We start from the raw sequence: 72089 nt of genomic DNA on the forward strand, positions 1-72089 counted from the left end.
AAAAAAAGAAAAGAAAAAAAAAGAAAAAAAAAGGCTGCCGGACTAGAACCAGTATGAGCGTCGATATTAACAAGCTGAATGATATTTATGATGTTCTACCTCTGCTGGCAGTTGTTGGGCGGAAAGCAAAAGAGCATGTTGGTCTTGGTTCGCTGGAGTTGGAAGCTTTTGTATCCTAGCAACTGTTTTCAAGGCCCTCCGCCTAATCGGAACTATGGAAGATCTACCTCGGCCAAGCGTGCCATGGACTGCATATATACGTATTGTTCTCGCTCGTGCCGTGAACCCCGAAGAAATAATGGTTTAATGGCCCATGATTCGAGGCCAATCTTGTACACTAGACACACAGATTGATGCTCCCGCAACTCTAAATACTAACTATTTCCCAACCCCACCAGCTCGCGAAACCGTGTTGAGAGGTCGCTGGATGCATTTTCCAGCTGTCGGCTGGCCCAAACCCTGATAGCGATCTGGATGACGTCATGTATCATAGTTCCAGGGCTAGAGAACATCCACTGCCTGTACAAGAAACCACTCTACAGATACATCAGATATCATCTGGTTTGGTCAAGGACGAGGGCCGTGCTTAGCGAGGCTCGATGCCACGACCATGCCGCAGCGGCTGTTAAGTGTGCCTCCTTCCTTTTGTACGGTCTGTGGCCCCAAAGTTTCAGCTTCTACACTATAGACCGGCATTCTGTTTACCTTAATATTAGTCGGGTTTGCTTGTACCTATGTTTGTAGTCATCTGCTGTTTGCCTTGCTACTTAATATGCATACAGCCTATCTAAATACTGACGGATATACCATCACCACCGGAGACGGTACGTGACTGGAGCACCCTCCCTATATTTTGCCACTTATAGGCATTGTTTGAGAATAATTGTTGATCAACATATCATCAGATTCGTTTACAAAGCTTCGTAGGTGAACAGTTGGCACCTAACCTACAGGCGCGGAGGCTAGTTAGCTTGCCGCTACGGAGAATCCAGAGGAGCCGAGATTGAGTGCAGCATGATGACACCCCCTTTCGACGTCAGAACGATCGAGACAATTGGTGACACCGACAAGCGAAGACAGGACATCACACGACGCACAAAAGATGCTGCGACAGAAATACGGACACCTACATCCTCCAACGGATAGCGCTAATATGCAATTGATTCATATCGTATTTATCATAGGTCTTGCAAGCATTTCCCCATGACGACAAAAAGAGAGGACCTGCACAATGGCCGTATAATCTTCCGAATTGGTCAATGAGTAATTTGATATGGGCTCAAAAAGATAATGCGCTATACTAATTTGGATCCTTGTCTGTGAATCAGCCAATCAGTAGTTACTCGGCATCATCCATGTACTCTGCCCAGTCACCGAATAAGCCACACCGTCTTTCATCGACGACCGACAGCGAGGTAATTCACTACTGGAACAACACACTCGGCAACGCCTGAAAGCTCATCGAGAAGCCACTGCGCCTACGGCCCAATTGAACGAATAACTACAGCGACATGGTTAAGTCATTCACCCCAGGAGCCCAAAAAAACCCCCGACGGCCACGTTCTGTTCTGTCGAGAGTTTTCCTACTGGGAGCAAAAACGCATTCACCGTCAAGTATCTGATCACAGAAGTGTACGGTATCACATTCTGAATGAGTCCGCACGCCATTGTGACGAAGACTCGTAAGGCAGTCAAAGCAGCCAACGCTGAGACTCCAGCATTGATCATGAGCGCTGGAAATAAGATTATAGGCGATCTAGGGGCCACCAAAGTCGTATCGTTCATCCGCTGGCATATGCACTTAGTGAGGACATCCCGTCGCGAATGTAGAGGGCAAATGGCACATGGGGAGACCTCACCAGCGCTGCAATGGATGCTGAAATCAAAATGCAGGCAGGCAGGCATGAAGCCCACCAAGTTCATGCCAACAAGAACATTCGAGACAGCTTCGCTGAGTGATCTTGGGGGCGGCCTTGTAGACGCCCTTTGGGGCACGATCGTGCCTATCGGTGATCTTCGCTCTGAAGTCTGTCATCTTGTGCGGTTATGTTGGCGAGGAAGTGTTTGACAACTAACCTTTTGGAGTAGGATGCGCTCTGCCGGTAATCATTGTGATGCTAGCTTTATGTCATGATATATACCCTGAGACCGGACCTTAAATGGCATTTGGGTTCACAACCTGCGATTGTTATTCTGTTGTTCATGTCTGTATACTTCAGAGCTTGCGCTTGGAAAAGAAAATCCAAAATAGCCAAAATAGTTTCTTGTACATACCGAAGTTTGAGATGGTGTTCGTGGAGATAAAGAAAGAATGAGGCAGTGGACAGGATTGACAGCGCTTAAAAGACTTTAGACAACGAATATTAAATGACTGGACACAAGTCACGGAATTCAGTAGGAGGACGCGTGACCTTGACCGAACCCACAAAGCATTCATTGTCTCTTGCATCCACTCGTGCCAGCTCTCTTTATTAGGCCAGTCTGTCTTGTGAATTTGGTTCTTGTCGAATTTGAACTTCCCTCCCTTTAAATATGCCTCAAAACGAACCTTTCAAACTCTTCCAGAGATACACTTGATAGGATGACCCTCTAGCGACTCACTTTAGAAGTGCTGTTAGTGATGCATCTCGCGAGGAGGGGCACCACCCAGGAACCCGTATCGTCATCTGCTATCGTCCCGTCGTACTTTGCCTTAGTATGAATCTCGACGTAACGAATCATGCTTGAAACACAAGGTACCATGTCAAATCCCTGCAGAACACCCACATCTTCGAAATTTTGCACCTGTGTTTAAAGAGACTTCCACTATCTCAGATCAGGCACAGGGTTTCCTCTTCTTTATAACATGGTGGTCCGATAAAGGATACCACCGGTTGATGGTTTTCGTAAGGGTCGTGGAATCTCTGTCTTTTTCTAGATACCTTCGAGCCCTTAATATAGTGGAGGGGTACTCTGAGCCAATAGATAGTTAGCACCCACAATCTGTATTAGAGTCATATGCAGGAGACATCAACTCCTTCGATAGGTGCTTGTAAAAATAATTTGTAGCAAGCATGCCCATAAGTAAGACTGTTGACAAGGGCGCCTGGGCCGTGAGCTAGGCCATGAACAAAGAAAGACCACTGGGTAAAATCTTGTGACTTAACCTAAGCCAACAAATATATAATTTCCACACACAATTGAACACTCCCCCTTGGGAAGTCCAGTCTAATCGCCTTTGGGAGAGGCGGCATAACCACAGCTTGGCGCCAAGTCCCAGAAACGAGAAGTAACATCACCCGCACCCCAACAATGAATCGCCAAAGTCATTAGGTAGCATTTACCAAGATTGGTTATTGTATAACCAGAATATTTAGCCAAGTAGCCTAACCGTGGTTCCTGCCTAACCTATGCCGTATCGAGCACAGTGCTGACGCAGCCCTTCTGGGATGCTAACAATTACAGTCAATGCCGTATAATGAAACCAAGGCAGGATATGCTCTTGTAGTTACCACCGAGGGGCCTGTGTTGGCGAAAGGGATGGTCCGTACCCTTCTAGTCGATGCCATTTCACCAGTCTGTGGACTAGAACTGCACATGGTGGATAGTGTCAACAGCGTTGGAAACGTGCCAGGCAATTAAAACTATGCTGAAGGCAGGCAACAGTTAACATCACGCCTCGTTTTGCTGTAGGGTGATGAAGCATAGCCGCCTAGGCTTTTTTCAAGGCGGAAACACTTTGTGGCCTCCTGATTCGGTTGGTCTCTGTGTGGAGCAAGTATTTGCACTATAAAGCCTAGCCGGTGCCGCGTCCTCTTACGATCTTAATTCACATTCATCCTTTTTACCACATCTTAACGCAATCTCAAGAGTACTCATCATCATGGGCATCCGTTCATGGTTCAAATCCCGTTCGCTCTTGAATTCCGGTCAAACCCATGAAAGTAGGCCACCACCTCCATATGACTCAACACCAACCCATTTCAAAGCTCAAGGGCATACCCAATCCTGTCAGGTTTACAGCGAATGGGAGGAATCAGGCGAGGCTTCCACCAACTATAGCTATGAAGTCTGGGTATTGCCTGAGAGTTGTCTGAGTAGGCTAGCTTGCGATGCTCAGATAAGATGTCTGGAACATTGGTCTGAACTTCAGATGATTCATGGATCCGAAGTCAAAGTTCGGTGTATCCTTCACGATCGACCGAGCGACAGTCAAGACACAAAGCTTGGTGTTTATAAGGACATGATGTATGCAAAAAGCCTGAACAAGATCTACGACTCTTGGAATAGGAGAGGTTTTGTGCATACTGCTTTCACACAGCGCAACTTTCTTGCAACAATCGACGACGAGATCGATAAGATCATCAAATTTTCACGACAGAACCCCGACGCACAAATCGGTAAGGTAAAGGATGAACTATCCCCCTTCCTAGTAGCCACCATTGCGAAATCTCAAGAAGGCTGGTCACTCGGGGAGTTTTTGAAACGGAAGGATGAGATTTTCGACAAAAGATCTTTACTCCCATACTCGAAGTCTGTGGCGCTCGCCGCACAATTCAAATTACAGTCTGTATCTGCTTTTCAAGCAAGTAATGAACAGACATCACAGGCATTTTACACGGTGAACTTTCTCCCTGACATGATTGCCAACGTTACCTACGATGCTATCAGAGGGTTCTTTGCTCCCGCAGAGCAGGCATTGAAAAAGAAAGTGAAGATTGGGGATCAGAAGGGCCGGTCAGACTCTTACTGCCTGAAGCTTATATCGTTTGGTAGCGGTAATACAGCAGAAGGTGGTGCACAATGGCAGCAATGGGATGATGCCTACCATGGGGATGAAGACAGAACAGACCACACCTTCATCAATGCAAAAAGGATTCTCGTCGACGGTCCCGGACCTATGCTTGGTAAACGAGTTATCTTGGGTGCAGCAGTGTCGCATTTGGACCGCACCTCGAGCAAGAAGAGAACTGATCCTGGTCTGTATGGTGATGGAACTGATTTGGACATTGAAGAATGGAGGAAGTGTCCGGCTTGCGAAAGATTCCAAGCCGTTCGGTGAGTTTCCGGCATACCGCGAAAGTAATTGGGGAAGGTACCAGGTAGTATAGGACCGCGAGAGGGTCGAAACACGAAGCCATTACCGAAGAAGGCACGAGGCTCTTGTATCTAGAATGATCTACTTATGCAAGTAGACTCACGTCAACAATTCTGAGTTTCGACTATCCGCAGGCTTTTCGCTTTATGATTTTGTAATGTTCATGTTGTAATCAAACCAACACCATAGTTCTCCCTGAGACTCTCACTGAGAGAAAGTCCTGATTCCTTTCCCACCCGGGAAGGAGCAAGCTAGGGAACGTGCGAAAGGCTATGTACCGGAACTCTCACTGCGCGGTAGCATACTATGTCTCTCATCTCAGTCATCGCATGTCAGCTGTGTTCGCTTAATCGCTTAATAGCAATCTCAGGCAGGTTCTATCTTACCGACCATGTATCCCATACCCATACCCACATCAACACCGCATTCAGTGGGAGTTGGCATGTTGGTGAAGGGCAGGCTGAAGATGGGGGCCATTTCTTGGCGCTTGTTACAGAAACAGTCTCCAAATGGCTGAATGAAGCTGGGAGAAGACGACAAATTGTAAAGGGTCATGGGCGGAAAGATAGAACTTGAGTCGTCGGAGTATGGAGGAAACACCGTACACGAGTCAACAACAAGGCCACCACCAACATGATGCGGAGTTGTAGGTTGTGGGACAACGCCAATGGCATTGCGCGAAGGAGGAGGTGCCAAAGTCTTCATAGGAGCACTCATGTAGTCCTTGGCCTCCTCACTCTTGCCGCAGAGAAATTCGCCACTTCCCCCTCCTCAAGACCCTCGAGAGCAGAGACGTGGGCGTAAAAAACAAACCCATTGATGTCCTGGACAGATTCTTCTTGAAGCTTCTTACACTGCTGCTCCTTGTCTGTCCAGTCGTATGTATTAGCCTTGGCATCGACATAGTGAATCTTCTTGTGGTATTCAACAAGAGTATCGTTGGTGTTCTTTGTGAGCTTGTAGGAGACCTCATTTCGCAGAACCATATCGACATGAACAACTTAACCCTCAACATGGACGAGCTCATAGTTCAGCACGGTCTCGAATAGAGGATTGCCGGCATTCAGCTTAAAGCTAGACTCAGGTGTCTCGGGTAGTATAGGCGATGTCAAAGTCCCGATGGCATTCGGTAACGAAAGAGTTTTGGCGTGACATTGTTGGTACCGCAGTACGGAGTTAACAGGAGGTTTGACGCTATTGATACGTTTCAGAGTTTGCGTAAGAGAAGGTCCAACCGTTGGTCCCAAGGTAACAGTAACAGATAAAGTTCGAGGGGAAAATGCAGCAGCGGACGTGGTAGAGGTTGCACAGGCATGATGTTTCGTCAGATGGTAGTCGAAACAGGATGGAAGTTACACCTGGCTCCCGTGAAGTATCCCAAATGCACAGTCGCAGCTTGAGGGGGATATGACCAAGATACGTGAAGTATATAAGAAAAAGATGAACTCTCATCATACAGGCAACCAGTTCAGCGGAGCGGATGAATTGTCGCTGCTTCGCGATGCTAACTATCGCCAACGAATCTGTCAAGGGTCAGCCGGATGACCATCTCAACAAAATCATTGTATGTTCCCCCTATGTAACGCATTACTGTAGCATTTCTTTTCTTTTCTATTTCTTTCACATTCTCTGGTACTAATTCGAGTCAGGCTAGCTAGGATACTGTCAAGCAAACCATGAAGCTCCGTGGCTTGGCTCGAGTGAAAGAAGACTCGAGCATTGATCCTGAATGCGGGATGCGAAGTTATAGGCAGTCTGAAAGCCACTAATGTCGAATCGTCCATCCGCTGGCGTATGCACTTAGTGAGGACATCCCGTCGCGAATGTAGAGGGCAAATGGTACATGGGAAGACCTCACCAGCGCTGCAATGGATGCGGAATCAAAACGCAGGCAGGCATAAAGCCCGTCAAGTTCATACCAACAAGAACATTCGAGACAGCTACACTGACGAGCACCACAATACGGCGTTCGGAGACATGATCGTCTCCTTCGAGAACAGGCGCGGAAGACGCTTGAGGCCTTTCGGAACCAGCCAGCTAGCATGTCCTAGCTCGCGGTGCCAGCCTCGGCAGTGCGACAGCTACTGAGACTTTCACCACTTTGCAGAATGCAGCAGAATGTCACGCTGCCTCTCGTGCAGGAAGTCAGGACATGGCAGCGAGGTCTACATGTCTGACTAGCACGCGCAGTGCGCCAACTGAGCTGACTCATACCACGCTAACGACCCAAAATGCTAGGCACGTCCACGAGAGACCTCGTATGGCACGTACCGAGGCCTTACGAAGCCCGAACGAGCCGAAGTGCGAAGATACGGGCTGTCCGAGTATCTGAAGATACAGTGAAAGCCCCCATGAAATTCCAAGCGCTCACCAACGCTACACTGACCATGTCCTGGCTATGCGTAGCCGGAGAACCACACCAACTGCATGCCAGTAGAACGGGCCCGGCGGCTTGGATCACACGACGCGATCTGGATCGTCCAGGCAACGTTGGACACTACCTAGATTCGAACGATATCGCAATAGCTTTTGCGCACGAGGGTAACTATGGCATAGCCATGCTGCAAGAGCCATGGATAAAAGCGAAGGACGGAGAACCGAGACAAGGGGATATTGCGGGTATCAGGCTTTCAGACCAGTGCACTACTGGGAAGACGACGACACCCGATCCCGGGTTATCACATATTCCAGGTGGGCAGACAAGCAGAGCATCTGACATACGGCACGAAGTTCTACAGACAAGGTGAAGAGGCCCTAGGCTATATCCTCCAGCGGCCAGTCGGACCAGAAGTAGTCAATGCAGGAGACATTAACGTCATCTATCAAGCCGGTCGAGCGACGAGAACAAAAGGTCGAGGCGCAGAGATATACCAGTGGGCGAAGGATTATACACTCTCCTTTCTAGACAGCCCAGATATCCCTATGAAGCCTCTATGGAAGGGCCATCGATTTCGTGTGTTCCAATATTCAAGGTGTGGAAGCTACAATCGAGGAGCACCTCACCACCAACTCTAACCACTTCACATTCTCTCACCATTCCAGCGATGAGAGCCAGCATTACGTGAAGCCAGGTGTTGCACAAACCCCCACTGCGCTGAGTGCCATGTCCCTATCAGCAGACCCTGGTGGCACCTTTCGTCTAGATGCTCAGAACGATAGGATGATTGCGTAGTTTATCAAGGTCAGCGTGATTGACATAATCGCATGGCAAAATTATCCACGCCTCTTCGACTTCTGTGACATAATCTTTTGAGTCTGGGTAGTTGCAGAATTTATTTGTCTTGGCCGTTATAGATACTCCCGGGTGATCTTTGTAGTTGAGTAAGGCGCTATTCTAACGGGCTATTTTTGTCTCTATGGACCGTAAATGGCCTGGAATATGAGAGGGTAATATACTATGATGTTCCATCCAGCTTCATTTTACGCGGTAACATGGCAATAGGCAGCTTCAGTAGCCAAGCTCTACGCGTCCTCGAGAGAAGGTGCAGGACCAACGGTTTCAGCATGCAATATTCCATGGAGATCTATGGAGACTCGTCTATGGAGCCTAAGGGGTGCGAGCCAAGTGCGGAACTGTAATAAGAATCCCCACACCATGATGGAAGTAGCTTGAGGGTTCGATCCCCATCAGGTTGTATGTCGTCACCTACTTATAAAGAAGGACTACAGCTTCTGAATCTTGGTGCACGTTCTAGTCCTCCTTCTCGTCTCCGTGAGAATCCAGCCCGGCCTATGACGTGGAAGTAGCAAAGACGCTACCCAGGAAGAGAACTGCACCGAGCCAACGCGACGATATCTACTTCTCTCTGATACTCGCCCGTCGCATTGCGCTTTACGCCCTCTGATAGGATTCAAGCCCCTCAAAGCTGATCATCTTAGAAAGCGTTGCTTGTCAGGTCACCGAATCTACGCATCAACACCTGTTGGTTTGGTATTTGTGCTATTCGGGTTCACGTTAAACCATCACGGGCCAGAGTCCTTCGTCTATCCACTTACTTCTGCCAACCAAGGCAGCTGTTGCTTGTCTCACATTTTGTGTCGGATTAACAATCTGCGTTGTCAATTGTGGGGTACCCTTACATTAGCATGAAGCTACCCTGAAGTTAGCATGGGGAATCTGCTTGTGATAAGGGACACACGCTGCGAGGAAAGTTGGATATGGAGATTGTTTACTTTTGGATCGATATGTTGATATTGAGATTAACAACTGAAACAAGGGGTTGTTTTTACGAAATAGAGCTTGAAGATGGGAGGTTGATATTTACTCCTCTCATTGTTTCAAAACATTCAAAATGTTTCCAAGCAAAGCCTGTTGAGGCACTAGTAGTGTTATTCGTGCCTGCCTGAGGACAATAAGGAAGACTAATCATCGGTCTTAAGCTTGTACTTCAATCATTAGATACGAGTTCACGCGGCAAGTCGTTATTAAACCGATTTTTCTCAATTGGAAATACTAGTTCAATTGACAGACGGACATTATCGGCTTATCTTGTCGCATCTTGTCAGGAGTACTGATCCAATGGACCAATGCGCTGTGTCGGCGGGGAAGTTGGTCACTCTGCCACGCGAACCCCCAATGACGCGCTAGCCTTCTCATATTTCAAACCTCCTCTCCAACAATAGACCCGACTCTCCATCCCCACCCCTTCGTGGCTCTCATCCTCTACTGAGCGCTGCACCCAATAATCCGTCTCAACAGCTGCATCACAACCACGTGTCCAAACCCACAGCGATTTTGCTGTTGGTGTCAATAGGCGCAATGCCGACCGCGTTCCGTGCACAGCATCAACACACGACTAAGACATCATCGTCTGTCATCAGGCCACTCCTCGCGCTCTCACTCTGCTAATTATGCCACTAGTGTCACCTAATCATCGCCCAAAATGGTCTCGAGGGTGAGGTTTTCGTCTTTGGAGTAGACTCGAATACCTAGACAACACACAGCATCCCAAGGGGTCCGTACTGAACCTCCATCCGAGTCCTCGCTCTCCGTACTGTTGGCTTCTGTGTCCCTGCCGATGATGTGACTGCACCTTGTCCTTCGACGCAGTGCATTGTTGAGTTCCTCTCCTATAGAATGGGTAGTGTTGTCGCTGCTGTAAAGCTGTTCCCAATTATCGGTCGGAGAATCTGAAGAATCGCTAGCCTCATGGTTTTTACTCATCCCGGCTGACCAGTTCGTCGTCGGCATCTTTCTGATAGACTTATCTTCTCCCGTGGGCTCTCTAGGCTCACTATTGCAGCTATCAATTCGTCCCCTGCAGGGTAAGATAATTTTGACATTGTCTGTGTCGACATGTCGAACGGTGACGGTTTCGCTTGCCCCTTCAGTTCTTCGTACGTCACCCTCGATGTCCTTCCTTGACTCAACTACAGTTCTCATAGCGGATGGTCCTTGGTCGATTCTTCTCTTCGCGTCATCTTTTCGCTTCTGCGTCTTGAGAATTTCACCTCTGGTGTGGCGCTTCTTCCAAGCTAGACGCCGAGTCCTTTTACGGCATCTCGATGCTGACTCTTGTTTTCTTTTCTTATCTAAACGGTTGAATTCGGTGATGTAGTGTTGAGCCTTGCTATGGGCTACGTCGTAAGCAAACCCTACCTGTGCCAGCTTAGGATTCTCTGTCCTGGCTTTGCACTCTTGCTTTATCACTTCGTCAACCGACTCCAGCGAGTTGTCTCTCTCAGCAGAGACTCGGACGCACACAATATAGGTACCGGGCATCAGATCCGGAAGCTCTGCGGCAGCCGAACGTGCCATCAGATAGTTTCCGTGAGACTGTACGATACGTCGCCGAACTCTTCCGCTTCCGTCTTGGTCTATACGGAATTCAAGATGGAAGGAATATTGACCATGCAGGCCGTTGAAATAACGTCTGTCGAGTTGTGAGACGGCGACAACAACTGGGGACTCCTGGGTCAGGGCAACACGAAATCGCTCGCGGTAGCATGCTATCCATGGCACATTGACACTGATCCAGCTCTGGATGCACCGCCAATCCGGTTCCCGAAAGAGCCTGGTGCGGTCGAGGTGAGAGTATTTGCGCATAAAGTCATCCAACGAGATCCAGAAGACCGAGTCGCTGCCGAACTGATGGTCGAGTTCCTTCTGGATTTCAGGTGTCCACTCCTTAGAGCCGTCGCTCCACGCACCTTCCCAGATGCCCTTTCGTACGTGGGCCCATGGATTCCGAAGCTTCAGTAACCGCTGACCCGACTTCAGAGTATGGGCTGCCACAACAATGTAAGCATGGCCCTCTGATATGCCATCACGCTCGCCATACCCACCATCCAAGAAACCCGTCGAAGCACCAAGTAAGAACTCCTGATTGACTTGGGAAAGGACCGAATCCCAAAACACGTCCAGGTCAAGGATGTCTGATGTGAACAATTCCATCGTCACCCCACCAGAAAGATCCTCCAGACCCTCTCCAATCCAGCCCCCTGCCAGCGCCGCATAGTCACCATGCGCCTTGGCATAGGCCTTCTCGATAAGAGGCACCCAGGTTTCGTTCTGGTCTGTACACTGGCCAAAGAAGAGGGCCTTCGACCCGGTCTGGTGGGTTTGCTTGAATTCGTCCTCCGCATCGACGCGCCCAGTTTGTTGCAGCAGCGTTCTTTGGATGCTTGGTGAGTCCCAGCAGGGCGCTTGAAGGTAGAGTGTGTCATCGATAATAGTGTAGGTCCACGCACCATCGTGGTAGAAGACAAAACCGTAGACACCAATTTCTGTGACCAATTTTCAGTGTGTGTGCCTCCAGAGGACGGCGCGCGACGATACATACCTGTGTCATATGCAGCACACGTCTGGCTTAGCCGGTCCTCGATGTTCGCAAGAGCCGTCAAGCCTGCGACGAACCAGCAATTGCTGAGCTTCCCCTGCTTTACGTCTTTCCCATCCACCTTCCTCATGAAGGTAGGGCAAGGGAAGATTTCATGCACTCTTCTGACGGCGCCCGGCGAGTTGCTTCCTGCGTCGAGGTGGGAGATCTCACCGAGGTCAAATACGGTGTTCCGAAGGCCATTTAAGCAATGGCCTTTATCTGCAAGATCAAATGCCTGTGTTTGCGAATCAATCACTGGGAACGGATCTCGCATCGAGAGAAGATTCTGTAGACTCACCAGGTCCCAGTCACGGTCTCTATATCTCATGTTCAGTTGCCGACATTCTCTGATGATCTCGCTCACCTTTTCCCGACACTCCGTCACTACGTGCAAACGCTCTTTCGAGAGGAGTTCGCTGCGATGGCTGCCATCCGAGGAAGGCCTTGTTGGCGGGTCTGACGGGAGGACTGACAGAGCTTGTAAAGGGCGCAGACTGGAGAAGCACTTCCAGATGTTGTCTATGGTTGATTGTGGCGTCAAGGATGGCTTGCTTCTCTTTTTCCTCCTTCCCTGAGGCACCCGCTTTCTCGACGAGTTGCTAGAGTCAGATGCGCTTTCATGCGCCATTTGTGGCAATTCGGGTTCTCAACAAACGAGGAACATGGATGCGGCATGAGGATGGCTTTTACCTCAACCTGTCCAAGTCAACCTCTGATTATGGCCAAAAGCGGACGTCTCGAGGAGCCGCAGTGTAACACCGGCCTTGATGTCCATGGTGGACCCCAGTCTGATGGCTTTAACGGGTCGCAATACGCGTAAGGGAGCGAAAAGAGCTCTAATCCGGCTTTCTGGTCTGTGGGCCACCGTAGGCACGAACGTAGCCAGCTGCTCCTTCCGGTCTCTCCTGCCTCGAAGAAGAAACTAGCATCCAGATCATCCTGCTCGCATCGTGATCGCGCAATTGCTCGTGAGATGGTCGGCTTCCCACTCCCTACCATGTCGATGAGCCAGTACCAGAATGTTGTTTTTGATATCGGGTCATCGATCCATCGATCAATCTCCTTCAGCAGCGTCTCATTCGTGTTGGGCAAGCATGTTGGATCGTGTTCCTCAGTACGGAAGCCGAAAGAAGCCCCTTATGCGATAGGCGGCGTGTCAAGGGCGATCTGGTGGTCGACGTCGAGAAGCATCGAGCTGGAAGACATCGTCAGTTGGGGCCATTGTAGGCTGCAGTAGGAGCATCAAAGCCTTTGACTGCCCTGCAAAGGTCGCTATCTTCGTGGCTGGCCTAGACTAGTCTCTACTGATCTTTGAGTTTCCCCCATCACCAGGAGCGGAGGTTTACTCGTGCACAATACGCATGACGCAACGTATTAAGCAGGTTACAAGTGTTGGACAGCTGGGAGGGTTGTACGGTCGATACTGTCCGAGAAAGACACGCTCTTCGTTTTGACCTCAGACGATGTTCTGAGGGCATGTTGGGCAGGTCGGAAGCCGGCGCGTGTTAGCCCGGCGTGTCCATCATGGAATATTGTCCTGAGCATCTCTCATATGCCTCCCGTCCAGTTCTTATTTTCTGTTACAGTGCCTCAGCTTTCTGGGGTTATAACCTCTACTTTTGGATACAAACCTCATTTTCTGGAGGTTTGCGAACCATCGATTATCCAATTAGAATCAAGTATTACTCACACTATCAGTAACAAATAAAGAATAGCAAGATTCTGGTCTTACTTACACTTATATATATTAAATAAACATCTCTGAGACTAGTCTAAGCTTTAGCAAGTAGATATAGCTTGTAAAAAATATGTTTTAAGTCCATTAAGCTCTTATAATCTCACTTTTTCAAGAGATCCTTGCGATACGCGGTAGCTAGTGATGTGTAGATAAGGAATGCGAATATCTGTGCAATATTGCTGCATCCATGCATAAGTTCCGACTTCGCACCTCAATTTCTCGTCTATGGTACCTGGGTACTGAGCCTCGGCAAGCTTGTATGGTAGACAGCAGCGTAACATCAAATCGGGATGAGTAGAACCCGACATTGCCCTGAGAGGAATGCAGACATTGGAGCTTCCCTTGATCTATTGCTCCTGGGGAAGGACTGTGCATTCCGCGTTGTCGCCTAAGTGTAGATGGTGCCTGACCAGAGAACGAATTGTGTCTTTTTGCTGATCGAGACTGTCGTAGAGTTTCTTGCGAGATTTGGCATATTCTAGGTTGGTAACGATATCCTTGTCGAGGTTTTTTGCATCTGTGTATGTGATTCAGCTGCCGTCTTCGAGCTGTAATTTGCGTGGAGGGTTCATGACGGTCGCGGTTTGGAGAGGACTAACAACCGGAGCTCCTGAGGAACGTCATCCCTTACCTATGCAGGCGGTCGGAACCGGCAGAGTATGATTTTTATCAGGCGGTGACAGCTGGCAGAATATGGCTCGGCGTCCGAGTCTCACCGTTAACTTCCCTTACATGATGATCCCTCACAGATTGATAAGATATAGATAAGATCTAGGTCGGTCTATGAAGCTTAAATTTAAGAGCCATATCTGGTTGATGTTACATAATACCAAGTGCGCCTAAGAATCTACGGAAATCAGACAAATTGTAACAAACATCGGAATGATGGAATGCTGAGAAACGAGAATGATAATTGAACTGTCCTACGTATGATACATTAATGTGCCGCTCAATTACATACATTCGCCCTTCACGCGCTCGTTTGACTCTCCCAACGACTTCCGGATCTTCTCTTGGTCGCTTGTTGTTCGTCTGGTCATTGACTCTCGCTTCCGTGTGGCAAGCCTCAAAGAGTAGATTAGCCCTTCCATCAGCTTCTGGACCTTGTCTCGATCTCTTGCAGTCAATATCATTGTCCCCTGCTGGCGTAGAACTTGATTCCTCGCTGCCCAATCTAAGCAATAGATTGGCTCCCAGAGTGATAAGAAAATGGATAGTCAGTCAAGCGCGTCCTTCATCCTGTTTCCCAATTATAGCATAGATAATTGGCGTCGCAGATGATCCATCAGTAACATCAGGACTGGCGCAATACGCGTTGACATACTTAGATATATTGCCTGTAAGCCCGGACCAGGCAGCACTGTGTAAACCATTGGCAGAAGATCCCTGCCCCGATTTGGCGCCATAAGACAAGAGCGAAGAAGCTATTTCCTCGAGCCCTTGAAGATTGGCTGAGAATAGGGCAAGTTGCAAGTCCCTCTGTACATCTGGATTGTAGAAATGGTTCATGAAGCGAATGATCTCAATCTTATTTTGGGCTGTAGCGAGGCAAAACGGGGCGAGTGTTGCCTGATGAAAGCGTTGTCGAGAGTGATCCGGGCCATGCTGTCGGGAAAGGTGGGCGTCAAAGGGATCGAAAGGCTGGTCATCATTTACTCCGTAAGGGAGGTAAACAGAGGGGCAATCCGGCGTGGTAAAATAAAGAGGGTATAGGGGCATTGTCGTGGATTAAGCTACTATCAATGAAATGAGATGTGTAAGGATGTTTGGAACCAGCTGACCTGTTTTACAATATGGTGATACCTATGACGAAAGAAGTTGAGAGGAAATTGCAAAGGGGATAAATGGTTCAAAACTCTCCTGCTAAGTCAACTTGACTCATCAGTTAAGACAGGGTTGGTTATGATGATCAACCTTGAACGGGCTGTGCTACTCAGCCCACCTCGGCCTCCGTTGGCGCAACGGGTGCCGAACAAGTGAACGTGGAAGCCAGACACGACGAATGGCAAGCGAACGATCGCTGCTTCGACCAAGCGAAGTCAGCCAAGTCAACGCTTCTCGGTGGATATTTGCTTGGCAAAATCGGCGTTATCGGGGTGAAATGTTGAACGATGGACGGGTCGCGAGAGCACCTTTCTAGAGGGTAAATAACATCAGTGCCCATGGCAGCCTTCCAAGAAATCGTCTGGAACAAGTCAACATGGGAGAGTGGTGGAAATATCTTTATGATCAGGCAGATATGATGCGGACTAGTTATAGTGCGGAATGCCTGACACAAGCCTCAGCACGCCTCCGACCCTGCATGGATATCAGCATCAGCGCCCGCACACGGACTTCGGGACTTATGGCGGCTCAGATGCAGCATCGGCATTTCGCGCAGAGGTGGTTCACGTTCAGTCGAAGGAGAGCATCCAACAAGTCCACCACATCACCCGGATTCGTCTCGCCGTCATAGCAGGAGGTGGGGTTTTGGTGGAGGTCCCAAACATCGAATCTACCCGAAGCTTGTGGGCCTAGATAAGATGCTGTTTAATGGCACGTTAACATACTGGTGGCGGCCATTTAGCATCTGTTTTGGCACAGGTTAGGTCTCGAGGGGATTCACGTCATGTCAAGACAGGTTGATAGGAAAACCCAGATATAGTGTTGGGAGTACAGAGCTTGATGGCATGAAAGTGGTCGATACCGAAAGTTCTACCGCCGCTATAGATATGCTGATTAGTAAATAGAACACTATAATATCACTGGGAAGAATTTTAAATAGAGGACGTATGAACAAGTAGACGTTGGAGGTCATCATGGCATTATTCCATCATACGTCAATGGCAGGTAGTTACCGCAGCAGTGTCATCAGTGATTAGTTGTGTAGGGTATTTACTTTAGTGTAGGCATTCTGTTCTATTGGACATTAGCATGAGATTGGGGTAAGTAGCCAGCTTTCCTTTCCAATCTTACACGATACTGCAATGTCCGGATGACTAAAGTGAGACGAAGGTGATGGCCGAAATCAGACACATCCGGCGTCCTGGCGTGGCTTTCTAGCCAACGGCTGGCTGGCCAAGCGATATGTTGGTTTGGCCTTACTATCAGACACCTACACGTCAACTTCACATGTATCTTCTCTACGTTTCACAATGTATTGCGGCCGCATGATGCGAAGAAACAGACAATCGGAAGCTTGGTTACGCCTCGGGGCAGAAAGGCTCCCTGAAAGGGTATCGCGGAAGCTTAGGAATAATAATGCTAGCATGATGTAAAAGACTATGTATTTATTCATTGAATCTTGCGGTAAAAGAACTCGATCTATTCAGTGTAGAAACAAAACCCCTTTTACGATACGGTCCCCCGTGCAAGCGCCCACTCCAGCCCGAATCCTTCCAAAACTGGTCTTCGTTAACCCCGGAAAGTTGCTATTACTGTTTGGAATGTTACTCGTAATGCCCAGAAGCACCAAGGAGCAAGTTTTGAAAGTGGATAATACTCATGTCAACCAGTACATGTTCAATCGTCGCAGAGAACCACAGAGGCAGTTGATCAAAGAATAGCGATTCAGTAGTACTGCTTATCAAGCGCAAGGGGACTTGTATCGAAGCTGGTCGATGGCGCTCTGGGCAACCGCCCTAAGATACTACTCGTAGGAGGACTCCTGAGCTGTGGAAAGCGTAAGCGCTCGAGAGCCACCCGCGACGTTACTGTCATGTATTGATACATTGGACCGGGGGCTTCCAGGAAAGGCAGGGCTCAAACCAGGAGATTCGATACCAGCCTGCACGGGGAAGTCGATAGGAGCGTTGCTCGTGGGGCCAACTATTGGCAATGTTACTTGGTCCACTTTAGAACAGTTTGACAAAGTGTGGCCTGAGGTGGTATTCTGGGCGACAGGCATACGATGTCGGATATGAAGGGACTCATCAGCCATGGTAATCATGCCTCTTGCGTGAAGATCGGCCATCGCAGCATGAAATGACAAAGACTGTGCATGAACAGGTGCGTCGTTGTAGTTTGGGCGAGGTGGGCCGAGATCGCTAGCACTGGACTGGTAGTTCTGAGGAGCGACGTGGGCGCGGTGACATATGTAAGGCTCGTAGGGGGAAGTGATCCCAGTGCAAGGTCTTTTGTATCCATACTGATCGTTGGCGGCGTGAGGAGCGACGAGAAGAGGCTTCGGTTCTCGATCTGTCGGAGTAGGAGTGGCACCGGCTTCTAACAAGTTGAATTTGGAGCGAAGAGTGTTATCTATAGTAATCTCTTGCAATCGAGGGTCATTCGTCGGTCGCTGAAGCTTTTGATATGTCATCCGGGGAGCTGGAGCGGTACGAGATGAGGGAAATTGTTAGGCCTTTGGATGTGACAACACACAACTTCTGCTTCACAAGACCGTAATTTTTGAGTTGTTTCGGCTTGAACTTTCCGACATCTTGGGCCCCACTAATATTCGAGCCAGAGTCTGGAGCGATGCCATCGACTTGTCGGTCAGCATAGGAGCCTTGACTTCCATCGCTCTCGAGTTCTTTATATACTAGGAAGTCTCCACATGGACCACAAAACTTCCACGACCTCCCGTCAACCCAATGTTTCACGCGAACGTCCCGCTGATTCCAGATGAAAACAGAACCAGGCCTGATGTATTCGATAAAGTCATGTTTTTCAAGTTTTCTTGGCAAATAGGGTATAGAGTTGACTTCGCAGGCTTCCAACAGTAGAATAGCATCGTCTAGTGTCTTCACATAGCCATGGTGGCTTTCCATTGTAAGCCGTGTGCAACTGAGGCGACGCATTGTTCAAAAACAGGCTGCCCTGGGGCGAGATCCAAACGAGGTTCCTGAGTTGGCAAATATAGTGCCTTTGTAGGTCGACAGTTTCATTGTAGGAAAAGGCTACGTGAACGCAAGGTGAAGCTTATATACAATATATCATCATCAGGCTGAAGACACCCCTGCGCTTTGACATTCGTCATCCAACGGCTCGACGCGGCCTCAATTCGCGTCGCGTCAGGCCGTGCCAAGCTCGCTGACAAAAAAGGGGTTTGGCGAATCATCTCAGCCTTGACAACAGAAAGACCCCTGAATCCCTGACAGTAAGGTACGCTTATCCATGCATGTAGCAGAGCAAGGCTAGCATACTGCCCTTGTCGGTGGCATCATGGACGGCTAGACGGGTCCATAAGTTTAACTACGGGCTCATATCAGATGCAGAGCTTGTATTTTAATAACTTCAACATCCTCGCATCCTCGCCACCATCCAACATTCCTAGTCCACACGCAGTAGAAATTCGAGAGCTTTTAATGACGCTGCTGTCATCCTTGACGCTGTCACTTTTGGCATTCGTCGGGTTGTATTGTAGCGCCGCACCCGGGGCATACGAGTTGGACACATTGAAGCGACAATTTCCAGCAAGGGCAACACTCGTAGTTCTGTCAGAAGATGCGTCATTTACCTCCATGGGAAAGACGACAGGACCGTCTTCCACGGGCCCAGAACTTGGCAATGTTGCTTGGCCAACTTGAGAATAGTTCGACGAGTCAGGACCTAAGGCACTCTGGACGGCAAGCTTGACACGCTGACCGCGAAAGGATTCATGGGCTCTGGGATGAGTAAGGTGTCAGTGGTGGGAAACGGCGTTTTCCGTGTCAGGCTTGGCCTGCAGAGATACTTCGCTAGCATAGGGCTGGCAATAGGGAGATTTTGCATGGCCGGCTGAAATGTTACCCGAGTGCTATTAATACGGGAGACCAACAACAACATCAGGCCATGCTTCTGAATGACCAAACTCACTGGCTGTTTATAAAAGACATAGGCTAAGGCAGATTACGGATGTAGCACTTAGCAATGTGTGATGAGGGGGCCTGAGAAGAGTAAAATGCCTTGCCAGCGTCAAAAGACATGCCCAACAACATCAGAGCGACACCCCTGTCAGTATATCCGATACCTCGTCAACCACATGCAGGCCGTCATTTAGGTAGCCAGTATGATGGGCCGGCCCGTATTCAGGTTCACTGGCTCACTGATTGGACAAGGTAACGAGCGGCGTGTGAAGAAACTGGCCGGTAGGCACATCACATCTACGCTCTATAGTAAGGATCAGATGAGGAAATGAGCATCACGCGATGGGTTGAGGACGTTTAATAGTCACCGTGACACGCAGAATAAGAATCCCAGAGTCGAATGTCTGTAGATTTAGGCTATGTACTCAGAGTAATGATGATCTTAGCTCGTAATAGACCGGCATTTGTCTTCCAGCCAATCCACCAGATCACCGCTTTTCCCCATCGCCCTGGCAAGATCAGCACATGTCCAATGATGCTGCCATATGCCCACAGTATCTAACGCATCCTCATCCAGATAAATAAGCGCTGAGAGAACCTCTTTGATCTGTTCATCGTTATGTAGATAGAGGGCATGGACGGCAGGTGGGATCGAATGCACATCGCAGGCGCCCTGCAAAGAATGAAATTTCCGATAGAGATAGCGAATATAATGGCTCTGACCCGTTCTCGCAGCTATATGCGCCGTATTCAAGGTATTTCGGGTTTCGTCCCTCTCAGCAAGAAGTTCAATAGCCCGAGAGTGGCCTTGAAGATAAGCAAGAGCTAGGGGACTAATCAACTCATTGGCTTCATGAGGATCAGGGAATTGAGACAGACGCCTGACAGCATCCTCATCTCCCAGATATGCTGCCGCAGATAGCGGTGTGACTCGAATGAGGCATCCTTGACGGGGTTTAAAGATTGGAGTTCCTGTGGGTTCTTCCACAGTGAAGTCGTAGAATGGGAAGATGTTCTGGTCGAGCTTCATAAAGCATTCAGAACCGTATCCTCTCGGATCGTCAAGTTCATACTTGATCCAGGCACCGATACTCCTGCGGTCGAATTCAAATCTTTCTAAAGACATGGTAGATAGTAACAGTTGAGAAGAGGGTTGAACAGATGAGCGGGAGATAATTAAGTCTTATATATATTGATGAGATGTTTGCACAGCCCCGTCGCATCTCCACAGCGTCATGGCGCGGGAGATGGCACAAACTTCAGGATTGGTTCTTATTATACAGTAAAGGGTAGTTATCATGTGCTCAGAAGCACAACATTAGTCTAGATTAACTAGGGTTGGCAGTTTTACCTTCTCGGCGTCATTAAGTAGCCAATTAACCCCCCTAGTGATCATCTAGCACGCGAAGACGATCGCAGGTATTGTTGCGTCAATATCAGCACTTCGGTACGCAGCAGGCTAAGCAAGCTGAGAAGAATATAGAACATGAGATTTGCTAATAACTAGGAATACTCTCTTGTTTACGCGCCATACTTATCCTCGAGTAGCATGCATGTCTTCTCTTTAAACTTCCCATCATCCATGTGTGGCTCCCAAGTATCTTTCCAGCGAATTTTCTGAACGTATCCCTTCAGCTGAACAGTCTTAGCTTCCCTTTGCGTGTCCACCCAGTTCATTGGTCTCCATGAGTCCTCCCAGCGAATTTTCACCTTTGCTTCCGACCTCCTGAATCTCCTCACTTCGACAACTCTGACAGCTAGGGCATCCTTCACAACATGCCTATCATGACGACTGCTCAGGTAGTGACCATTTGTACGGACCGACCGATTATTCAGGGGTCATTCACAAGATGCCTAACCTATGACCTGATATAGCGGAGCATCCTTGTTATTCCAGATAGGAATTTGACCCATGCGTAAGCCGGTTGATGAATCGTCCTCTTTGAGGTTGCAGTTGTTGCACAGTAACTGAGAAGTTTGAGCCAGGGAACAGAGTAGGTGGACTATATTGAATAGCGTACCTTGTTGATATGCGATTGCAATTCATATACGTCAAGAAGAGGTTGAGAGCAACGGGAACAGCTAACCGGTGACATGCTAGGTTGTTTGTCCGAGACGGGTTATAGAATAAGAGATGGATAGAGGAACTCAATACAAGAGGAATGTGATGAAGAAGGTTGAAGATGAGGGTGAAGGACGGGAGGGAAGCGAGGCATAAGTACTTGGATTGACAGTCTTGCTCATCGTAGCACATGTTGTTGACTGTCTGAGGCCTACATAGCCCTTGAGTGACTCATATCCACGCGACCAACTCATACAAGTGTCATGATGGTAACAACCAAGACCGCAGAGACCACCTTCCAAGGCAGATAGGCGTTCCGTTGGCCACCTTTTCGACCAAGTGCTCTCCTTCTATCCAATCCTATCACAATGTTGGTGCTCCGCGCAGTAGTCAAAGCCAACACGGTCATGCAACGATCCATCTTCGCCAATAACATCATCTACACATCGCCAACCGCCCGTGAAAATCGCATCATGTGCCTTTTTCCACAGTTTCATGTCTTCTTATACGTAATGGGCTTTCTCCACGACCCCATTGTTGATACTTCCACCATAGGAGTGTCTGGATGGAATACTCAAGGGGTCGATGGCACCCACGTATTCCAATTCTTTTCCTCATACCTTCATCAAACTACCTAAAAATGGATGCAGCTACAGCATCAGGATATTGCGAAGGTTTCGAGAATGGAAGGGATTCAGACTTCCGTTTAGCAAGCTGGATCAAAGGGTTCATGTTCGCAAGAGCCTTGTCTGCTCCTAAGCCCTATATGGCCTCCATTACCTCCGCAAGTCAATCAGTCCATATTGATCTTTCCGATACCCCAAGGAAGCAAGAGGTGTATCAGGGAGAGGACATCGAGGCTGAACTACCTTCAGACCATTCCGCATATATATGGGGCCATCGGCGCCGATGCCCCACACCTCCGTCTTCTGATATGCGCCGACTACAGATATGTGGGTCAGCACATCAAGCCGCCCATTCCTATTCAGATTTGTTCAGGAGGCATCAAACGTGCATAAATAGCTCATAATCCCTCCTTTACTATCATAAAATGGAATTTGAACGTAGCTTCACAATGTATACAAACAGCGCCATCAAGACCGTTAACGCTCCCTTCCCTCTCCTCCAGCTGCCACGCAGATGGCTATTCCCACGCGCGCTAGACCCCGGGTCCGGTATTAAGAACAATCCTGCCTTCCAAGACCTGCATACACCATACAACCATACCGGCAGCAATTCTTTCGGGCACTGTTGTCACTGCGAAGATATGACTTCAGTTGAAGAAACTAACGAAGGGCCGCTATATCACGGTCTTCGATCTTACAACGAGTTGTATTTTGGGACGGGATATAAGTTATGGCTAGTCGTTGCAAAACACCACATTGCGGAGTTTGATCAGTTTGTTAGATCAATGTGGAAATGCAACGAATGCAACCAAGGAGTTAGGCACAAGTGCCTTCTGTTTGCTCCTTTCGCTCCTCGACAAGAAAGACATCGACTTTATTATTGCAGTCGTCGGTCGTGGCGAAGCCTTCTGGACTGCATCTGTGCAGCAGCATCAAATTGTCAACCTCGGTTACTCTGCCGCCCGATCAATTAACTTCTCACACCCGGAAGATGAACGTGATATTGCAAAGGCCGTCCGGTGTCCTGATTGCGTCATGTTCAAGCCGGGCAAAGAGAGCGGTGCCCCTGTCGTTCCGCCGCCTCAATCTGAGTCCAGGCGAGCATCATCAACTGGGATAAAGCCCAAGCGCAAACGTCAGACTAACCAAGGGTCTTTGGGAGCCCCTCCGAGAAAGGCCACTCGTACAGGAACCGCTCCCCAACGAGAACTAGAAGAAGTGAAGTGCATGCTCGAAGGCCTGCAGTATCATCCTCCAAATATAGACCCCAGAAGCCTGACTGGAGTAGAGGTGGGGGTTTACAAACTAGTGGCTTCAGTTCAAAGTACCATGGCAATACAACAGTTCCAGCAACTTGTCTATCATTGGAGGGAGCAGCAGTCGCGAGCAACCCTCTCTATAGACTCTACTGGATCAGCACTCGATAATGTGATGGCGTCGGTAAGGAACTATGTGGGGACAACCAGGCTACACAAGTTTTGTCTTCGACTTGGCAGATCAGACTTGCCGAGGAAGTTGAGAAGGCTAAAGGGCCTATACAACAACGCGCTGATCTCAAGTTTCTTCACGATCTTGCGTCGCGCAAGAATATGACAAAAGAGGAAGTCAAGCGCCATCTTCGTGATGGGAAGCAGTGGTCCAAGCTGTGTGAATCTGTTGGGCTGTTGGCCTTCATCCCCCTGGATTCAAATAACGCTTTTGGGATCAAGAAGGAGGAATGGATAGAGCTCAGCCTAGAAAGGCGCACTGCATCCATGAAGGCGTTCCCTAACCTCCTGAATAATGGATATATGAAAAATATATTGGTTGCAGGGAAAGTGTTGGTGGAGATGGTGTCTGGAACGCCAGTTGTTTTTTCGTGGGAGAAGGACCGTCTCAGCTAACTGTGCCTCTATGGGCCGCCAGACTGCGGTCTCGTGTGACTAAGCAGGAGGGAAAACGCATATTCTGTTTTTGGTGTTCACGTATTGTGGGTCATATCCTACCATAGACAGACGTCACACGCTTTTTTTCTTGAATCTGTTCTGCGGATCGTATCTATGAATGATCTATTTACAACGGAGGGTGAACAGTACGAAGAATGTGAAGAGTGACAAACCCGCGAAGAAAATAAAAGGGATAGAAAGGATGAAGACGGCTAGTGGATGGAGAGAGGCGGAGGGGAACCGCGGGTAACGAAAAGGACAATGTGGAACGAAAAGGACGATATGGGCCAAAGGAACGGTCAGGATCAAAAGGCTGATGGGAATAAAGAGTTTGAAAAGACCATCACCATGCATGAGTTCTTCGCTCCTGAAAACACCTTCAACTCTATAGCTCATCCTCGCTGTCCTCTGTTCCCCAGCTTCTCACTACCTCTTTCCCACTCCTAATAGCTTACTCGTTTTTCGTGATAAACTTCTGCTCTGCATTGTGGTGCCGGGTGGCCCGTCTCTTCTTGGGTGGAAACTAAACCGGCTCTTGTCCTCGCACTAGAAACTCGTAGTAGAGTCTTTGAGTTGTGCTTGCCTCACCACATCGAGCTCTCATGCTGGTGATGTTATAGAGCGGCAGGGTGCTAGAACTGGGTTTGCTCAAAGTGATCAGTGTGCGCTGTACTCAGTTTCGTCCCAAAAGAACAGCAATGGCTTCAACGTCGACGTCAAAAATATCGACGGGGTCTTGACCACGAGCACCAGGCCCAGCTTTATTGCAAAGATCAAAGAGCAAACACGATTTTTAACTATGAATCATTCTTCGACGATGACGGCAACATCCAGTATTGGTTTCGTCGAGACATGAGTAGTGGCGGGAACACGCCGGGTGCAGAGATCGTCTATGGCGGTCATTTCCCTGCCATTAGCTTGTCTTTCAGCCCTGGCATCAGAGAGCACAGCTTTCCTTGACACAGCATTCATACAGAGTTTCGATTGACGCGCGTTGCGAAGGATGAGTTCATTCTAGTACTGTATGCAAGCAGGGGGACCGATTACTTCGAACATGCCATCTCGTCACTTCACAAAGGACGAATGGGAAGGCCCTTGCGCAGACCAAGAGATGGCGGCTACACAAATATATGGAGACGGAATTGTTTGTATTCGTCCGAATTTAGCGCGAACCAAACTGTCGGCATCGACCTAACCAAGGCAATAGAAATACACTCGGCCACCTTCCTACCAGGTACTAGCAGGACTGCCGGTCGCTGACTGTGGAGAGCGGCTCCGATTCCTCAGCGAAAATCACGTCTTATCGATTACGTATCGATCACGGCGTCACTACGATGTAAGGCCATGCATGGGTGGGAAGTGGAAGTGGAGCTGCTCCTCAAAATGCATGACTTCTCCGAACTAGCCTGTCTGACTTGGTGGAACCACTTCTAAAGACTGGCCCGCCAATTCTTTTTTACAAGCCTTTGATAATGTTCTAGAATGTCCATTGCAGCTCTTACATACGTCCGCGATCTTCTTTTGATGCCTCGTTGTCAGACTTCATGCCTTGACGCGTTTATCGATGTCGCATTTCTTCATAGGCTGCGGTATTATGCCAGCTTGGAAGCCTATTTCATGCAGCTTGTCGTGGTCCTGCCCCATCGTCTGTGTTTACTATATGCGCAGGCTTTGGTGTTCTCTCTAAATACGGCCATATGTGGACGCGGGTAGGTCGACGTATTCCATCCCGCCTAACGTGTCCAAAATCGGTGTTGGAGACAGTTCTGTGGCGCGCTTTTTTCCACAGGCAGCGCGTAAGACCAGGGGTCGTTACCAGCCGGGATGCCTTTTGGTGCCAGATGCCACATTTGATAGAATATTGTTGTCCGACAGGCTGTTCTGTCTTCGGTCCTTTGGCTGAGAAAGCGTTGGAGAAAGAACATAGAGAACAAAGGTCACGGGCCTACGTTGTTAGCTAGACGTAATGGATTGTCGTGTTTTCGCGTTTGTATCCCTCTCGTCGCCCTTTCTTGGTTTCAACGCGAAACGCGTGATGCCCATGGCTACCAGAATGTAGGGATTATGTGTGCTCTGTCTGGAACATGTGCGCAGCTGAGCTGGTGGCTGGTGATGAACCGTCGCGCATCGTGGCGCGTTGCTACGGAAGGCCGAAAGACTGCGGTGTGTCGCTGTCGTCCATGCTACTGCACCCACATGGGCTCTATTGGTCTTCCGTACCGTGGGAAATGTCGTTGCAGCGAATATCCTGGTCAACTCCAGGCCGTGATGGCACAAACGGACTGGTGGAAAAAATGTCCTGACCCACTCGTGCTGGGGCGAAATGGGAACTGGTACGGACAGCCTAGCATGAGTTGTGTGCTGAGGCATGTGTGCCAGTACACAAGCTGTGCTAGCACGCATGCGTTAGCATCCGCTCAAGCCAGGATAGGGGTACTGCAGTGCATGTACTGGTACACATGTGCTGGTGCATCGAGGCTAGGCCGCATGCACTACTTCTAGTCTACTCTAGCCCAAATACACCGGCACAGGTGCACCAGCACAGCCGCTGGACTAGAGCATTTGTACCAGCATGTAACCAGGGCTAGTCCATCAATGCTAGCTTGTGTCTTGCGCTAGAACAAGTGAACTGGGATTCAACAAATACCAGTCCATACGCACTGACACACTTTGTGACCTGGACTACGCACGCTGGTATATATCTAGAAATCACTCGTTTCACTAAGTATTGTCCAAGCTCTTTGTAATGTTTGACCAGTTTTCAACCACTGACGTCATAAAGCGTATTCAGCCCTACAAAGAACTAACGGAGTAGCTTGTTCATGCATCATCGCCCCTTCACAGTCGTGTCTGCATGTCTCCTTCATAATTTCAGTTTATCGAAATTTCTTCAAAATATAGATATCTCTTGTTTTAGTTTCTCCACTGCTTTCTTTCTTTGGTCTTTATTTTCTTCTCCATCTTCGTCTTTTCTTTTTGTCCTTTCACTCGGTTGCATCTCCATCGTGACGTTCAGGTCCCCCCCTTTGACGTTTCGTTTTATTCGAAGAATCTGGGATATCCTGTGTACTCGAAGAAGAATCTGGGATTTCCTGTGTACTCGAAGAAGCACCTGGGACGTCCTGGCTACTCGAGGAAGAATCTGAGACGTCCTGTCTGCGATGAGGTTTTGCCTTGGGACGATGTTTTATATCACCGCTCCCGTCTCTCTTTACCGAGTGATGAAGCTGGATTATACGCTCTTTTGGAGGCTGACGGCGAAGAATATCAAAGCAATCCGAGTAATACATAATTTGTCCTTTTTCGTCCTTAATCAGGTAGTTATTGGCGGTATAATGTCCCAAAAAAGCAGTCAGCTCCTTTTCGCTCATGAGAAGGAGTCTGTAGAATTCGCCAATCGTGACTATGAACACCTTGTACTCAGTAAGACAGTCGGTTTTCCCACCTGTTTTATCATCATAAATACAGTTCTGGGATAGGTTAGTCATTGCCTCCAACTATCGCTCGGCAGTCAGTCGGTTTCCTATTTGAACTCACCAGTTCCTCGGCTTCTTTCCTCAAGGCAGGGATTTCTGTTTCCAAGCCATTCTTTGCTTCCTTCAGCTCAGATATATTCGATTGCTTCACTGTGGTCAACATTTGGTCAAGGCGTATTTACGTATGGATTCACTGAACTCACCAGTTCCCCGGCTTCTTTCCTCAAGGCAGGGATTTCTGTTTCCAAGCCATTCTTTGCTTCCTTCAGCTCAGATATATTCGATTGCTTCACTGTGGTCAACATCTGATCAATGTCTGTGTTCGTACGGATTGGCGGCACACACCGAGGTTTGGGAATCGATTTTCAACACAGCAATGTTGTTCTGAAGTTCAGTTTTCTCGTTATCGAGCTGTGTTACTTCGTCATTAAGCGTCGTTTTCAGTGATCTCTTTGCTTGGTTAGTTACCGGCTATATGTAAGTTGACGAACATACCAATTTGTCAATCTTTTTCTTTAGCTTGTTCTTCTCATCTTCCCGATCGTGTAATTTAGCTTTTTCGGCCTCTGTAGTCTGCTGAGCCTCCTCTCGCTCCTTGTTTGTCTTGTCCGTGATACTTGCTAAATCCTTCTCCTTCCGACTAATCGCATCATTGAGTGAGTTCAGGTCGTTCATCTTGCTTGACTTCATTTGGCTTCTGATCGCAATATCATTGTCAAGATTATGAATCTCCTGTTGTTTTTGCAATATTTGCTGATTCATCCCAGCCAATTGAGCGCCTCGAGCTTGAAGATTCTGACTGTTTGAACTGAGGCTGCTCTGCAGCGAGCCAATTTCTTCCTCTAGCGAGGCTTTGGTCTTTGCCAATTCCTGGATGTCTGTTCTCATGGTATCCCCCTGCTCTTGTTGTTGGGAAATGCCGTCCATCAATTCCGCTATGTTTGAAAAGGCGGCAGCAGATAGAAACTGATCAACAAACTCAGAGGTATCGCCAAAATTGTCAAAGTACAGTGACCGCTGACTAAAGAAGAATTTTGATCCACGATGCTGTGCGTTGAAAGGCGTATGGAGGTTCGCTAAAAAAAGCGAATGCTTATACTTTTGGTGTTCAAGGTACTTAGGCTTACCATCTGAATATGTCGACGCATCCGTTGTCGTATCCACGGGAGTCACTTCCGGTGTAAGCGGCTTTGTTGGCGGTCGTTCCAATATCGCGGCGATTTGTGGTGTACGACATCCAAGTTTTCGGGCGAGAAGAGCGAAGAGATACACTTTGGCCTCTTCGACGTGGTAGCGTGGCCCTGCTTTGCTTTTGGCCGGGCCCGGCGATATAGATGGAAACTCCCGTAAAGCGAAGAGCCATAGCTGTCTGAAAGCCACGTCGAACAGATCGGCGACCTTGAAATTGTTGATTCCGCCTATCTCCACCCATCTGCAGTCATTACTTGAGATCTGCAATGGATACCATGATTGTCGCTCAAAATTGTGTAAAAGAACGTTTCGGACATCCACTGGTTTCACTTTCGATCCGACGAGGTGCGAAAAGCAGCTAAGAACTTCTCTGAGATAACCTAGATTTCTGAGAAATATATCAAATGTGGGTACTAAGCGATCCTTAGTACTGTCTTCCAGTCGTCTCAAGATTTCTTTTCTCTCTTGATCCTCAAAATTGCCCAGGATCTCATTAGTTCTTGCCCGGATATTTTCTCTGTGTTGAACATCAGCACCGGGAGCTTTTCCGCTTGCTACTTCCAGTAGTTTCATCGACAATCTCGATTTGATGCTATCGTTGAAATCGCACACGCGCTGCCAGAAATCAACAATTCGTCTTGTTTGATTGAGGTTCTGACTACGTCAGCACACGGAGAATGTTCGAAGGCACTCAGTTAAATACCATCTCGCTCGGCATGGCGATCCACTTTCCTATATTGCCTAGATGTGTGCCCCAGAAGAGCGCCGGTATCTTCTCAAACTCCCTCACTATATTCTTGTACGGCGCATGGTTGTTCCACAAGCGGCCAACACTCGCAGCTTTACCTTTAGACTTGCGAGAAAGCTGTGCCAGCCACTTGTTCTGACTAACGGTAAGAGAAGTGTCGTGCTCGAGCCAGAAACGTGTAGTCCAGTAGAAGTGCTCTGCGTCGCTGGGTTCTTTCTCCAGTGACCTTTCATCTATCAAATCGCGTCTAGCTTCTGGACTAAGGTCTTGTACCGTCAGAAATGCGCTGGTGTGGAAGGGCGAGGACTTGGTTTGACATACTTTCTGCATAGAGGCGGATGACCCAGCGTTTATTGGCATCTGAGGCCACGCTCAATGCGGCAAGAACACGATCCTGCCCTCTCAAACATCGGACAGGGGAGCCAGCAGTGAACTCTAGTTCTACTATTTCGACATCCGTTCGTCTCAGCGTCTCAATCGAAACATTTGCATTCGCCAGTGCCAGAGAGAGTTGCGCTTGATCGATGAGTGCTGGTATTTGATGGCTGATCTGGTGCGGCGCGAAACCCAGCCCATTGAGAAATAGGCCTCCCAGACTCTCAACATTGGCCCAATCAGGCTCGCTGCCCGGGAACTTCTTATCGTGAGCTAAGGAGAAATCCAATGCCTCCAGTCTAATGCTGGCCGTACCCAGGAACCGTTCTCTCTGTTCCTGATGTAACTGACTAATAGTGACCATGTTCGACATCGGATACAGTTCCTTAGATCTGCGGTAACAGCAGGAATAAAGGTGAGCAGACGGAACATGAGTAATAAACACATGCCGCATCGGCATCCCAAAGAGGCCGGAATATTGTTCGAGCCTGTTTGGAACAAGATAGCGTTTCCATCTCTATTTCTACCTAATCAAATCTCCTCCTGGGTGCGACTTTTGTCAGTTGACAGTAACAAGTCAGAACTGGACTGTGATCTTATATAAATCCAAGCAGGTACACCACGCTGCATCCAATTGTGGGCTCAGGGCAGCGCCGATCCTATTCTTGTAATGGGTTTAGATAATAAGGGGGGTTATACTAGAAATAAGAGACATACAGCACAAGACCTCCGGAAGATACTGGCTTTTGGCGAACAGCCTTTTGGGCGAGCTATTCACGATTCAAGAGAGGAAGGAAACGCGAGAGGAAAGCCTCCCGCCGATTCAAGTTCAAGTATACATTCTGAAACTACAAGTCCAAAAGCAACAAAGCACCCCAAAAAAGTTACATTTGCTCCTGCTCACCCCACTATCCCGAAAGCAGCTTCCAAGCCCTCAGCTAACTCTTCTCGGTCAGCTAGTCAGGCGAAGGAAGTCGGCCTGGCAGACCAAATTGGGGATGATGGGATTGCACTCCGAGATCACGTGGACCTTGGAATAAAACCCAAATTTGGCGACAATGTTGTTATGGTGGCCTACCGAATTACATCGTATTACCGGTACAAAAATCATCCAGTTGTCTTTTTATGGGATGTTCGCGACACGGACGCCAAAGACCAAGTTCGTATTGCTCTACGTATTGATGACGAGCACTTTGTGAAATTCATTCGTGGTTATCAAGTATCTACGGGTTTTGTTATCGCATATGAGTCCTTCGGTGTGTCCCTCGTAGAATTCGCCATGTGTCGGGGTTTCGAGGAGCCTGTGTTGGTCTGTATATTGAGACAGGTTTGTTTCTGGTGCCCGGTAGTGCCTGTGCTGTTCAGCCTGGAGACATTCTAACACTCATACCTCCAGATTATCAGCGGTCTCGAGTACTTAGACCAAGAAGGTATTGACCATCCTAAGTTATCGTGCTCGAATGTGGTTGTGGATGCCTCAGGACAGGTCAAGATATGTATGGCCATCTCCTATCCACTTCCTACTCCGTACAGAATTGACCGAAAGGCAGGGGGTCAGCATCATTGCCGCGAGGGCAAGACTGACAATCTCATTTCAGGCTTGTACGGTATTACCGCGACATTACTTAGGGGATATGATGGCGAAGGCTTCCAGGACGATATTGATTTCAGCAGGTGGGGTGACCCACACTTGCCTGAATTTCTCAACATGATGCGGAAGCTCCAAGACAAAGAAATTGATGCATCAGCCGTTTTGACAACGAGTGAGAAACTGAGGAAGATCAGACAAGTACGTGCCCACTCTACCTCGACTACAGATGAATTAATCCAAAGGGTAAGCATGAACTTATGAAGAGATACAATGACCGCAACCCACCGATGGAATTTCTGCAATTGCGGGCAAGATTCCTGACACGCTGGCTAGTGATGGACATGGAAGATCCTGTCAACTGAATTGTCGTGAGATCGTCTTTTGGTAGCTCTGCATTAGTAGACTATAGATACGATGCTTGACGAGCTGAATGCTTCCAGGTTCACGTAGAGGCCTATCATCATTGTCATTATGGCCGCCTGGTGGTTGGCGGTTGCGTAGCAGCTTAGGTTTACAGAAATAAATTTCTCGTCTTGGCTCTGGACTAAGTGACTATATCTGGCTGTAGCCACACTTGAAGCACGGGTTGCATTTCACAACGCAGCTAGGTATTTGAGTCTCAAGAAACCTTTTTCGAATACGCTTCTACTTTATAGTACTAGGTTTATCCCCCCTCTTATCCATAGCCTCTAGGCCTCTGATCCTTCTAGATTCTCCTTTGATAACGGCCAACATATGAGGAGAGATCTGCCTCGCCCTGTAGGGTTTGCTTACCTGGGGAGATATCTGCCTCACCCTGTGGGGTTTGCTTACCTGGGGAGATATCTGCGTTTGTCGAGTGTTTGTCACCGTCACAAGTCGCTAAATTGGCAGAACCATTTTCCATGGGTTCACTTTGATCTTTTGGTTGGTAATCTGTGAACATCAAATCAATGGTTCCTGAATTCTTCGTTGCAAACTGAATGAGATCATCTCTGATATCATCAGAAACAGATCCTGTATTTATCGTAAGCTCTACTTGGCAATGACTTCAGATTGGCGTCTCACCTGCTATAAGCGTGGGTTTCTTGTTACCGTCTCGGCCCCTCTCTGTTATCGTCTCGTTGCTGAGTATATCCGACAGGGGCATCGGGCGCTCTTGGAAGTCAACCCGATTCCAGTTCTTTGTCATCTTTTTGATCGTATGAATTTTTCGTTTTGCCCAATGAGGCGGTGTGCCTATTTCTTCGTAAAATATCGATGTTCTGATGTACGTTCGGTCCTGTAACTGCGTCTGAGTAGTGGGTCGATTGTTATTTTGAAGTCGTGTCTTACATTCTTTTCTTCTTTGTTGTCATCGAGTTCGATATTTTGAACGAGGAGGTCCCCCACTGCGAAAAATTGTTCTATATGTATTTAGTGCCGCAATCGAACGCTTTCCACAGAGCAATGGAGATTACATACCCCACGAGGACACTTGCCAAACCAGGTGCACTGGTGATATGCGAATCTTGCTGTTATGCGCTGCACGAACCAACCACTGAAGATAGGGTGAAAGTGCAACGAAGCCCAAGCCCGTAGCTACTAACAGTACAGTCTCATAATTCCCAACGGGAACCCTAGAACCATACGGACCAGCAAAGATGGCAATGTTCGAGGTCATGCATCGCTCGGCCAGGTCCTTTAGATTCCTTGTGAATCCGTTCTTGACTTCGACAACAATCCTCAACTCTCTTTCATTTTCAGAGGAGCAGTTGCCTATCGTGAATGGATGGCTTTGCAAAACCGATGAAATGGTGGTTGGTGTCCATATCTTGACATATTGCCCTGGCTGCACGCGGAGCGGCCTTCGTAGGTTGACGATAATCCGTACGTAGCGAGAACATCCGTTTTGTTCCAGCACGATAGATTGAAACCAAAAGTGGTTGTTGTACGCTATTGAAATAGCCCGTACAAGAGTTAGAACTAAAAAGATACCGGCAAGCACACACAGGGTCGCCCGTACGAGCTGTTGGTCGGCCGGCACGTGCGACCAGACCATGTATCCCAGTGAGAGCGCGACTGTGTTGTGTGAGAGAAGAACCAGCTCATAAGGTAAAAGTCTGGCAAGGGCGCTCGTGGGCAGCAAGACAGTGCAGATACCTAGTAGAGCCTTCCAGATGCAATTAGCTTGAGCATGCATATTAGCAGATAGCACACTCTTACAAAGCCGGCAAGAAGATCCTGCGTTTTCTCTATGGCCATCCAGCCATTCTTTGAGAAAGCTCCGGCCGCATGGAGTATGCTGAGTGATGCCACTACACAGCCTGTGCTTGCGTGCAGTTGCTTTTGGGCACGGAGACGTATGCGTAGGATTGAGGCGGAAAAGTCAAGACAAGGGCCGAGGTAGAGCAGAAGTGCATTCGCAATCGCCAGCTTCCCGGCTCTTGAAAACACCTCCTCAGAGCTCGATATGTTTACGAAAACACAGGCAAGGTTAATTGAGAGATGAGCTAGGATACAGATAACGTGCGCTCGGCTGTAGATACTCAGACTGCTCCCATGTCGAAATATATTCCTATATAGTATGTGCCTCATTGCCCATCCAGTCGTTTTCCTTCTTGCACGGATAAATATCTCGAACTCCCAAACCCTTAGCATTTTGGGGCATGCCAGTTTCAGGCCGAGGAAGAGAAGCGGTCTCAGTATCAGTAGAGTCAGTAAGCCTATGACTCCTACGGTGTACAAGCCGGTGATTGTTCCGAAAACTTCTTTGGCTGTGGGTAAAAGTTGCATGTTGTCGAGCAGGAATCTCGTGTTCCGAAATCAGACACAAACTTCCAGGGCGCGGCCATCCACATTTATACTCCTGTCATCTAGGCTAGCACCATGACGGGATGATCGCGCCACTGTTCAAGGCGACGCCAAACGGACAGCCGTGCCTAGCCTTGAATGTGAATGTTCGAATCGTGGGTAGAGAGTGGTAGAGGTTCTAGAGTCCAATACGTCGCCGGCCCGCAGTATACCAGAAACTCACCGTCGATACTGCACTTGCGCATTTTTCGCTGGGCTCTTGTCAGTCTTGTCCAGAAGCGACCGATCCAGACACGGCGTACTGCACGCCCGGGTACGGTAATGAGGCAGACGCTCGGGTCAACATGCCGGAGAGGAAGACGTCCTGAATCCTACCAGTCTTGTTCTGGCCGCCGACAAAGCAGCGCAACAGCAAATATGACAAGACAGAAAATAGAACAAAATTGACGGAACCAACCTCGTTCCTCGATTGGTGGATTCGCACCGCGGTATATGTACCTGACTCTTGCACTGATGCTTCTAACACAGTTTGCATATTTACCTCAGCCATCTCCATATGTTTCAACGTAAGTGTTATCCAGAAAAACTTGACGCATGTGCTGACTCATCCCAAAAGTATCGATCCCCGCGTTGCATGACGAATCAATGTCTCACTCGGCATTCACTACCAGGCTATTCGTGCGTTCCTACAACGACTTTCTCCTCCTTACCGCCTGGTTGGTGATTACATCTCTGGGGTTAACAATCCTGGGCCTGTACCAAGCAGACGGCCTAGATGGCCTTCTGTCCGCAGTTGCAGCGTTGCTGGCCAGTGCCGCGATAACCGCCATCATCGCGGTCGCAGCTACCATCTTGCTTCAGTTCACGTTTCAGCCGGCCGAGACGCAATATGAGCGACTGGATTTCATCATGTCTTGGGTGCCCTTATTTTTGGTTTACGTGGTTACACTAGAAGCCACGGCGGAGCTGCTGTTATGGTATACCAACAAATCCCCGGCCACGGCCGTAGTGTTTTTTGCTTTGCTACTACTTATCTCACTTGTCGCTATGATCATTTTATGCTTTTGGGTTAGAAAAAAGGTCGGAATACTGATAGACGCGATTTCTGAACGATGACGAGATGGAGGATTAAGGCTTGGTGGGTAGTTCCAATACTGCTTCGTACGAGGCTACGAGCATGAATAGCCACGTCTGAGTCAGCACTTTTGGGTTGAGGATAGCTACATGGCGAGCAGCAGACCTACAGCATGGCGCCACACGCCACTCTTCGTAGGCGCCGGCGCCTCTAGATTGCCCTTGTACGACGAGATTAGTGGGTGGAGCAGCACTACTTTTACGACAACAAGTTTGAGAGGTTGCTCATAGATGAGGTGGTGCACAGCCAAGACTTCGGTGGACGCGACCATGGGGGGCGCGCAGGTCGTCAGCAGTAGATGCTCTGTACATGCGGGAGTGCCGGAGGTACTTCGTCTGGCCAGCACTCAAGTGAGCCAGGCTAAGAATTTACGTTCGCTTGCTGTCCTTGCCTCCCTTGCAAGTCTCGACTTGTTACCGGTACATTCGCGCTAAACGCGGAACGCGTACCACGCGCTCACGCGCCAAAAGGACACGCATTTTATTATTAATAGTATACTTACTATTGATTAAGTTTATGACTTTAGAGATATTAACATAATAAAGAATCTATAAACTATAACCTTAAGTTAACTCTTAATTATATTTTACTTTATTGTTTTATATTTAATATTATTACTTATTACTTTAATAACTTTTTAATATATATTTATAGGTACTTTTTAAGTATTTAATATATTTTCTTAAATTATTTATTTTTATATAAGTAATATATAATAAGAAACTAATAATAAGTTTTTTTCTTTTATATAAGATTTTCTTAGAATTTATTTATAAGTAGCTTATTATAATTACTAATAATCTTTTTTAGTATTTTAAAATTATATTTAATTTATTTATATAGTATTATAGCTAATTTTATAGTTTATAATATTTTTAATATTAAAATAAAAAAAGTATACTTTATTATTCTATAAATAATAATAAAAATTATATTATATATTTTATTATTTTATTGGTAACTTTATAGTAATTTAAAAATAAATATTATATTAATTTTTTAAAAGAAGTATAATAATAATTATAGTAATTATAAATACTTATATAGCTTATATCTAATAACTTAAATACTTTAATATATTTAATACTTTTTTATATATTTCTTTATATTACTTATAATACTTATTTATTAAAACTTTCTTTTTATAAAGTTTCATATTTACTATATTTCTATATACTTTACTTATAGATTATTATAATAATAATATAAGATCTTTATATATAATATATCTTTTTTAAAAATTCTAATGTTATTTTAAAATTAAAGTAAGCTTTTATAAATAAAGTATCTTTTATATATTTTAGTTATTACTTAATACTTTTTTATAGTTTTTTAATAAAATTAAGCTTTAATTTATAGTTTTTAAATTAATACTTTAAAACTTATAAGAAATATTATAGTAAGTATTATTTTACTTTTTATAAGCTTTTTTATAACTTAATATAAAATATATTACTTTAAAATAATAATTTTAACTTTTATTTAATTTTCTTAGTTTTAATTTAAAGATATTCTTTATAGTACTAATTAATATTTTTTAGCTTTTATTATAATTATAATTATATAAATATATTTTAAATAAATAAAATAATCTTGTTATTATTTATTAAAAAAAAAAGAATTCTTTTTAGCTTTCTTAATTATCTAAATATAAGTTTTTATTACTTTTAATTTACTTTTTAATTAAGTAATTCTTTCTTATAAAATTTATAGAATCTTTCTTTATAACTTAAGCTTTTTTTATAATTTAAATATTATATCTTTATAATATACCTTTCTTTTTATATAATTTAATCTTTTTAATAAGTTATTAATAAAATTTATTTCTCTTAATTTATATTTAATATTAAAATAAAATACTAATAATTAATATATTTACTAAATAAGCTTCTTTTAAAGATTATATATTAATATATTAATTAAATTTTAAGTTATATAATTTATTAAAATAATAAACTTTTTTAAAAGTTTTATTAAATAATATTTTTAATATTTTAAACTTTTAATAATAACTAAGAGTTCTTATTAATTTATAACTTAATATTATTTTATATTTAAAAGTTTATATAATAAATAAACTATAAGTTATTATTATATTTTAATTAGCTATATTAAGATCCTTAGAATTACTTTTATAATTATATTTATTTTTACTTTTATAAGTATTATAAGATCTTAGTATTAAAAAATAATTATTAAGTAAAAGATATTTTTAACTTTTAAAATATATTTTATATTAATTTTAATTATTAAAACTTAATTTTTTATTTTTATTTTTATTTTATTTTAATAATTTTATAAAAGGGTTTATAATATTAAAATATTTTAATATAAGCTTTTAATAAAAATTATAAAATCCTAAGAAAACCTAAATATCTTTAAAGGTTATTAATACTTTTTCTTTTTTACTAAATTTATATATTATTAATTTATTTTTATACTTTTAAAAGAAATAATATATTTAAAAAATTTAAAATATTACTTATAAAATTTATACTTTAATTACTTTATATAAAGTTATATTATATAAAGTTTTTATAAAACTTTCTTTAAATTCTTTTAATATTATTCTTAAGTTTTAAAAAATATTAAAATATTATTTATATATAAAATATAATATATACTTAATAAGTTAATAGGTACTTAATAAATATATACTTAAAATATTATTAAAGTATTTATTAAACTAAATAGTATAATATTATACTTAAAATATTTATACTTTATATAAAATATAGTTTTTTATTAATTTAACTTTTTAATATTAATTTTATAATAAGTATTTTTAGTATTAACTTTAGAAATTTATTATAGTTTTAAATACTCATTTAATAGGCTATTAATTAGTAAAAAAAAGAATTAAGTTTTAACTATAACCTTATTTAACTTTATTTAATCTTTTATAATTTATATATAATCTAAGATTACTATTTTTCTTTAGTATAAAAAGTATTAGTATACTTATTTTACTTTTAATATATTAAATCTAATTATTTATTAGATTTTTTATAATATATTTTTTTAATACTTTATATTAAGCTTAATTTAATAAATATAATAATTCTTAAAAGGGTTTTTATTTTTATTTAAAGTTAATATTATATTTTACTTTCTTGAGTATAATTTATAATTTAAGAATAACCCCTCTAGGGTAAGTTAAAGTATAGGCTTATCTTAATTAAAGTTACTTATATTAACTAAACTCTAACTATTACTAATAAAGCTTTTATATATATAAAAGGCTACTATATAAGGTACAGTAGCCTAGCCTTCTTCCTTCTTCTTATACCTATACCTATACCTCTTATACTACTATATAAGTAGTAAGTTAATTAACTCTTAATTTTTACCTATTACTTTATAGTACTAACCTATTTTATAGTAATATTAACTAAATACTATATTATTACTTTAATTACTAATTAGTACTATAAGCTTAATAATAAAAAACTTAATAAGCTAAAGATTATAAGGGTTCTTATATTAATTCTACTAAGGTTTATTTTTATATAAATAGCTATAGAGTTAATAGTAGACCTTAATAAGAAGTATATTAATAAAGAGAAAGTAGCCTTAGTAGCTTTTAGCTATAGATTTCTTTTTTTTATTTACCTTAATACTAAGGTACTTTAGCTTCTTAATAAGCTAGTATTCTTAAATAAATTAATAATAAAGCTTAAGATAAAGATAGCTTTAATTAGTAATAAAAATTAGTTTTTAAAAAAGGCTAATAAAAACTATTACCTATACTAGTTTATTTTCCTAACTAAGTAAGTAAACTATATAGTTATAGAAATTACTAAGAGAGCCCTAGTAGTTAATATAAGGCTATAATTACTAACTTAATAGTATATAGTATATAGCATTCTTAGAGGGAAAAGATTAAGTATATAAGGTTTTAAAAAGGGATTGTATTTATATATTATTTATACTATATCCTATTAATAAAACTTAGAGTTAAGGTTACCTAAAGTTAAAAATAATAACTAGCTTTTTAGTAGTTTAATTAATCTAGGTTATATAATAAGTTATATACCCTCCTTAACCTTTACTATTACCTTAGCTAATATATATAACTAAGTATTATTAATAGTATTATTAATAGTACTTTCTTAAGTATAAAAAGTATTTTTATTGCTTTTTTATTAAAAATCACTTTATACCTTTAAAATTCCTTAAAAAGCTTTTAACTTTTTATTTTTTTTATCTTCTTACTAAAGATTAGTAAGTTAATTTTTATTTTTATTAATAATATAAAAGTAATATATATAATATAAATCTTTTTTTTATTCTTAATTATATTCTTAAGTAATATTTTTAGTTTTATTTTTATAATAAAGCTATATATAAAGCTATTATAAGATATATTAATAATAATTTCTTTTAATTTTATTAATAAGTAAAAAAGAATAATATTTAGCTCTTTTTATTAAAAGTTAATACTTATAAATACTTTTTATATCTTTTACTTATTATTCTCTTTAAACTATAAGTCCTAGGTTAAATCTATCTTTAATATTATAATTAATAGTAATCTCTTTTAGTAAAGTTAAATCTTAATAAGTTAGGTATATATATTATATTAGCTATTAAACTCTAATAATAATAAATATATATATATTATAATAGCTACTAAGCTATATATAAAGTAACTTTTTCTTTCTTTTATTTTTAACCTTTAATTAACTTAATATAATAAAAGTTAATCAATTAACTTTAATTCTTACTCTTTACTATATATTACTAACTATTATAACTTACTTATAATACTAGCTATTATATAAAGAACCTTAACTAATAGCTTTTACTTTAAAGTAAAGATTACCTTATTATATAAAAAGATTAAGAATACTCTTTAGAATTATAATAATATTAATAAGCTTAAGTAATTATAAGCTAAAGTAAAAGATTTAAGAAAAATCTTTTTAAGCTAAAATTTTAAGCTTATACTTTAATAACTTTATATTATATAGGATAAATAGGGCCTAGCTAGATTAATAGCTTTTAGCTATAAGCTTTTCTTACTTTATAGTATAAAGTTATAATTATTAAATTATATATAGCTTATAAGAGATAATATAGATTTAGAGCTAAAGGTACTAAGAAGTTTTAAAGAAAAGCTAGTAATAAATATAGTATTAATCACTCTAAAGGAGATTTCTTTTCTTAAGGATATTTATATAGAATATTACTATAGGTATTAGCTTAATCGCTTAGAAGATTAGGTTATTAATATAATTAGGGTCCTTAATAGTAAGATTATTACTAGATTAACTATAGAATAATTATACTAGTTATAACCTAAGACTATAAGTATGTAATAACTATAACCTTTATGTATAGCGTTTAGGTAGGGGGGGAAAATTTAGAAAAGTTAATATTATAAAAGAAATACGTATTTTATATATTAAAAGTTAAAGTTAAAATAGGCTAAAGTTAAAGGCTTTAGCTAATATATTAATTAAATAAGATTATATAACCTCTTAATTATACCTATAGTAATAATATAACCTAATAATATTATTAATAATATTATTAAGAGTTTATATCTTTTATAATTATTTTTTATTATTAAGTAAAAAGAATAATAATTAATATACTTCTTTATATTATACTTTAAGTTTTTTAAAGTTTTTAAGATCTAAGAATATATAATTCACTACTAATTAAAGTTAAAGCCTTTTTACTAATTATATACTAATTACTTTAAGTTTTATTCTTATATTAAATAATACTTTAATTTTTATTTCTATAACTTAATATAAAATTAATACTTTTATAATTATATTTAATTTAATAAGTATCTTAAGAAGTTTCTTTTTTAACTTAATAATATTTATTACTTATATAAATTATTTAACCTTAAAATCTATATATTTTAGTTTTTTAAGTTTATAAAATATTTTATAAAGGAAATTTCTTTTATATTTATAGTAACTTTTTAAATTATTATTATTAAATTATCTTAACTAAGTAATACATAATTTAGATTTCTTTTAAATTTATAGTTTAATACTTTATACTTTTATTTCTTATAAATAAAGTAAGTAATTCCTATATTTACTATAGTTTAGCTATTACTTTATATTTAGTTTTTAATTAATATAAAAGCTTTACTTAGTTTTTATAAATTAAATTCTAAATATAAAAAGAACTTTATAAATAATTAACTTTTTTTTTTAAAGTTAAAACTATTTTTATTTTCTTTTTATAAAAATAATAATATATATCTTTAATTATTTATATAAATATTTTTTTTATAATAATATTTTACTGATTTATTACTATATATATTTTACCTTTTATATAATAATTCTTAGTTATTTAAGTAAAACTTTCTTTTACTTTAACTTTTTTTTTACTTTAGAAAGTAATTTATATTAATATTAATATACTTAGTTTATATTAAATTTAAAGTTTAAAGTTATTATACTTTTATATAGTACTTTTTAGTTTATAAAGAGTTATATTACTTATTTTTTATAAAGTTATTAAATTTCTATAGTTTAATTTCTTACTTATTTATTTTATAAGATAAAATTAATATATTATCTTTTTTATAAATCTAATAAACTAATCTTAGTTAAGTAAACTATTATTTACTTTACTTTTAAGAAATTACTATTTAATTTATAATTTAAAGAATAACTTTAATATAACTTATTTAATTTATTATAAAGTAATTAAATTTAATTTAAAATTAATTCTTATAAAAATAACTTTTAGCTAATTATTTACTTAAATAAAGATTATACTTTTTTTTAAAAGTTTATAAATATAAATTAAAAATTACTTATATTCTTTTTAATATTATAATATTAATTAATTAGTAAGTTATTAAGAAAAAAACTTATTTATTTTTAATTATTATTATACATATTTTATAATAACCTATATTATTTTTATCAAAGTTTTTTTTATATTATTAAGTTTATTTATTAGTAATAATCTTATATAATATTTTCTTTTTAGTAATTTAATATATAGTAATGATAAAGGAAATTAACTGTTTTTACTTTTATAGCTTAATATTTTTTTTTATTATATTTATTAAGTAAATTATAATTTCTTATAAAATATAGTATATTTTTCCTTTAGACTTTTAGTAATCTATCTACTTTAAGGTATTTCTTATTAGTAATTAGCTATAAGTAGTTATTATTTAGTTATAAATAATATAATATTATTTTAACTTAGGTAATTTACTTTATATTTATTACTTTAATTAAATTAACTTTTATAAAGTAAAAGTTAAAGAACTATAAGTATATTAAGTATAGTTAAAGTAACCTAAGATAAAAAGTAACTTTATTTTATATAGTTACTTTAACTTATTAAGTTTTCTAAGTAGCTTAACTATAATTCTTAATCTAGGGGTTTAATCTAAGGGAATATTTCTTTAGTAAGTTATTAGATTATCTCTAGTATATTCCTAATATCCTTATAATTATCTATTTTAACTTAGATTATATTAGTAATTAACTTAAGATATAAAATATAATAAATTAAGTACAACTTAATCTTTAGTAATAAGATTAATTTATAAATATTCTTTTTAACTTATTTTATTATTTTATATATTTTAATATATTTATAATTTAGTTTATATAATAATTATTTTATCTTAATAATTTTAGTAAATAAGTAAGTTATATTTCTCTTTTTAAAGATTAATCTCTTTATATTTTTCTTATTATAGTATTATTTTATTTTATTATAAACTTCTTTAAGTTTCTTTCTTATCTATTTATATAGATTCTTAAGGTTATTTATCTTAAGTATAGTAACTAAGTTAATATCTTTTACGTTTTATTTATTATAATAAGTATTAAAAGTAAATTTAAAATTTATATAAGCTAATATTAACTTTATGCTTTTAATATATATAATATTATATATAAATTAAGTAATAAGTAGCTTTTTAACTTAATCATCTTATTTATACTTAATATAATAATATAAATACTATTTTAATACTTAATTTATTCTTTTAATTTATTTATTTATTTATAGTTTAAATTTAATAAATAATTAGTAATTTAGTTTAATAAGTATTATAAATACTTTTTAAAACTTACTTATAAATATTAATTCTTAACATATAAGAATTTCTAATAATACTTTATAATCTTAGAATATTTAATTATAAAAAATATAAGCTATTTATTTTATATTTATAACTTTTTAATATAAAATATAATAATAGAATTTTATAGGTTAGTTTACTATAATTAATATATTATTATAAAAGATTCTTATTAAAAGTTCTTTTAATAGTAATAGTGTAGTAATAAAATCTATTATAATTAAGTCTTATAGTTATTATATTATTAATAGTAATTATAATTCTTTATAAGGCTTATATTTTTATATCTTAGTTCTTATATATATATTATATTTCTTAAGTATTTTATTTACTATTTTATAGTTATTTTTCTAATTAAAGTATTTTATAATATATTTTTATAATTTTATAATACTTTAGTAACTATATAAGGGATATTTATATGTATTTTATATTAATATATATCATTTATTTTCTAAAATATAAATCTTTTTATTATATATCTTTATTTTAGCTTTATTACTAATAGCTTCTTAGATATTATATTTAATAATATTACCTTAAATATTATCTTTTTATTTCCTTTATAAGTTTACTTTTTAATTTATTATACTTTTTTCTTATTTTATAATAAGTTTTAATATTTATATTAATTATATTAATTAGTATTATTTTTTAATTATTTCTTTTTAAAAGCTATTACTTAGCTTTAATTATTTTTATATTAAAGTCTAGCTTTTTATTAATTATATTAGCTTTTTCATTATTCAATTTCTTTTAATAAATAATAATAAAATTAATTTCACTTAAATACTTTATATATTTAATTTATTATTTTTTAAGTTTTTATATTATAGTAAAATATATAATATTCTTATAGTTTATATAAATATTAACTTTATACTTACTTTCTTTTAAGTAGTACTTAAACTTTTTAAAGTAATTAAAAATTACTAAAAATTCTTTATTATATATAAGCTAATTAAGCTTTATTTTATATAATTTATATAGGTAAAATATAATAATATATAACTTTTTATTATTATCTTATTATTTAATTTATTTTTTTTATATTAAGATTAAATATATTAGTTTTTAATTTAATTTCTTATTTTAAGTTAAATATTACTAATACTATCTTATTAAAATTCTTAATAAAATATTAATAGTAGTTTATAAATTCTAAAAAGGCTTATATTTCCTTAATATTAGTTAAGGTTTTTTAGTTTAATATTGTAATTTACTTTTCTATATTTAAGAAGATTAGAGTATTATTAAAGTAATATATTATAAAAATATTAAAGTATTATCTAAGTATATTATTAATTATTTACTTAAAAGTTATAAGTATATTAGTTAATTTAAATAGTATTATTAAGTATTTATATAAGCTAAATTTAATTTAAAATATAGTTTTCTATTTATTTTCTTTCTTAATATAGATTAAGTTATATATTTCTTTTAAATTTAGTATTATAAAAACTTTCTTATCTTATAGTTTATTTTTTAATTCTATTATAAGTAAAAGTAAAGTTTAATCTTTTACTATTTATATATTTAATAGTTAATAGTTAATAACTAGTTAATTTTTCTTATTTTTCTTTAATATGAAGAAAATAAATAATAATATTAATAAGCTAGATTTCCTAATATAGCTTTTCTTAAGTATCTTTTTAATATATTTCTTTTATACTTATAGCTTATTTTAATTAAGTAAGTAAAGCTTTTATATTAGTATTCTTTTATTTATAAGGTTTATTTTATAATTTTATTAACTATATTTAGAGATTTTTATTTTTACTTCTTTTTTAAAGAGTTTATTATATATTTAGTATTTCTTCAGTATATTCTTAAGTTAATTTTAGATAATTTCTAGTTATTTATTCTTTTTTATATCTTATTATTTAAAGATACTAAGGATTTTTAATTTTTATTTTATACTTATTTTATACTTATATTATATTGTTTTTAAAAATAGTAAATATTTTATTTTATATTTACTTATATTATTCTCTTTAATTAAAGTTTAAAATCTTTTTATATTCTTTATAATTATCTTTATATAACTATCTAAGTTAAATAAAAGTATAACTTAGCTAGTTATTTAGTTTCTATATAGATTTATTTATTTAAATTATAATAAACTTAGAATAATATTAATATCTATTTTTAGTAAAATAATATTAAAACTTTCTCCTTAAGTTTTTTTTTAGATATAAATATAAAGGTAATTAATTTCTTAGTTTATAATTTTATTATTATAATTAAAAAGTTATCTTTTTATATTAATTAATAAGTAAGATAATTATTTTCTTTTTTATAGTAATATTAACTTTATAACTAATCTTAGGTTAATGGAATTTTACTTTACTTTATAATTAATTTATATATTTAGCTATTTCTTTTTAATTTAAATTTATAATACTAAGTAATTATATTTACTATCTTATATAGCTCTTAAAGTACTTTTTATTCTAAGTTATTCTTAGTTTTATACTTTACTTATCTATAGCTTTATTATAAATAATATTAGTTTTTTTTTAATTATTTATTAAATATATTAACTAAGTAAAGTTTATTTTTTATTTTAATATAATTTAATCTTTTTATAGTTTTAGATTTATTATTATATTTTCTTTTAAGTTATATTTTCTTTAAATATTTATGTTTTTCTTTTATAAGTTTTTAAATACCTTTTTAGTATTTTTAATTATTTAAAGATCTTATTAAATCTGATTAAAGATCTCTTATTATTATAATTCTAATTAGTAATTTATAAAGTTAAATTATAATTTTATTTCTTTAAAGTTCTTATACTAAAAATATATTAAATAACTTATTATTTCTATAGCTAAGTAAGGTTTATTATTAGATATTTTTAAAATAAGTACTAGGAAATTATTATTATTTTTTTATCTTTTATATAAGTATTATATTAATAATATTTATATAATACCTAAGAAATCTCTTTATATAATAGATTTATTAATAGTATATATATATTATTCTTAGTACTAAATTTATCTTTCTTATAGTAAGGGTTTATTATATCTATTTAGTAATATACTTATATATAAATATAATTTACTTTTTTTATATTATAATATTCTTATATATTTTATATATATTTTTTTTAAAAGTTAGTAAATATTTATAATCTTACTTTATTATAAAGTAATAAGTAAAACTTCTTTTACTTATTCTTGATTTCTTTATTTTACTTTTATAGTATTCTTATAATAGCTTAAGCTATTTTATCTTTATATCTTATACTTCTTATATATTATTATTATTTAGTTTACTAATAATATTCTATACCTTTCTTTATAATTACTATTATTTACTTTTCTATTATCTTAGTTTATATAGAGATACTATTTATTACTTATTATCTATTTAGTATTATAAGTTTATCTATAGGTAATTTAATTTATAGTCTTAAAAGTTAAATAAAAGTTTCTAATAGTAATTAAATTATTATTTAGTTTATTTTAATTAAAACCTTTTTATAAATAATAATTCTTTTACTTTTTTTATTTTTTAGATTTATATTTAAATTATAATTTCTATTATAGATAGGTATTACTTACGTTTTTAAAGGTAAATATATTATTCTTAGTACTTAGGTTAATCCTATGTATTTTAAATTTTATTATATCTTTCTTTTCTTATTTTATTTATAAATTTTAGCTACTTTATTAAAGGTATTCTTATACTTTTCTTAGTATTTCTATACTTTAGCTTTTTTATTTTTATCCCTTATTAGTTTTATTTCTTTTATATAGTATTTAAAAACTTCCTTATAGCCTTTAAATAGATTATTAGGTCTTTTATAAGAGCTAGTAAGGTATATAGTTTATGTTATTTTAAGCTCTACTTCCTTAAGTACTATTTTATTAGCTATATTATAACCTATTTAATATATTCTAAGTATTTATATATATTAAGCTATTTATAAGTTAAGGTTATTAATAATTTTAAGTGCTTATTTCTTATTATAATTTAAGTCTTAAGGTCTTTATAACTATAAATACTATCTTATTATATATTTAAATTAATTATAGTTATAATATTTATACTTTAATATATCTTATAGTTACTTTAATTCTAATTAATATAGCTAAGTAATACTAAGGGTTATAAAACCTATATATATTCTATATAAGGTATTATTCTATTAATTACCTTATTAGTTTCCTTATTACTAAAGATTATACTAATTATTATAGTTTAAATAGTAAAAGTTAAAGTTTCTTTCTTTCCTTATTTTAATACTTTTCTCTTTTCTATATTTATATTATTATTTATTAATCTTAATTACTATAGTAATATACTTTATAATATTATCTAGTTAATTTACTTTATAAAGTTTATTTTTAACTTTCTCTTTTAATTCTTTATAATAAACTTTTATAAAGGCTTTATTATTTTTCTATATCTTAGAAGTAAGTTATTAAAATTTAATAAAGTAAGTTATATAAAAGTAAATCTACCTAAGTACTATAATTTTAATTATTACTTATTATTTTTTATTAATAACTTTAAAACTATTCTTAAGTATAGCTTTAAAACTATTCTAATTAGTAAAAATATTAATAGTTTCTTAGTTTTATATAATTTTCTTATTCTTAAAGTAATTTTTAAAGATTAATTTAAATTAATTCTAAGTATTACTTTAAATTAGTAGTATAATAAATAGAACCTTGTTAGTAATAATATTTAGCTTAATTAGAAATAAGTAAAAGTATTTATTTATTTAATTAAATTAAAAGTAAGATTATATTAGTAGTTTATTCTTTAAATAGTTTTAACTTAAGTAGTTTTAGTATTTTCTTAATATTTCTTTTTTCTTAAGGTTAAGGTTTTATATTTATAGCTAAGTTTATACCTTATTTATTAACCTAGATTTATAGGTTATAAGTAGTATTATATAGTTAATAGATCTTTACTATTATCTTAGTACTAATTATTATTAAGTTTCTATATAATATAATTAGTAAGAAATATAAGGTATATATAGAGTAACTAATCTACGTATTAGGTTATAATAAATATTACCTTTTTTAAACTTTTCTAGCTCTTTACTCAAATACTATATATAAAGGTTATAGTTATTATATACTTATATTCTTAGGTTATTATAAGTATAATTATTTTATAGTTAATTTAATAATAATCTTACTATTAAAAATCTTAATTATATTAGTAATTTAATCTTTTAAGCTATTAAGTTAATCTTTATAATAATATTTTATATAAATATTCTTAAGAAAAGAGATTTTCTTTAAAGTAATTAATATTATATTTATTACTAGCTTTTTTTTAAAGCTTCTTAGTATCTTTAGCTTTAAATTTATATTATTCTTTATAAGCTATATATAATTTAATAATAATAGCTTTTTACTATAAAGTAAAAGAAGTTTATAGTTAAAGGTTATTAACTTAGTTAGGCTTTAATTATCTTATATAATATAAAATTATAAAAGTATAAACTTAAGATTTTAGCTTAAAAAGGTTTCTTTTAAATCTTTTACTTTAGCTTATAGTTACTTAAGCTTATTAATATTATTATAATTCTAAAGAATATTCTTAATTTTTTTATATAATAAAATAACCTTTACTTTATAGTAAAAGCTATTAGTTAAAGTTTTTTATATAATTAGTATTATAAGTAAGTTATAATAGTTAGTAATATTTAATAAAAGGTAAGAACTAGGGTTAATTAACTAATTAGTAGCTTATTATATTAGGTTAATTAAAGGTTAAAAATAAAAGAAAAAAGAAGTTATTTTATATATAGCTTAATAACTATTATAATATATATATATTTACTATTATTAGAGTTTAATAGCTAATATAATATATATACCTAACTTATTAAGATTTAACTTTACTAAAAGAAGTTACTATTAATTATAATATTAAAGATAGATTTAACCTAGGACTTATAGTTTAAAGAGAATAATAAATAATATAATATTATAATACTTAGTTAATATTATTATAAAATAAGTTAGTAATATATAATAATAAAGATTAAAAGTTAACTAATTTACTACTTATATAATAGTATAAATAGTAAGGGTATAAGTATAAGATATATAAAGAAAGTTAAGCTACTATATTTTATATAGTAGCCTTTTATATATATAAAAGCTTTATTAGTAATAGTTAAAGTTTAGTTAATATAAGTAATATAATAGTTAGGCTTCTAAATAGGTAAACTAGTTTATTTTAGGTTTATATTTAATAAAGGTTATAAAGTATAGTACTAAGTAATATATTAATATTACATTTCTTAATAGTAAATAAAAGGTATTTAAGTAAAGAAGTATTATTAATAGCTATTAAGCTAAGTATATTAAATAATATTAAATAAATATATATATACTTAGGTAATTATAAGTAATTAGTAAGGTTATCTTAGGATTAATACTAATTTTAAAAAATTAATACTAATTATATTAAATTAGTGTTAATTATTAGGTCTTAGTACTAATTATTATTAATTATTCTAATAATATAATTAGTAAAAAATATAAAGCTATATATAAGGTAATTAATTTACTTATTAAATTATAATATAATCTTTTCTCTTTTTAAAGTCTTATTCTTAAGGCTTAGTTTATAATATTTTTTATTATTAATTACCCTTAGTAAGTAAACTTAAACTTATAATCTCTTTAAAATATTTATCTATATATTAAAATTAAAGAAAATATTAATTAAAAATTATTATACTTTTTTATATCTTTTAATTACTTTTAATACCTTTAAAATACTTTATTTAAATTATTTAACTTATAATTAGAAATCTAATTATATACTTAACTTAGATAAGTTAAACTATTATAAGCCTTATGATAAGGCTAAATATTCTTATAATAATTATAGCTTATTAATAGTAGTAAGTAAGTAATTTCTATAGTTCTTCTATAATATTCTTATATATACTAATAATATTAGCTTATAAAATTATTAATAAAAAGTATTATCTTAAGTAAAAAGAAAAAAATTACTAAAAAAAAGTTAATTTAGCTTTAGGTAAAGTTTACTTATATTTATAATCTAATAAATACTTAATCTTTAAAAATTACTTATTTAAAATAGTAATATTATTAAGTAAAAGAAAAGGGTTTAAATATAATTTAATATAGTTTAAACTTCATAAATAAGTTAAAAAAGGCTAAAAAGAATAAGATAGTAGTATTAAAGCTTATATAATCTAATAGTTTATATATAAACTAATTTACTATTTCTAAGTAAAAGATCTTTAAGTCTCTAGGTCTTAGTTTTTTTATTAATCCTTCTTCTTAAGCCTTTAGTATTAATAGTAGAAATTTTTTAGAAGTTACTAAGTCTTAGTAAGGTATTTTAGTAGTTCTTATATATTTTTATTTTCTAAGTAGTTTTTTTATTTTACTAAATATATTATTTATTTATTAACTTTCTTTATTTTATAAATTTCTTTTACTTTATAAAGTTCTAGTTTATTAATCTTCTCTAGCTTATTACTTATTTTAATTTAAATTATATTAATAGTTAACTTAAGGTATAAAATATAGTAAATTAAGTATAGTTTAATCTTTATAAATAAGTTTAATTTATAAATATCCTTTTTAACTTATTTTTTAATTTTATATAATTTAATATACTTATAGTTAAGTTTATATAATAGTTATTTAATCTTAAAATTTTTTATAAATAAGTAAACTATATTTCTTTTTTTAAAGATTAATCTCTTAATCTTTTTCTTATTATAGTATTAATATATTTTATTTCTTACTTTCTTAAGTTCCTTCTTTATTTATTTATATAGCTTCTTAAGGTTATTTAATCTAAGTATAATAGTAAAATTAATATTCTTTAGGTTTTATATATTATAATATATACTAAAAGTAAATCTAAAAATAATATAAGTTAATATTAACTTTATATTTTTATTATATATAGTATTATATATAAATTAAGTAATAAGTAACTTTTTAATTTAATTATTTTATTTATAATTAATATAATAATATAAATATTATTTTAATACTTAGTTTATTTTATTAGTTTATTTATTTATTTATAGTTTAAAAGCTATAAATAATTAGTAATTTAATTTGATAAGTATTATAAATACTTACTAAAACTTATTAATAAATATTAATTCTTTATTTATAAGGATTTCTATGAATATTCTATAGTTTTAAAATATTTAATTATAGAAAATATAAGCTATTTAATTTATATTTATTACTTCTTAATAAGAAATATAATAGTAAAATTTAGTTAATTAATTTATTATAATTAATATATTATTATAAAAAATTTCTATTAAAGGTTTTTCTAATAGTAATAATTTAGTAATAAAATCTATTATAATTAAGTTTTATAGTTATTATATTACTAATAGTAATTATAGTTTTTTATAAAGTTTATATTATTAGATCTTAGCTTTTATATAAATATTATATTTTCTTAATACTTTTTTTCCAATTTTTAGCTTTTTCTCTAATTAAAGTACTTTATAATATATTTTTATATTTTTATAATACTTTAGTAACTATATAGTAAATATTTATATATATTTTATATTAAATTATATTATTTATTTCTTAAAATATAGATTTTTCTATTATATATCTTTATTTTAGCTTTATTATTAATAACTTCTTAGATATTATATCTAATAATATTAACTTAAATATTACTTTTCTATTTTCTTTATTACTTTATTTTCTAATTAAATATACTTTCTTTTTATTTTATTATTAAACTTAATATTTATATTAATTATATAAAATAATATTATTTTTTATTATTTTCTTTTTAAAGTTATTATTTAATTTTAATTATCTTTATATTAAAGTTTAATTTTTAGCTAATTATATTAGCTTTTTTATTATTTAATTTCTTTTAGTAAATAATAGTAAAATTAAATTTATTTAAATACTTTATATACTTGATTTACTTTTTATTAACTTCCTATATTATTATAAAATATATAATACTTTTATAATTTATATAAACCTTAATTTTATACTTACTTTTTTTTAAATAGTATTTAAACTTCTTAAAGTAATTAAAAATTACTAAGAACTTCTTATTATATATAAAGTAGTTAAGTTCTATTTTATACAATTTATATAAGTAGAATATAATAAGGTATAACTTCTTATTATTATTTTATTATTTAATTTATCCTTTTAATATAAAATTAAATATATTAATTTCTAGTTTAATTTCTTACTTAAAGTTAAATATTATTAATATTAGTTTACTAAGAATTACTTTTTTAATTTATTTAAATACTATTTATACTTTATTACTTTATTTAAAGTTTTTATTTTTCTTAATTAAACTTATAAGTAGATTAACTATTTTACTAAAGTTCTTAATAAAGTATTAGTAATAATTTATAAATCTTAAAAAAGTTTATATTTTCTTAATATTAATTAAGGGCTTTTAATTTAATATAGTAAAGATCTTACTTTTCTATATTTAGATTTTATTTAATATAATAATATATCTTAAAAAATCTACTTTTATAATATAGAAATAGTATTTATCTAGTTTTACTAGTAATCTAGTATCTTATAGTACTTATAATACCTTGTAGATATACTTTATATATTTATTTTTAGTATTTAAGAAGATTAAGATATTATTATAATATATTATTAATTACATATTAAAATATTATAAGTATATTTATAAGTTTAAATAGTATTACTAGGTATTTAAATAAATTAAATTTAATTTAAAATATAGTTTTCTATTTATTTTCCTTTTTAATATAGATTAAATTATAAGCTTTTTTAAGGTTTAATATAATAAAAACCTTTTTATCTTATAATCTATTTTTTAACTTTATAATAAGTAATAGTAAGGTTTGGTTTTTTACTATTTATATATTTAGTAGTTAGTAATTAATAATTAGTTTATCTTTCTTATTTTTCTTTAATATAAAGAATAAAAATAATACTATTAATAAGTTAGATTTCTTAATATAACTTTCTTTAAGTATTCTTTTAATATATTCTTTTTATATTTATAATTCTCTTAATCAAATAAGTAAAGTTTTTATATTAGTAAATTTTTATTTATAAAGCTAATTTTATAATTTTATTAATTATATTTAGAAATTTTTATTTTAACTTTTTTTTTAAAAAGTTTATTATAAATTTAATATTCTTTTAATATCTTATATAATTAATTTTAACTTATTTTTAGTTTTTTATTCTTTTTAATATCTTATTATTTAAAAATACTAAGGATTTTTATTATTTATCTTATACTTATGTTATACTTATATTATACTTTTTTTAAAGGTAGTAAATATCTTATTTTATATTAACTTATATTATTCTCTTTAGTTAAAGTTTACGATCTTTTTATATTTATTATTATTATTTTTATATAGCTATTTAAGTTATATAGAAATATAACTTAGCTAATTATCTAGTTTATATATAGATTTATTTATTTAAGTTATAATATACTTAAGATAATATTTATTTTTATTTTTAGTAAAATAATATTAAAGCTTTTCTTTTAAATTTATTTTTAAATTTAAGTATAAAAGTAATTAGTTTCTCAGTTTATAATTTTATTGTTATAACTAAAAAGTTATCCTTTTATATTAATTATTAAGTAAAGTAATTACTTTTTTTTCTATAGTAATATCAATTTTATAATTATTCTTAAGTTAATAAAGTTTTATTTTACTTTATAATTAATTTATATATTTAATTATTTTTTCTTAATTTAAATCTACAATACTAAGTAATTAAGCTTATTATTTTATATAGTTTTTAAAGTACTTTTTATTTTAAGTTATTCTTAGTTTTATATATTACTTATTTATAGCTTTATTATAAATAATATTAATCTGTTTTTATTTATTTATTAAAAATACTAACTAAATAAAATTTATCTTTTACTTAAATATAATTTAGTTTTTTTATTATTACTAATTTATTATTATTTTTATTTTTATTTTTTTATAAGATATTTATATTTCCTTTTTATAAGTTTTTTAAATTCTTTTCTAGCTTTTTTAATTATTTTAAGGTTCTATTAGATTTTATTAAGAGTTTCTTATTATTATAACTCTAATTAATAATTTATAAGGTTAAATTATAATTTTACTACTTTAAGACCTTTATACTAAAAGTATATTAAATAATCTATTATTCTTTTAGCTAAGTAAAGTTTATTATCTAATATTCCTAAGATAATTATAGAAAAGTAATTATTATTTTTTTTATTTTCTATATATAAGTTATATTAGTAGTACTTATATAATACCTAAGAAATCTCTTTATATAATAGGTTTATTAATAGTATATATATATTATTCTTAATATTAAAGTTATCTTTCTTATAGTAAGAATTTATTATATTTATTTTATAGTAAGTTTATATATAAATATAGTTTATTTTTCTTATATTATAATATTTTTATATATTTTATATATATCTTTTTTAAAAGCTAGTAAATATTTATAATTTTACTTTATTATAAAAAGGTAAGTAGAACTTCTTTTAATTATTTTTTAAATTCTTATTTTATTTCCTTAAGTATTATACTATTATATAAATAACTTCTTTTTAATATCTTATACTTCTTATATATTATTATTATTTAATTTATTAATTATATTTTATAGCTTTTTTTATATTAACTATTATTTATTTTTTTATTATTTTAATTTATAAAAAGATACTATTTATTATTTATTGTATATTTAATATTATAGCTTTATTTATAAATAGTTCTATTTATAATCTTAAAGATTAAATAGAAGCTTTTAATAGTAATTAAGTTATTATAGTATCTATTTTAATAAGGATTTCCTTATAAATAATAATCCTTTTACTTTCTTTATATTATAACCCTAGTAGATATATTACATATACCCTACTCTTTTTATTTTCCTTACTTATACTAAAACCCTAAGTACTACTAATTACTAAAAGACTAATCTATTAATCTATTAATCTAACTAATAGCTATACTATAATCTAAGATTAGTTAATTTATAATAATAGTCCTTATATAATACTAAAATAATCTATAAAGCTTACCTAAGTATATATATATTTATTTAATATTAGTTAATATACTTAGCTTACTAGCTATTAATAATACTTCTTTACCTAAATATACTTTATTTACTATTAAGAAATATAATACTAACTATTACTTAGTATAATATCTTATAACTTTACTAATATAAACTAATATAAACTAATTTACTTATTTAAAAATCTAATTATTATATATTAATAGCTTTTATTTAAATTATACTATATTTATAACTAAGTAATATTATATTATTAAGATAATTAATAATACTAAACTTATATGTCCTTATTCTAAAGCTATACTTAGTATAGCTAAGCTTATAGCTAAGATATAGTAAATATATAGTACTATTAATACTCTTTATACTTATATTAATAAAATACCTATAATAACCTTATAGACTATAAGGCTAAAAAGAGACTTAAGAAAAGTACTAAAACCTCTTAAGCTAAAGCTCTTTACTAAGTAAATAGGAAATATAATTCTATTCTTTATATAAATAAAGGTATACTTTTAAATATATAAGAATAAGCTAGATATTCTTTAAAAAAAGATACTTTATATTATAACCTTAATTTAAGGTGATATAAAGCATTAATTTAAGCTAATCCTTAGGGATTACCTTAAGAATAAGGAAAGTAAGAATCTTTAAAATTAGAATACTTAAGATATCTTTATTAATTAAGATAACTTTAAATAAGCCTTAAAGGATAATTTTAAAGTAATTAATAAAGAATAATAAGTTACTATAAAACTCTTTATATTAAGATAACTTAAATTTTATATAACCTATTTTACTAAGTTTAAATAACTTATATTTAAAACTAACTAAAATAATAAGGCTTTTATAGAAATATATTACTAAAGTCTTAAGAAAAAAGTTAAAGATAAACTTTACTTTATAAATTAATTAAAAAACTTAACTATATATATTATAATAGTAATTAAAATTAATAAATAACAATATAAATACTAATAAGAAAAAGCTACTTATATTAAAAAGAAAAGTAAGTTTAATTTCTATTGCCTTAGCTAATAATAATAAAATAATAACTAAGGTAATAACTATAATTAAAGATAATAATAAAACTAATAAGGTAATATATATTATAAAATATATATAAGCCTAATAACCCTTAGTATTATATAACTATATTAATAAATACTAAGATAATTATAAGATATATTAAAATATAAGTACTATAATTATAATTAATTTAAATATATAATATAATAATACCTATAATCTTATAAATTATAAGATCTTAATTATAGTAAGCTATAAGTATTAAGAGTTACTAATAATCTTAGCTTATAAATAGCCTAATATATATAAATACTTAGAATATATTAAATAAGTTATAATATAACTATAAATAATACTTTTACTACTAAATAAGGAAATAACTATAAACTATACTTAGTAAATTCTTATTAGAACTTATAAAACTTATTTTTAATAAAAGAAAAGGTAATAAAAGTATAAAAAGTTTAAAAAAAAGGAAATAACTTCTATTTAAAGGGTATATAAAAACTATTAATAAAAAAAGCTTTAGAATAAAGATAAGCTTCTTAATAAGCTACTTATAGTAAATAGAAAAAAGATCTAGAATTTATAGAAAAATAAAGAAAATAAAGGAAAAAAAGTAAATAAAATTAATTACTTAAAGTAATATAAATACTAAAAATAATATATTTACTTTTAAAAACTAAGCTAATACCTATTTATAATAAGTATTATAATTTAAATAAAGATAAATTTAATAAAGAAAGATAAAGAATTATTACTTATAAAAAAGGACTAGTAAAATAAGACCTAGTAATACTATAACTATTACTAAGTACCCTTATATAGTTACTATAATTAATATTATAAGAAAGAACTAATATACTATAAATAGTTAATAATATCTCTATTAAAATAAAGATAAAATAGAAAAAAGAATATATATTAACTAAGAGATAAGTAATATATAAGAATAGGATTTAATAATAGTAATACCTATAAAGTATAAAATACTAAAGTAAAATAGCTAAAGCTATTATAAAGATATTATATAAGGAAAATAAAATAATTAAAAATAAATAAAAAAAACCTTATACTTTATTTTATAATAAAGTAAAAGTATGAAGCTTTAGTAGCTTAAAGAAGATATATATTTAAGTAATAAAGAAATACTATAATATATTTATTATAGAAAATATTTATATTTAAGTATATTATATAATAAAAGCTATAAACCCTTATTATAAGAAATTAAAATTTAATATTTCAAATAATATATAAACTTTCCTTATATATATATAATATAAAAAGATTTCTTAGGTATTATATAAGTACTATTAATATAAAATATACCTTAAAGTAAAGAAAAATAATAATTATTTTCCTATTATTATTTTAAGAATACTAAATAATAAACCTTACTTATTAAAAGAAATAATAAGATATTTAGCTTATACCTAGTATAAATTACTAAAAGTAATAGAACTATAGTTTAACTAAGTTTATTATAAGTTAAAGGTTAAGAAAAAAGAAATTCTAAAAGATAGCTAATAATAGCTAAAAATAATTAAAGAAGCTAATAAAGAATTTAAAAAATATATAAAAGGAAAGTATAAATACCTTATAAAGAAAAATAAACCTAAAGATAATAATAAATTAAAAACTATAGAAAAATTAAACTATATATAGATAGAAAATAGACTTTACTTAATTAATATCTTTAATAAATAATTAAGAAAAGAATAATATTATTTATAATAAAGCTATAAATAAGTAAAGTATAAAACTAAGAATAACTTAAGATAAAAAGTACTTTAAGAGCTATATAAAATAGTAAGCTTAATTACTTAATACTATAGGTTTAGATTAAGAGAAGATAACTAAATATATAAATTAACTATAGAGCTAAGTAGAACTTTATTAACTTAAGATTAATTATAAAGCTAGTATTACTATAGAAAAAGAAATAATTACTTTATTTACTAATTACTATAAAAAAATAGCTTTTTAATTATAATAATAGAATTATAAACTAAGAAATTAATTAGCTTTATTTTTATATCTAAGGAAAAGTTTAAAAAGAAAGTTTTAATATTATTTTATTAAAAATAGAAATAAATATTATCTTAGGTATATTATAACTTAGATAAATAAATCTATATATAAACTAAATAATTAGCTAAGTTATACTTTTATATAACTTAGATAGTTATATAAAAATAATTATAAAAAATATAAAAAGATCTTATACTTTAACTAAAAAGGATAATATAGGTTAATATAAAATAAAATATTTATTACCTTTAAAAAGAGGTTAATATAAATATAAGATAAGTATAAAATAAAAATTAAAAATCCTTAGTATCTTTAAATAATAAGATATAAAAAAGAATAAATAACTAGAAATTATCTAAAATTAACTTAGGAATATACTAAAAAAATATTAAATATATAATAAGTTCCTTAAGAAAAAAGTAAAAATAAGAATTTCTAAATATAGTTAATAGAATTATAAAATTAACCTTATAAATAAAAATCTATTAATATAAAAGCTTTATTTGCTTAATTAAAGAAAGTTATAAGTATAAAAGAAATATATTAATAAGATACTTAAGAAAAGCTATATTAAGAAATCTAGCTTATTAATAGTATTATTTATATTCTTTATATTAAAGAAAAATAAGAAAAACTAACTAATTATTAATTACTAATTAGTAAATATATAAATAGAAAAAACTTTACTTTATTATTACTAATAATAAAATTAAAAAATAAATTATAAAGTAAAAAGGTTTTTATAATACTAAACTTAAAAGAAATATATAACTTAATCTATATTAAGAAAAGAAATAAGTAGAAAACTATATTTTAAACTAAGTTTAACTTATTTAAATATTTAGTAATACTATCTAAACTAATTAATATACTTATAACCTTTTAATAAATAATTAATAATATACTTAGGTAATATCTTAATATCTTTATAATATATTACTTTAATAATATTCTAATATTTTTAAATATAAAAAAGAAATATATAAAATATATTTATAAGGTTTTATAAGTATTATAAGACATTAAACTATTAATAGAACTAAGAAAATACTACTTTTATATTATAAAAGTAAACTTTCTTAAATATACTATTATATTAAATAAAATTTATATATAGAAAAGTAAGATTTTTATAATATTAAACTAAAAGTCTTTAAATAATACTAAGAAAATATAAGCTTTTTTAGAATTTATAAATTACTATTAATACTTTATTAAGAACTTTAGTAAACTAGTTAATTTACTTATAAGCTTAACTAAGAAAAATAAAATCTTTAAATAAAATAATAAAGTATAAGTAATATTTAAGTAAATTAAAAAAGTAATTCTTAATAAACTAATATTAGTAATATTTAACTTTAAATAACAAATTAAACTAAAAACTAATATATTTAATTTTACTTTAAAAAGATAAATAAAATAATAAGATAATAATAAGAAGTTATATTTTGATATATTTTACTTATAAAAGTTATATAAAGTAAAACTTAATTACTTTATATATAATAAGGAGTTCTTAGTAATTTTTAATTACTTTAAAGAATTTAAATATTACTTAAGTAAAAATAAATATAAAGTTAAGGTTTATATAAATTATAAAAATATTATATATTTTACTATAATATAGAAACTTAATAAATAATAAATTAAGTATATAAAGTATCTAAGTAAGTTTAATTTTATTATTATTTATTAAAAGAAATTAAATAATGAAAAAGCTAATATAATTAGTTAAAAGCTAGATTTTAATATAAAAATAGTAAAAGCTAAGAAATAACTATTAAAAGAAAATAAAAGTAAATAATACTAACTAATATAATTAATGTAAATACTAGGACTTATTATAAAGTAAAGAGAAATTATAATAAATTAAAAAGAAAAATAATAAAGAAAATAAAATAATAATATTTAAGTTAATATAATTAAATATAATATCTAAGAACCTATTAATAATAAAGCTAAAATAAGAAAATATAACAAGAAGATCTATATTTTAAAAGATAAATAATATAAAATAGTATAAGATATATATAAATATTTCTTATATAGTTATTAAGGTATTATAAAAATATAAAAATATATTATAAAATACTTTAATTAGGAAAATAGCTATAAGATGATAAAAAAAGTACTTAAGAAATATAATATATATATAAGAACTAAAGTATAATAATATAAGCTTTATAGAGAATTATAGTTACTATTAGTAATATAATAACTATAGGATTTAATTATAATAAATTTTATTATTAAATTACTACTATTAGAAAAACCTTTAATAGAAATCTTTTATAATAATATATTAATTATAGTAAATTAACTTATAAAATTCTATTATTATATTCTATATTAAAAAGCTATAAATATAAATTAAATAGTTTATATTCTTTATAATTAAATATTCTAAAACTATAAAGTACTATTAGAAATCCTTATAAATAGAAGATTAATATTTATAAGTAAGTTTTAGTAAGTATTTATAATACTTATTAAACTAAATTACTAATTATTTACTATATTTAGGCCCTAGATAGATAAATAAACTAAATAAATAAACTAAGTACTAGAGTAATACTTATACTATTATATTAATTATAAATAAGATAATTAAGTTAAAAAGTTACTTATTACCTAATTTACTTATAATATTATATATAATAAAAGTATAAAGTTAATATTAGCTTATATTAATTTTAAATTTACTTTTAATATTTATTATAATAAATAAAAACTAAAGAATATTAACCTTACTACTATATTTAAAATAAATAACTTTGAAAACTTATATAAATAAATAAAACAGGAACTTAACGAAGTTTATAATAAAATAAAATAATACTATAATAAAAAGAAAATTAAAGAACTAATCTTTAAAAAAAGGAAATATAATCTATATATTTATTAAAAATATTAAAATAAAATAACTATTATATAAACTTAATTATAAATATATTAGATTATATAAAATTAAAGAATAAGTTAAGAAAGATATCTATAAGTTAAACTTATTACTTAAAGTTAAATTATACCTAGTTTACTATATTTTATACTTTAAGTTAACTACTAATATAATCTAAGTTAAAATAAGTAATAAACTAGAAGAAATTAATAAACTAGAACTTTATAAAGTAAAGGAAATCTATAAAATAAAGAAGATTAATAAATAAATAATATATTTAGTTAAATAGAAAAACTACTTAGAAAATAAAAATATATAGAAATTACCTAAATATCTTATTAATACTTCATAACTTCTAAAGGATTTTTATTAGAAATAAATAATCCTTTATTAAATAGAATATTACTAAAAATAAAACCCTAATTAATTAAGTCTATAGTACCCTATAACTATATATTAGTAATAGTTAAAGATTTAACCTAAGTAAGTATAGAATCTAAGGATCTTTCTAAGGAATATATCCTATAAGTAAATAACTTATTACTATACTACTTTAATTAATATTTTAGTTTATATATATAAGTAAGATAAGCTATAGCTTCCTTAAGTACCTCCTTAGCCTTTTATTTATCCTTTTTAAGCTTTTTATACTTCTTTATATTCTTTTATACTATAAAATAAGAGTTAGTAAAAATAAGAAAAAGAATACTAAGAAAGACTTATAGTAAGAAGTAATACTAAAACTATTATAAATTACCTTAGTATTAATATAGTTGCTATAATAAGAGGATTAATTACTCTTTATAATATAAGCTAACTTTAGGTAAAAATAATAGAAATAAGGTATAATATAATTACTAAAGGTTATAATATATTTAAAAAGTTTTAAAGATTTCTTAGATTTAAAATATTTAGATTTAAAGATATAACTAGATATAGTAATTAGTAAAATAATTATAAGTTTAAGTTAGAACTTATTAGAAGAAAAATAATATTAATTAGATAATAGGCCTTAAGGATAAGACCTTAGGAAAGGAGAGATTATATTATAACCTTAGTAGATATATTATATATACTTTACTCTTTTTATTTTCTTTACTTATATTAGAACCCTAAGTACTACTAATTACTAAAGGACTAATCTATTAATCTATTAATCTAACTAATAACTATACTATAGTTTAAGATTAGTTAGTTTATAATAATAATCCTTATATAATACTAAGATAATCTATAGAGCTTATCTAAGTATATATATATTTATTTAGTATTAATTAATATACTTAGCTTAATAGCTATTAATAATACTTCTTTACTTAAATATATTTTATTTACTATTAAGAGATGTAATACTAACTATTACTTAGTATAATACCCTATAACTTTATTAATATAAACTAGTATAGACTAGTTTACTTATTTAGAAACCTAACTATTATACTTTATTATTTAAATCTATACCTAAGTTATAGTATTTATTATAAATAGATATTAATTTAGTTTCTAGGAGTAAGTATATTATTTCTAATATTTAAGTTATTTTTAGTTTCTTTTTTTAGTATTTCTCTTACTTTCTCTTATTTTAAGCTTTAATCTTTTTTTATTCTTTAAAGGTTTTTATTTAAAGTTTCTTTTATAAATACTTTACTTTTTTAACTCTTTATTTTATTATTTTAGTATAATATTATTCTTAATTCTTTTTTTTTTCTTTTTTTTTTTCTTTAGTATTACTTTTTTTTTATAGTAATCTAGGATTTCTTATTATAACTTAAAGGGGTCTTATAGTTCTTTATATAAGCTCTTAAGGTATACTAAGTTAATTACCTTTAGTTTAGGTTCTTTTAATACTAGTTTATTAGCTATATTATAGCTTATTTAATATATTCTAAGTATTTATATATATTATACTATTTATAAGCTAAGGTTATTAATAATCCTAAAGGTTTATAGCTTATTATAATTTAAATTTTATAGCTTTTATAGTTATAAGTATTATTATACTATATATTTAAATTAATTATAGTTATAATATTTATACTTTAATATATCTTATTAATATCTTAGTTTTAACTAATATATTTATATAATACTAAGAGTTATAAGGCCTATATATATCCTATAGTAAGTATTACCTTAGTTAAAGTATTATTATCTTTATAGTTATTATAAATTCTAAGAGTTATTATAATTATTACTATTATTATTATAATATTAGTTTAAGTAATAAGAATTAAAGTTATTACCTTTTTATATAATATTCTATTTCTCTTATTAATATTTATATTATTATTTATTAATCTTAATAGCTATAGTAATATACTTTATAAAGTCTTTAGGTTTATTTATCTTAAAGAGTTTATTCTTAACTTCTTTCTTAAAGCTTTAGTAATATAATTTTATAAGTATATTATTATTTTATTAAATCTTAGCTATAAGTTATTAAAACTTAGCTAAATATACTATTTAAAACTTAGTTTACTTAAGTAAAAGAATTTTAACTATAGCTTATTATTTGTTATTAATAATTTTCAAATTATCTTTTAGTAATTCTTTAAAGTTTAGTTATTTTTTAAATATATTTTATATTTTTTAGTTTTAAATATTTTCTTTATTTTCTAAGTAGTTCTTTTAAATAGGTTTAAATTAGTTTTTTATATTTCTTTAGATAAAAAGTATAATAGTTAATATCTTTTTCTCTATAGTATTTAGTTTATTTAAGAATAAGTAAAAGTACTTTTTTATTTAGATAAGAAATAGTAATATATCTATAGATTATCTATAAAAAGGTATTAATAATAATAGCTTAATAATTTTTCCAAGATTATAATAATTAGTAATTAGTTTTTCTATAGATATAAGTATTATAAGTTATTTATTAATTTACCTTTATAAAGTATATATAATTCTCTTCAGTTATTAAAGCTTTATTATTATTTTAGCTATACTAAGTAATACTTTATTATAAGAAAGTATAGATCTATTATTAATATTATTACTAATTATTTTAATAGTATTTATTTTATATACTTATTTAATATAAAGATAGCCTATCTAGTAAGTTAACTTATAGCTTAATTTATTAGTACTACCTATAGCTACTAAACTTAACTATTACTAATATAGCTATAACTTATATATATATAAAGCTACTATATAAGATATAGTAACCTCCCTTTTCTTCTTTCTTCCTATAACTATACTAACTACTAAGATATTCCCTTTCCTAACTAATAAGATATTACTCTTAGTAAGTTAATTATTTCTTATTTTCTACCTATTATACTATATTACTATTAACCTATTTTATAGTAATACTTTAGTTTAATTACTATAGTATTATACTACTTAAGGATTATTACTAAGAGAATAATCTATATCTTAACCTCTTATAGATTAAATTAGCTCTTTAGCTATTATTAAAAGACTTAGATATTATAATAATAGCTAAGGAATTAAGACTAGGCTTTCTATTTAATACCTATAAAAGGGTTAAGTTTATTACCTTTAGCTATAAGATATTCTTATTACTTTAAATAAATAAGAAGTATAAGATATTTCTAGAGATAAAGCTTAAGGTATTAAAAAAACTAGTTTATAAGCTAGCTACTAATAAGAAAAATTAAATATTTAATAAGGCTAGGTTTAAGATTATAATTAGAAAGAGTAATAAAAGTAATAAAGTTACTATTATAAATTTAAAGATATATAGTTAGTTTAAAGAGCTAAAGAAATAGTTAATTATAATAACTAACTACTTTAAATTAACTAAATAAACTAAAGGCCTTAGTAAGCTAGTTATAGCCTAAGATTATAATTTTATAATAATATTAGTATATAGTATTTTAGGTAACTAAAAATTTAGATAAATAAGGTTTCTAAAAGAAAAATATATTTATATTCTATATATTAGAATTAATAAAGACCTAGCTTATAGCTTTAATTAATTTAAATTATATAACTAAAATTATATACCTTTATAACCTTAACTACTACTATAATATAACTTAGTAGTATAATAGTAATTTTAATAGTATAATACTACTTAGTTATTAATATAATATAATCTAAATAAAAGCTATTAATATATAATAATTAAGTTTCTAAATAAGTAAACTAATCTATTCTAGGTTTATATTTAATAAAGCTATAAAGTATAATACTAAGTAATATATTAGTATTATATTTCTTAATAGTAAATAAAAGGTATTCAAGTAAAAAAGTATTATTAATAGTTATTAAGCTAAGTATACTAATTAATATTAAATAAATATATATATACTTAGGTAATTATAGGTAATTAGTAAGGTTATCTTAGGATTAGTACTAATTATATTAGATTAATACTAATTATTAGGTCTTAGTACTAATTATTATTAACTATTCTAATAATATAATTAGTAAAAAAATAAGGCTATATATAAGGTAATTAATCTACTTATTAGATTATAATAAGTAGATTTAATCAAGATAAGCTTATACTTGACTTACTTTAAAAAGGTTATTTTTAAATTATAAATTCTATATTATAATACTTAAATAAGTTTTATAAGTAAATATAATACTTATTTATTATTTTATTTTAATTAAAAATTAAAATTTAATAAATTTAAATAATTATTAAAATTCTCTTAGAGATTAATCTTAATATTATTATATTACTTTTATATTAATTATATACTATTAATAATACTATTAATAATACTTATTTATATATATTAGCTAAGATAATAATAAAGGTTAAGAAAAGTATATAACTTATTATATAACTTAAATTAATTAAATTACTAAGAAGTTAGTTATTATTTTTAACTTTAAGTAACCTTAACTTTAACTTTTACTAATATATAAATAATCTATAAATATAATCTCTTTTCTAATTTCCTTAAAATACTATATATTAATATATTATTATTAACTTATAGTTATAAACTATAATAAGGCTAATTATTATTTATAAAAGTAATTAACTATTATCCTAAGCTACTCTTATAGTAAAATAAACTATATATTATAATTTATTTAATAATTAAAATTAATTTCTTAAAGAAATTACTTATTATTATAATTAATATACTCTTTAGTAATTAGTTTTTTAGCTAGCTCTTTTAATATAATTATTTCTCTATTTAGAAATAATATATAATTCTCTTATTAAAATAGTTAAAGTAACTTATTACTAAAAGCTATCAACTTAATTCTTTATAAAATTAAGTTAAAATTAAATTTAATTAAAACTAAAGCTATTTAAAAGATATCTTTATTATATAAAAGTAACTATAAGGCTTTTTTAATCTTTATAAGCTTAAGATATATATTATCTTTATAGAAATAAGCTCTTATAAGTATAATATTAATATATATTACTAAAAGTAATATAAATATATAATAGGTAAATAATATAAAGTATAATATAAAGGTTTCTTAACTTACTATATATAATATTAAGTATAGTTATAAAGAAAAGAAAAAAAAGCTAAGTTATTATATTTTATATAGTAACTTTTTATATATATAATAGCTATATTAGTAATAATTAAAGTTTAATTAATATAAGTAACTTTAAATAAGATAAGCTTATACTTTAACTTACTTTGAAGAAGTTAATTTTAAATTATATTAATTATAGTTATAATATTTCAATTCTTATTATTTTTAAGTAAACTTCTTATTTACTTTTCAAAAACTTACTAATTATTATATATTTTATCTTTACTTAAAATTATTATTTAAATACTATTTACTATAGCTTTCTTATAAGTATAAAATTAAAAATAGTTATATATAGCTAATTATATTATTATAAAGATAAAAGGTAATTATTAATAAAGAATTAAAAAAGAAAATTAAAAAATAAATAGTATTTTAACTTTTTACTAATTTATAAAATTAACTTATTAATAAAACTAAAAACCTTATATAAAAATAAAAAGCTTATAACTAAGAATTATATAACTTTTATAATCTTTTTTTAATATATAAAAAAAAAGAAAACTACTATAGTAATAATAGTAATTAACTTATAAGTAAGTATATTTTATAATTAAAACTTTATATCTTAAGCTAACTTAATATATAAATATAATATTATTATTAATTACTTTTTATTGAACTTTATATTAAAATAACTTTAGTTTTATTACTTATACTTACTATAATAAAACCTTTTATAATTTTATAAAGTTTAATAAGATTTTATAATTTTATAAAGCTTAGTAAGATTTTATCTCTCTTATAATAAGTTTATAAGTAAATAGCTATAATAGTTTATAAGAAACTTAAAGCTAAATAATATATAATTAAAATATATACTTATAAATTAAAGAAAACTAATAATATTAACCTTTTTGAACTATATAATCTTAGGTCTTTTTAATTTATATTTTAATTATAATTATTAATAAGTATAAAAAAGAATTTAAAAACTTAAAAAATCATATTTTAAATGAAAGAAAAAAAAGATTATCTTTAAAATAAAAAGTAATTTCTTAAAGCTTTATAAAAAAAGTATAATATAAGGATATTAGGAATATACTAGGGATAACCTAATAACTTATTAAAGGAATATTTACTTAAATTAAACCCCTAGATTAGAAATTATAATTAAGCCCCTTAAAGAACTTAATAGGTTAAAGTAACTATATAGAATAAAGTTACCTTTTATTTTAAATTACTTTAACTATACTTAATATACTTATAATTCTTTAACTTCGACCCTATAGAAGTTAATATAATTAAGATAATAGATATAAAGTAAATTACCTAAGTTAAAATAATATTATACTATATACTATACTTTATAGAAAACTATAATATACTTATAAAATATAACTAAGAAAGGATATTAAGCTATAAAAGTAAAAATAATTAATGTTTATTATAATTACTTTATAAAAAGTTACTAAAAAAAGATATTATATAAAGTTACTACTAATAAATAAACCTAACTATATAAAAGAAACTCTTATAAAAATAATATAAGTTATTATAAAGTATTTATAATAATAATTAAAAATAAATAAGTTCTTTCTTTAATAGCTTATTAATTAACTAATATTATAATACTAAAAGGAATATAAATAACTACTAATTTATAATTATAAACTTTTAAAAAGAAATATAATCTTTATTTAAGTAAATAATTAACTAAAAGTAATCTATATAGAAAATAACCTTAGATTAAGCTTAATTACTTTATAATAAATTAAATAAGCTATATTAAAGCTATTTTTTAAACTATAAATAAAATAATAATTTCTTAAAAGTAAATTAAATAGTAACTTATTTAACTAAAACTAATTTATTAAATTTATAAAAAAGTAATATATTAATCTTATCTTATAAGATAAGTAAGCAAAAAATTAAATTATAGAAATCTAATAATTTTATAAAGAATTATTAATATAATTCTTTATAAAGTAAAAAGTATTATATAAAAGTATTATAATTTTAAACTTTAAGCTTAATATAAACCTAGTATATTAATATTAATATAAATTACTTCTTAAAGTAAAAAAAAAATTAAAGTAAAAGAAAGTTTTACTTAAATAGTTAAAAATTATTATATAAAAGGTAGAATATATATAGTAATAAATTAGTAAAGTACTATTATAAAAAGGGAATTACTATATAAATAGCTAAAGATATATATTATTATTCTTATAAAAAGGAAATAAAAAGGGTTTTAACTTTAAAGAAAAAAACTAATCCTTTATAAAGTTCTCTCTATACTTAGGATCTAGTTTATAGAAATTAAGTAAAGCTTTTATATTAGCTAAGAACTAATTATAAAGTAGTAACTAAAGTATAATAAATATAGAAATTACTTACTTTATTTATAAGAAATAAAGGTATAAAATAATAAACTATAGATTTAAAAAGAATTTATATTATATATTATTTAAATAAAGTAACTTAATAGTAAAGATTTAAGAAATTACTATAAATATAAAAGAAATATCCTTATTAAAATATTCTATAAACTTAAAAATCTAAAATATATAGATATTAAGGCTAAATAACTTATATAAGTAATAAGTAATATTAAGCTAACAAAAAAACCTTTTAAAGTACTTATTAAATTAAATATAACTATAAAAGTATTAGTTTTATAATAAATTATAAAAATAAAAATTAAAGTATTAGTAAATATAAAAGTAAAAATTAATATAATTAATATATAATTAATAAAAAAACTTTAACTTTAATTAATAATAAATTATATACTTTTAAATCTTAAAAGTTTTAAAAAACTTATAATATAATATTAAGAAGTATATTAATTAATATTCTTTTTATTTAATAATAAGAAATAACTATAAAAGATATAGAGAATTTTTATAAGTATTAACTTATAATAAAAAGAGCTAAATATAATCCTTTTTTACCTATTAATAGGATTAAAAGGAATTATTATTAATATATTTTATAATATCTTTATATATAGCCTTATTATAAAAGTAAAACTAAAGATATTACTTAAAAATATAATTAAAAATAAAGAAAAAGCTTATATTATATATATTATCTTTATATTATTAATAGAAATAAAAATTAACTTATTAATCTTTAGTAAAGAGATAAAAGAAATAAAGAATTAAAAGCTCTTTAAGGAACTTTAAGGGTATAAAGTTATCTTTAATAAAAAAGTAGTAAAAGTACTTTTTATACTTAAGGAAGTAGAATATAATATTAATTTTAAAAAAAAGTAAAAACCTTTATAAAGATTACTATATTTACTAAATTAAGCTTAATATAAGGTATTAAAGGAATATATTATAGAAAATCTAGTACATAGCTAGATTTAATACTTTAAAAGTAAAGTAAATATACTAATACTTTTTATATTAAAGAAAAATAGTAATTTTAAATTATATATAAATTATAAAAAATTAAATAAAGTTATAATTAAAAACTAATACCTTTTCTTACTAATTAATAACCTATTAAATAAACTTTTAAAAGTATAATAGATTTCTAAGGTTAATATTAAAAATATTTATTAAAAAATTAATATTAAAAAGCTAAATTAATAAAAAATAATATTTTATATAAAATATAAATACTTTAAGTATAATATTATATTATTTAACTTAATAAATATTTTAATAATATTCTAAGTATATATTTACTAAGTACTTATTAACTTATTAAATATCTATTATATTGTATATATAAATAATATTTTAGTATTTTCTAAGACTTAGAAATAATATATAAAAGATTTAAAAGAAATCCTATAGAGATTTTATATTACATAACTTTATATAAAGTAATTAAAATATAAATTTTATAAATAATAGGTTAAATTCTTAGGATATATTATTTCCTTTAAAGAGATAAAAATAAATTAATAGCAAATAAAATCTATTAAGAAATAAAAAGTACTTATAATATTTAAAAATATTTAAGTTTTCTTAAAATTTTATAACTTTTATAGAAAGTTTATATTAAAGTACTTTAATATTATAAAACCTTTTATAATACTATTAAGAAGAAGTTAAAATAAAAAGAAAATAATTAAGTTTTAGTAATTAAATTTAATATAAGATATATTTTAAAAGCTAAAAGATATCTTTTATTTTATAATTATTCTTTAATATTAAAACCTTATTATACTTATAAAAATAAAAACTAATATATTTATAAAAGTAATCTTAGGAATATTAATATAACTAATTAAAATATAATAATAACTAATAGCTTATTAATTATATAAATTAATAAATATAAAATAATATTAAGCTATAAATTAATAAGAACTTTTAGCTATTATTAAAAGTTTAAAATATTAAAAATATTACTTAATAGAATTATTAAAAAAGTTTTTTATTTTAATAAACTATATAACTTTAAAAAATATAATTAATATATTAATATATAATCTTTAAGGAAAACTTATTTAGTAAATATATTAACTATTAGTATTTAATTTTAATATTAAATATAAGCTAAAGAAAAAAAATCTTATTAATAGTTTATTAAGAAGATTAAACTATATAAATAAAGAAAGCTCTTATAAAGATAAAGTATTTATATTATAGAAAAAGCTTAAGTTATAAAGTAAGCTTTTATAAACTCTATAGAAAAAAATTACTTAGCTAAAAGATAAATTAAGAATAGTAAAAGCCTATATTTAAATAATTAAAGAAATTAAAAAGAATTCTCTTTCTTTTAATAAATAATAATAAGATTATTATATTTATTTAAAATAAGTTTATATAACTATAATTATAAAAAAAGCTAAGAACTAGTAATAAGTATTATAGGAAATATTCTTAAGTAAAGGCTATAGAAACTAAGTAGAAGTTAAGGTTATTATTCTAAAGTAATATATCTTATATTAAGTAATAAGAGAGTTTATAAAAAGTAAAATAGTACTTATTATAATACCTTTTATAAGTTTTAAGGTATTAATTTAAAAGCTATAAATTAATAATTAATTTTACTAAGATATAATAGAGAAATATTAAGTAATAGCTAAAGAATATAAAGAATACTTTATTTATAAAAACCTACTTTAGTTTTAAGATAGGATTATAATTTCTAAAAAAGGTATATTATATATAAAAATCTTATATTAATATTATAATAATCTATAAGTAAAGTATATAAAAGCTTAAAAGATATTAAACCTTATAAAAAGAAAGTTTTATTAAGAAGATATTATAAATAATATAAAGAAAT

General features: G+C 31.0%; 10 protein-coding genes across 10 annotated transcripts; 4 read left to right on the forward strand and 6 right to left on the reverse strand.

Annotated features, from left to right (window-relative positions):
* Positions 1–3862: 3862 nt before the first annotated feature.
* FIESC28_00648 (uncharacterized protein) lies at positions 3863–5041 on the forward strand (the record flags this gene model as incomplete). Its single annotated transcript, XM_031154799.1, has 1 exon — positions 3863–5041. One exon carries the CDS (start codon positions 3863–3865, stop codon positions 5039–5041), a length of 1179 nt encoding a protein of 392 aa, XP_031021122.1.
* Positions 5042–5399: 358 nt separating this feature from the next.
* FIESC28_00649 (uncharacterized protein) lies at positions 5400–6063 on the reverse strand (the record flags this gene model as incomplete). The annotated part of the gene is made up of 3 exons (XM_031154800.1): positions 5400–5413; positions 5464–5813; positions 5891–6063. 3 exons carry the CDS (start codon positions 6061–6063, stop codon positions 5400–5402), a joined length of 537 nt encoding a protein of 178 aa, XP_031021123.1.
* A 1245-nt stretch (positions 6064–7308) lies between these two features.
* On the forward strand, positions 7309–8249 carry FIESC28_00650 (uncharacterized protein; the record flags this gene model as incomplete). The annotated part of the gene is made up of 2 exons (XM_031154801.1): positions 7309–7768; positions 8050–8249. 2 exons carry the CDS (start codon positions 7309–7311, stop codon positions 8247–8249), a joined length of 660 nt encoding a protein of 219 aa, XP_031021124.1.
* A 1695-nt stretch (positions 8250–9944) lies between these two features.
* FIESC28_00651 (uncharacterized protein) lies at positions 9945–12673 on the reverse strand (the record flags this gene model as incomplete). The annotated part of the gene is made up of 4 exons (XM_031154802.1): positions 9945–11803; positions 11860–12213; positions 12263–12403; positions 12595–12673. The coding sequence occupies 4 exons, from the start codon at positions 12671–12673 to the stop codon at positions 9945–9947; spliced, it is 2433 nt and encodes an 810-aa protein (XP_031021125.1).
* A 4591-nt stretch (positions 12674–17264) lies between these two features.
* Positions 17265–17933, reverse strand: FIESC28_00652 (uncharacterized protein; the record flags this gene model as incomplete). The annotated part of the gene is made up of 1 exon (XM_031154803.1): positions 17265–17933. The coding sequence occupies one exon, from the start codon at positions 17931–17933 to the stop codon at positions 17265–17267; it is 669 nt and encodes a 222-aa protein (XP_031021126.1).
* A 1910-nt stretch (positions 17934–19843) lies between these two features.
* Positions 19844–20527, reverse strand: FIESC28_00653 (uncharacterized protein; the record flags this gene model as incomplete). Its single annotated transcript, XM_031154804.1, has 1 exon — positions 19844–20527. One exon carries the CDS (start codon positions 20525–20527, stop codon positions 19844–19846), a length of 684 nt encoding a protein of 227 aa, XP_031021127.1.
* Positions 20528–22103: 1576 nt separating this feature from the next.
* On the forward strand, positions 22104–23972 carry FIESC28_00654 (uncharacterized protein; the record flags this gene model as incomplete). Its single annotated transcript, XM_031154805.1, has 3 exons — positions 22104–22416; positions 22871–23529; positions 23586–23972. 3 exons carry the CDS (start codon positions 22104–22106, stop codon positions 23970–23972), a joined length of 1359 nt encoding a protein of 452 aa, XP_031021128.1.
* Positions 23973–26998: 3026 nt separating this feature from the next.
* Positions 26999–30168, reverse strand: FIESC28_00655 (uncharacterized protein; the record flags this gene model as incomplete). The annotated part of the gene is made up of 8 exons (XM_031154806.1): positions 26999–27484; positions 27552–27635; positions 27694–27777; positions 27836–27940; positions 27986–28566; positions 28618–29335; positions 29385–29695; positions 29751–30168. 8 exons carry the CDS (start codon positions 30166–30168, stop codon positions 26999–27001), a joined length of 2787 nt encoding a protein of 928 aa, XP_031021129.1.
* A 306-nt stretch (positions 30169–30474) lies between these two features.
* On the forward strand, positions 30475–31757 carry FIESC28_00656 (uncharacterized protein; the record flags this gene model as incomplete). Its single annotated transcript, XM_031154807.1, has 3 exons — positions 30475–31131; positions 31201–31593; positions 31638–31757. The coding sequence occupies 3 exons, from the start codon at positions 30475–30477 to the stop codon at positions 31755–31757; spliced, it is 1170 nt and encodes a 389-aa protein (XP_031021130.1).
* A 344-nt stretch (positions 31758–32101) lies between these two features.
* Positions 32102–33556, reverse strand: FIESC28_00657 (uncharacterized protein; the record flags this gene model as incomplete). The annotated part of the gene is made up of 4 exons (XM_031154808.1): positions 32102–32391; positions 32443–32656; positions 32710–32780; positions 32839–33556. The coding sequence occupies 4 exons, from the start codon at positions 33554–33556 to the stop codon at positions 32102–32104; spliced, it is 1293 nt and encodes a 430-aa protein (XP_031021131.1).
* Between the last annotated feature and the right edge of the window lie 38533 nt (positions 33557–72089).

This window comes from Fusarium coffeatum, assembly GCF_003316985.1.
Source record: "Fusarium coffeatum strain FIESC_28 chromosome Unknown BRIP53273_contig_19, whole genome shotgun sequence".
Taxonomy (NCBI): Eukaryota; Fungi; Ascomycota; class Sordariomycetes; order Hypocreales; family Nectriaceae; genus Fusarium; species Fusarium coffeatum.